The sequence below is a fragment of the Macaca nemestrina genome, chromosome 14, assembly GCF_043159975.1.
Source record: "Macaca nemestrina isolate mMacNem1 chromosome 14, mMacNem.hap1, whole genome shotgun sequence".
NCBI classification, from domain to species: domain Eukaryota; kingdom Metazoa; phylum Chordata; class Mammalia; order Primates; family Cercopithecidae; genus Macaca; species Macaca nemestrina.
In genome coordinates, this window is record NC_092138.1 from 16,773,346 (window position 1) to 16,845,434 (window position 72,089).

The window sequence follows — 72,089 nt, forward strand, 5'->3', positions numbered from 1 at the left end:
CAGTGTAAAACACACATCTTGGGAAGTTATGGGCCAGAATAAACCATAAATACCTGACTCGTAATCACTATCTGTCATCACTTGCTGTGGCTGTATAAAACTGTTTATGGAAATTCAGCCAAACAAAACATTGTGGGGGAGCTATCCATTTTATGTTGTGACTTTTAAAATGAGATTTGTCTTTGTTTGGTTGAACACCCAAGAAAATAGGTGGCTCTTTTCTCACCTTCCAAAACGTGGTGAGAATCCACTTGGCCTGCATTACTAAAGAAGATGGTCAAAAACTACTTGAAGTCATCTGCTTTCCGTAAGGATGGAATAACAGGGAAAAATTTTACCCTCCATCCAAAACAATAGAAAAATGAAAATAATACGCAAAACATAGTTTTCAAGGCATGGGACATCAATCAGAAAAGTAGAGATCATTAAGAGATAAGAACAAGGAGGTGGGTCCTGAGATTGCCCTGGCTTGCTTCTTTGTGAGTTTCCTGGTTGCAGTACAGGGAGGGCAATTGAGGTGGAGCCTAGGGATGCCTTGATAGGAGGCAGAGCTGCGGGACTTGGGATATAAAAGCAGCTAGAGGTGATGGGACAGAATACTAGAGAGTAAAGGCTACGTATCTGCAGAGGTGAATCATCTACCCTTCCAGGTAGAGTCAAGACTAATTCCTCTGAGAGGCAGCTGGAATGCAGAGGTTGAGAATCCTGCCCTTAGGATGCTGTTCTGAAGAGTGTAGGTAGCTGGCGTCTTCCATCTTGTTCATTCCTTCAGGAGAAGCAGGATTTTAATATATTCATGAATTTGGTTAATCCTTTGGTTGGTTGTTTATAAGGAACAGAAACGCTTCATCCAGTTTAGGTGAAAAAACAAACAAACAAAGCAACTCATGATCAGGGATGAGGAATGTTTTGTAGAATCCAAGGGTAGAAATCACAGCTGAGGCTGGTGAGAGACTGGACCTGAGAAATGTCAATCTTCAGGGACCATGACCTTCTCACTTCCCTTAATCTGAGGTCATATGACCTCTTATCCACCCTTCTCTGATAGTTCGCTTCACATTTTCCTTTCTTTACAGAATATACCTTCCATTTTACTTTCTCATGCCTAATCAGGGTTACCCCTACTCTGTGCTTGCAGTCCCTGGGGTTTATGTTACTTTTAGACCAGGGCACGTGGCTAGCCAACTATGGTTTCTAACCCAATTATCAGTTCCAAGTATGGGAAGTTGATTGACACAATTTGAATCAATTCTTTCCTCTTGCTCCAACCAGCAGCAGGTACAGAGAACCCTAGAGCCTGTTTCAGTTGGTAAGATCATTGTACATGGTCAGGGAATTCGAATGCTGTCTTTGCTCTGGTTTTGCCACCTAACCTATTAACCATCAACACTGTTTTGTTTACAACACATTTGATGAGTGTATATCTTATGTGTTAATCACAAGCAATTGATAAGTGTGAGTCAGGACTTTGTCAGAGAGTGAGCCTGTTACTAGCAGTCATTCTTTTGGTCAACCTCAGCTGATTACTCAATCAGTAATCTTTGGATTGGGCTGTAGAATCAGCTGTAAATTGTACTACGTGTACCCTTCGTATCTATCCACATATTTCTCCTTTGTCTATAAGGCTATAAGAAGTGTCAATGACATTCTCCTAGACTTAGTTTAATAGACCTGAAGGAAAAGTGATGTTAGATCAATAGGTCTTCACATCAGAAAGAGTATGTGGAGCACAAAATGAACCCTATTCTTAAAATTAGAAGTCTATCTCTCTTGGCTAGTTGACCTCTTTTACATCTTCTTCTGGTCTACTGTTCAAGTCTATGAACCAGGAATTGTAGTTTTCATTTCATACTCTCCTTGTAAAAATTAGGTAAGATTGTTTGTGTCTGTTAGTATGCAATATTCAAGTAGGAAACTGAATATGGTCCCGCTGAAAATTCTTCCATATTATCACTGCCCTTTTGTGGATCACAATATTGAAATATGAGAAGAGGTGGTGAGGAAATTCCACCCCCTCCCACCACCACATGTCTCTGAGGATATGGATGGGGTCTCTCAGGAATGCAAAAGGCCACATTCTATTTTGGTTTTGTGATCTTTCACATACTTAACCTATCAAATTGTGTGAGATTTGTGTTAGAGGAAAGAGCAAAATGGTAAAGGGAGGAATCAGGGTTTGAGAAAGAGTGCAGTTGGGATGGATGGTGGCTGGTTTTATGTGCTCAGGATCCCCCAAGCCTTGGCCTAACTGCTGAAAAAGTGCATTCAAAACAGTGGTTCCAATATTTCCCCACATTTTGGAGGCTTTTCCCTCTTGAAAGATTGATACAATAGCTTCAAGGTAAGATATCTTTTTTGTTTGCCCTGAATTTAACCACTGTCACACCTTCAATCTTACACATGCAATAGACAACGAAGATCATTAGTTTAAATACTATAAAACTACATGCTATTTAAAGCAAGCATTTGGACTTCTAATGAGTGCCATTGCACTTAAGATCTTTCCTAGAGACATTTTACTGACCAGACGGCCCAATTAGATTTGTAAAATAATGTCAAGATCTGCTTTATAGGTTCTCTCTTTTGACAGCACTTGCAACTCCATTCCATTTGGTCTTACGCAGGAGTTACTGCTTAAATGGGGAAAATAAGAAATTTGCATATTACACATATAGAACTATCCTTTTCATGCCTGGTGTCTTCCAGAATACTCACAGGCACAGCATCTGTCAATATAGCTCTTTGGTAAGACTATTTTCTTTGGTCAGCTCCTTCTTTGCTAGAACTCTAATAACTGAGCAGGGTGTTATTGGGCCATCTTGGAAATCTGCTGGAATCATTTGGAATGGAAACACGTTTCAGTACTGACTTCAGTAGAAACACAAAGTTTCCACATGAAAGGTTTTGCTTTTAGCTTGCGCAGCCATATGGAAACTCTGAGAGGGAGGCTGATGTACTCTGAGACATGGTAAAGCAGTCAAAGAATATCTCCCATAACAAAGACAGTGTGTTTGGGTGTGTAAGGTCACCGGAGGTGGCCTCGTTTGACATTCTGGAGATTGAATCCTTTACCTCTGCCCTTTTCTGCAGGCCCCAGAGCACGGGCATGCGAAGTGTTTGGCCCAAGGTCTTCCATCATTTCAACAGGCAGCAACTGAATGAGGAAAGATACCTGTTGGAGGTGTGATGTTTTCAGACTCTTCAATGGCAGGTTTCAAAAGAAAAGCCCACTCAAACTGCCTTGTATCAGTTTAGATAAAGCTTGGTGTTGTGTCACATAAAACTCGAAATCTCTGTAAAATCTCAACACAGAGAAATGGATTTCTTGAGCTTATAAAACCTGCTTGGTGAGGGTGGGATGGCTGCTCCAAGCATTCTTTCAGGTACTTAGACTACTGAGGCTCGGATGTCTTCGATGTGTGACTTTTGCCATTGCTCTGGGTGCTGACACCTCACTGGCACAGGAGGAAGATTGCTGTGGAGAGTTCTTATTGCCAAGACTGAATGTAGAGAATATCCCTTCTTCTCATCTCATGGGTCCGGGCCTGGCCACATGGCCGCAACTAATCGTATTAAGAGGCTGGGAGTGTAGTTTGGCTGTGTGCCCAAGGAAATGGCTTAGTGAACAGATGGTCAGTCTGCCAGATAGCTTAAGCCAAATGGAATTTATGACAAGGGTAGAAGGGTTCACACAGAGTCCTAGGTTTCCAGGAAGGGACTGGACCTGGAACAGGCAAGCGCTGACTTCCTCTCTCCCTCTCTTCCCCTTTTCCACTTTTTGTTTTGGGCCACAGCTTCATGTTCCTCTCTCTTGCTGTGTAACCCCCTCCTTATTTTATTATTTTTATTATTTTTTGAGATGGAGTCTCACTCTGTCACCCAGGCTGGAGTGCAGTGGTGTGATCTCAACTCACTGCAACCTCCGCCTCCCGGGTTCAAGCAATTCTCTGACTCAGCCTCCCAAGTAGCTGAGATTACAGGCGCCTGCCACCACACCCGGCTAATTTTTGTATTTTTACTAGAGATGGGGTTTCACCATCTTGGCCAGGCTGGTCTTGAACTCCTGACCTTGTGATCCACCCACCTCATTATTTTAAAAAAATCTTTTTAATTGTTCTGGGTACATAATAGATGTATATATTTACAGGGTACATGAGATACTTTGATACAGGCATAAAATGTATAATAATCGGCCCAGCGCGGTGGCTCACGCCTGTAATCCCAGCACTTTGGGAGGCCGAGGCGGGCAGATCACGAGGTCAGGATATCGAGACCATCCTGGCTAACATGGCGAAACCCCGTCTCTAATAAAAAATACAAAAAAAAAAATAAGCCGGGCGTGGTGACGGGGCACCTATAGTCCCAGCTACTCGGGAGGCTGAGGCAGGAGAATGGTGTAAACCCGGGAGGCGGAGCTTGCAGTAAGCCGAGATCGCACCACTCCACTCCAGCCTGGGCGACAGAGCAAGACTCCATCTCAAAAAAAAAAAAAAAAAAAAAAAAAAATTGTAATAATCACATCATAGAAAATAGGCTATCTAACCCTTCAAGGTTAGGTCCCCTATTTATCCTTTATGTTACAAACAATCCAATTATACTCTTTTGAAATGTACATTAAATTATCCTTGACTATGGTCACCTTGTTGTACAATCAAATACTAGATCTTGTTCCCTTCTATTTTTTTTGTACCCATTCACTATTCCTACTTCCCCCACACACTGTCCCCAACCCTTTCCAGCCTCTGATAAACATCCTTGTATTCTCTATCTCCATGAGTTCAGTTGCTTTTGATTTTTCACTCTCACAAATAAGTGAGAACATGCGAAGTTTATCTTTCTGTGCCTGACTTATTTCACTTAACATAATGACCTCCAGTTCCATCCCTTCTGCTCATCTTTTAAGTTGCTCTTTTATCTATAAAGCACTATGTGGCTACTCCACAGCTCTGTTTTCACATTATAGTATTAACTACATGCAGAGATAAACTACTCCGAATTTGAATTTGAATTCCAAGTTTATAGGCCAAAGAATCTGATTGGCCCAGCCTGCTTCAGTTTCAGTCAACTGAGAACAATGGTCAGGCTCTCAAAGCGCAAACCTGGCTTCTAGATCTCCCCACCCACCACTCTTATCCTGTGGAAGAAGGAGGCAGTTTCCAGAAACGGATGGCTTTGAACTGGATCGAAAACTATCCAAAAGTTAAAACACTAGCTTTTCAAAGTCTCTCAGGACTTTTAGCCACAGAATGTGTGTTGCAGCAAGGCAGGATGTGAAATTCCTTTGCCTGTAACTTCCATATCTCAACTTCTGCCCTCCATCACCCATTTATTTTTTTTCCATTAATTCTCTATATAATTCTGTGTATTTTATATATTTTGTGCTTTCCTCTTCTTTTATTATTATTATTTTTTAAAATTTACATTCTAGGGTACATGTGCAGAATGTACAGTTTTGTTACATAGGTATACATGTGCATGTTGGCTTGTTGCACTCATCAACTCGTCATTTACATTAGGTATTTCTCCTAATGCTATCCCTCCCCCAGCCCCACACACCCCGACAGGCCCTTGTGTGTGATGTTCCCTGCCCTGTGTCCATGTGTTCTCATTGTTCAACTCTCACCTATGAGTGAGAACATGTGGTGTTTAGTTTTCTGTCCTTGTGATAGTTTGCTGAGAATGATGGTTTCCAGCTTCATCCATGTTCCTGAAAAGGACATGAACTCATCCTTTTAATGACTTCATGGTATTCCATGGTGTATATGTGCCACATTTTCTTAATCCAGTCTATCATTGATGGACATTTGGGTTGGTTCCAAGTCTTTGCTATTGTGAATAGTGCCACAATAAACATATGTGTACATGTGTCTTTGTAGTAGCATGATTTATATTTCTTCGGGTATATATCCAGTAATGGGATTGCTGGGTCAAATGGTATTTCTAGTTCTAGATCCTTGAGGAATTGCCACACTGTCTTCCACAGTGGTTGAACTAATTTACACTCCCAACAGTGTAAAGGCGTTCCTATTTCTCCACATCCTCTCTAGCACTGTTGTTTCCTGACTTTTTAATGATCGCCATTCTAACTGGTGTGAGATGGTATCTCATTGTGGTTTTGATTTGCATTTCTCTAATGACCAGTGATGATGAGCATTTTTTCAGATGTCTGTTGGCTGCATAAATGTCTTCTTTTGAGAAGTGTCTGTTCATATCCTTCACCCAATTTTTGATGGGGTTGTTTTTTTCTTGGAAATTTGTTTATGCTCTTTGTAGGTTATGAATATTAGCCCTTTGTTAGATGGGTAGATTACAAAGATTTTCTCCCATTCTGTAGGTTGCCTGTTCACTCTGATGATAGTTTCTTTTGCTGTGCAGAAGCTCTTTAATTTAATTAGATCCTATTTGTCAATTTTGGCTTTTGTTGCCATTGCTTTTGGTGTTTTCGTCATGAAGTCTTTGCCCATGCCTATGTCCTGAATGGTATTGTCTAGGTTTTATTCTACGGTTTTTATGATGTTAAGTCTTACATTTAAGTCTTTAATCCATCTTGAGTTAATTTTTTTATACGGTGTAAGGAAGGGATCCAGTTTCAGCTTTCTACGTATGGCTAGCCAGTTTTCCCAGCATCATTTATTAAATAGGGAATTCTTCCCCCATTTCTTGTTTTTGTCAGGTTTGTCAAAGATCAGATGGCTGTAGATGTGTGGTGTTATTTCTGAGGCCTCTATTCTGTTACATTGGTCTATATATCTCTTTTGGTACCAGTACCATGCTGTTTTGGTTACTGTAGCCTTGCAGTATAGTTTAAAGTCAGGTAGCATAATGCCTCCAGCTTTGTTCTTTTTGCTTAGGATTATCTTGGCTATGCAGGCTCTTTTTTGGTTCCATATGAACTTTAATGTAGTTTTTTCCAATTCTGTGAAGAAAGTCAGTGGTAGCTTGATGGGGGATGGCATTGAATCTATGACTTACCTTAGGCATTGTGGCCATTTTCACGATATTGATTCTTCCTCTCCATGAGCATGAAATGTTCTTCCATTTGTTTGTGTCTCCTTTTATTTCATTGAGCAGTGGTTTGTAATTCTCCTTGAAGAGGTCCTTTACATCCCTTATAAGTTGAATTCCTAAGTATTTTATTCTGTTTGAAACAATTGTGAATGGGAATTCACTCATGATTTGGCTCTCTGTTTGTCCATTATTGGTGTATAGGAATGCTTATGATTTTTGCACATTGATTTTGTATCCTGAGACTTTGCTGAAGTTGCTTATCAGCTTAAGGAGATTTTGGGCTGAGACATCCATCACCCATTTCTTTGCATTTATTACTTTCTTGCACACCACTTACCTCTGATGTCTTGGAACAATGAGTCATTTCCATGTATGAAAATATGAAACAGGTGTAGTTTTTTTTTTTTTTTCATTCTTACAGTGCTAGTTCCCTCAAGATAATGAAACCAACGACCTAAATATTGAATTAATGAAGGATACACAAGAATGGAGAAGCTACGAAGGATCCACAGGGTTTCCTTTATCCTAGAGTCTGCACTATTCTCCTCTATCACTATTATGGAATGTTCTATTTTAAGATTTATTTTATTTTTAAGATGGCGTGGGAGGGGTGGAGAAATATATCCAGAAATAAATGTCTCAATTGGGTTTTCACTGTGGTCTTGTAAAATGTTTACTGTAAAGTGGTGAATCAACGTTTAGCTTGGCAATGTTCTGAATGTTGAGCCCTATCTGTAAAATGGGGATAATAATGCATAACTCAGGGATGTTCAAGAAGATTAAATATAATAAGTATGTTAAAAAGCTTTGTAGTGTTCCTCAAGCTAACAGAATTATCATATGAACCAGCAATTCCACTTCTAGGTATATATCCAAAATTATTGGAGATGGGTGTCTGGGTGAAAACTTGTATATGAAAGTGTACAGCAGCACTACTCATAGTAGCTACAAAAATGGAAAGACTCCAATGTTCACCAACTGATAAATAAATAAAAGATAGTATATTTATACAATGAAATATTATCTACTCATGAAAAGAATGAAGTACTGATACATGCTACAACATAGATGGACCTTGAAAACATGCTAAAGAAGTCAGAAACAAAAGGCCACATATCGTATGGTCCAATTTATATGAAACATCCAGACTAGGCAAATACACAAGATACAAAGCAGATTAGTGGTTTCCAGGGACTAGGGGAAGGGGAAATGGGCAGAGATTGCTTAATAGGTAGAACGTTTCCATTTGGGGGGATAAAAAAATTCTGGAACTAGACAGCGGTGATGATTGCACAGCATTGTGAATGTATTTAATGTTATAGAGTATACATGTTAAAATGGTCAAAATGGTAACTTTTATGTTATATTGTACTACAATACCTACAAGAGTAGGTATTCAAAAAAGAATACCTACTCTCCCCTTAGGAAAAAAAAAATGCTTCATGGATACTAACGTGCTATGTGAGACTAGCCCAGGCATAATTTTTGTGCCTTTTATTAAAATGGCTGTCCTCCTAGCCAGAAGGCTTCAGGCATTTCATTTTTCCACAACACTTGATGTTTTCTCACAGTCACTGAATGCACTAATCAGAGATCAGTTTCAACCTTTGCCTCTTCAACTCAAGGTCCTTCTTATTCTTATGAAGAAATGCTCATGACAGTGGTTTATTCAAGAAGAAAGAGATGTGGATACTGCTTCCAAGTTTTTCCTTTAAATAATCAATGAATCTTTCTTCAGCCAGTGGCTACCTACCTTTCTGAAAAATAATCTAAAGATTTGATTGCATAATCAAAGGTACAAAGCAAAACAGTTCTGCATCATGGTGTTTGTCAGTGCTTACCCGTTTCTAGTTCTTCTGTCCTCTGTGGGCACATGGGAAAACTGGACTCCTCAGTTCCCTGTATGCCTAGACCGGGTTATTTGATGAATGCTAACAAATGAAACAAGGACATTTAAGAGACAGTGTGCTGTCTCCTGTTCTCGCTTTCTTTGCTGCAATGACCATTCTCCATAAGAATATAGGGACACTGGTAGAATTCTGTAGACTGATCTCTAAGATTGAGCAGAAAAGGAGGGTCCCGCCTACCTAGGACCAAACAGGATCCCTAGAGGAAAGTCTTTCCAAGGGATCCCAGTATCCCTGCAACCCCTTTCTCTGTATCCCTGCAGCGTTTACCCTTATTCAGACCAGTCAGCTACAGCTGGCACATTACTGAGCACTAGTCCCTGGGGATCAAAGGAAGAACACACAGTTACTGCCAGCAGGAAGCACACAGTCCAATGAAGAGATAGGAAGGGCAGAGATCTTACAATACAGTGAGGTGAGTGTAGCAACAGAGGAAAATCCAGAAAGCTGTGGAGCATGAAGCTGTATCCTCTAATCTAGTCTGATGGGCAAGGAGATAGGAAAAGCTTCTAGAAAGAGTGGGTGACTGAACTGAGACTAGGATGGGTTGGGCTGTGAGGAATTTGGAAGACAGGTTTTATTCTCACTTTTGGGATGGCCTTAGGCAAAAAAAAAAAAAAAAAATGTGACTTGGACTTTTTTTGATTTGGAAACCTAATTCATTTCTCATTAAACGTTACTACATGTGGAGGACACCCTACTCCTTTTGGTAGAAGAGCTTTCTCCGTAGTAATTCTAAGAGAAAGTAGAACACAGTGGTTATGAATGTGTTTTGCTATGGGGTCAGGGACACCTTCATTTCAAAGCTGACTTAGCCTGTTTATTATTATTTTTTAACTGTGTGACTTTGGGAAAATTACTGTATGACTTTATGCCTCAGTTGTAATTTTTTTTGAGACAGAGTTTCACTCTGCCGCTCAGGCTGGAGTGCAGTGGCGCAATCTTGGCTCACTGCAAGCTCCGCCTCCCTGGTTCACGCCATTCTCCTGCATCAGCCTCCCAAGTAGCTGGGACTACAGGCGCCGGCCACTGCGCCCGGCTATTTTTTGCATTTTTTAGTAGAGACGGGGTTTCACCGTGTTAGCCAGGATGGTCTTGATCTCCTGACCTCGTGATCCACCCACCTCGGCCTCCCAAAGTGCTGGGATTACAAGAGTGAGCCACCGCGCCCGGCCTCAGTTGTATTTTTTGTAATCTGAAAATGTGGGTAATTATTTGTTATTGAGATTAAAGTTCATGTCTCAAAAAGATGATGACATTTACAATGATATGGTTAAATTGGTGATGACAAGTTGTGAAGACCTTAACTCCCATACTGACATGGTTTCACTAGAAAAGTACTTTTTAAGTTCCAATGAACTGGCCTAAAAGAAATGCCAGGGGCCCAAATACTTAGGAAGGGGACTGAACCTTTATTTTGGCAAAGTCAAATTATTGCTGTCATTTTCTAGCTTCTATTGAAGAGGAAATTTGTCAGCGGGATACAGGGTATGTCTTTTAAATAAGAATAAAGTGCTTCTCTTACAGGTTTCTGCCCTCATTTACCCTATTCAGAAATTCATAACCAGTTGAGTTACTTTTATTCTCTATCTTTGATCTTTGACTTTCACTAATAGGTACATCCTTGGAGAATTATTCCAGGTAAAGATTTTGAGTGCACAATCCCTTCATGTGCCTATCTTTGGAGTTCTCTTCTTTTACCTGAATCCTTAGAAACCCTATCAGAGGAGCAACACTGAGCAGACACCTGGGTGCCACTGAAGAGAAAACCTAAGGACAGAAACTGCTGCTTCTAGAACTTGTGTGCTGGGGGGCTAAGCACTGACTGTTTTAGATCTGAGGCCTCTTTGCCTTTTTGCCTCTGGGTATTAGACATGGTATTGTGCTGCAGTGGGAAGGGGAGGGACAGCCTACTCCTCAGACTCTCAGGGCTCAAGAAACTTCCAAAGCTGTATAATCAAGCACTTGAATAAGCTCTTAACGAGACTGTCAATCTACAGACCACATACCTTGGCAGAAATTGGAACATGCTAAGTGGAAGGAATTAATCAAGATTTGCGGATTGGATGGTGAGTCATTTTCCTCCGAATGTTGGAAAGGGATCGCGGAGCTGAAAGTGAGCATCTTCCAAATTACTTTGGTGTCAAGGTAAGTGGATATTAAAATATGTGACCCTCCCTGACAGCTTCAGGCTGCTTTTCAGAGAGCTAAACTTATGGGATGGCACAGTAATTAATGTCAAGAAGCTGTTATAAGTTGACACTGCTCTGAAAGCCACAGCGTCTGAAAGGAGTGAATATATTTCTGGGAAAGATATTTTTCAGGAGGTTTTAGTGGGCTGAGGAATCATTCCAGGTGGTGCTTTACGATGTCACATTAATCAAGAAGGGTTCACTGAGCATCCACACATGTGATGACACTAAATCTTGGGTCTGTTCTCTTCTCTTTGGTAGAGTTCTGAGGATAAGAAACATGAGGGTGTCTAGTTAATCCTAACTACCGACATGTTTCCTTCCGTTGTTTTTCAAGGTGATGCTTGCAAATAGATGATGGAAGATATATAAATACTTCATTCTTTAGTGTTCTCAGGTTTTAATTTCTAATAGAAAAAGAATCAATCTAGTCAATGACAGAATGAAGTTCTATGTTTATATTTTAAAATTAATTTTAAATGGGCAACAATTTTGTTTTAGAATTCCTCAAAACCTTTATAAATTCTTTTCACATCCTGCCCCTCCCCCCCGCCTTTTTTTTCACCTTATCCCTCTGGGACTTCTTAATGAGGGGAAGAAAGTCTAATCCAATCTCTGGCCTTTTCACATTCTTGAATGCCTGAATTCACAATTACCTCTTTTTTGTTCTTCTCTGTTTTTCATGAAAATTCTAGCAGGAGATGTTCTGGACCATGGCCTAGTGCCATTCACTTTATCAGCCAGCATATATAGCCCCTCGCTGCTTGAAGGGCTGAGACTAATTGCTAACACTCACCTACATTTTCTGGGGACTTGTCTGTTCCCTAGCCCAGAGAATCCTAGAATGTATGCCCTCCCCATTTGATGCCAATGCTGCCTGATAAAGGACACAAACTCTTACATCTTAAGGTAGGACAGTGCTGGATCTGGCCGTGGTTTACTTGAAACCACACCTTTTCTTGCTTAATCTGTGTCCCTCCCTCCTTTGTAGGGTTTTCTAGAGGAGCACACCCTCAATCAATCATACGGGTTTGAATCTGTCACCTGTTGCTAAGGCATTTGACCTAAACAACTATTTGGCCAGCTGGGTCTTTGGAGAATATTTATCTGAGTAAAGTGATTTACATAAATGTCTGAGAATTCACAGGTCCCCAGAGTCATTTTCATTCTATAAGAAGTCCCTTAGCAGCTATTTATTCCTAATTGGTAAAATTTCATTTAGTATGATAGTGGACTGAACATCTCTAGATAGTGTGGGAGACAATTCTCAGGGGCATCATTATGGGTCCTACTTACCTTTATAGAGCAACCTACTGGTATGCTTTGTTAAGCCCCAAGATAGTTGATGCCTTAAATAGAAGTATCATAAAAATGTTAAGAGATGAAAAGACTTATTAAAAGACAAGAAAATCAAGTGAGGAGGAGTTATCCTTTAAAACTCTAGGGTGGATTAATGACAACTCCGTAGCAAAGGTAATCTTGCTGCTAGGGGAGGGCTCAGTGGGATTCCATCTGTCTCTTGCAGCTTGCCCTTTATAAGTCACTGCAAAATTTCTGTTGTTTGTTCAGTGGAAAACCACAATGATCACAATGGGAATGAGAAATAGGGAATATGAAGAAAGATAGCGTGGTAATTAAGTATCAGTTCTTACATGGACAGGTATAGTTTCTATGTTGTCATCAGCGATAGAACATGTACATTTTATAACACAAGGTGCTTAAACGAACTGTAAGGAGATGTTTCTAATTGGGAAGGTAGTTCATCATTAAAATGAACAATTGAGGGAAAGGACTCTTCCCCTTTTTTCTGTTAGACAAAAGAAAATAATTGTTGGAAAAGACGCAAACAATTTAGAAGAATAAATAACATTAGGAAGCTCCCTAGCTTTTACTTCCTGTTCTCACTCTAAGTTTTCAAAGATCATTTGCTGTATGCTTCATACATGCTTCCAAATACTATTCTTTATATATATTAATATGTAGTTGTATATTTTTCATATTACTATAAAGGCACATTTGTAGATTTTTTTCTAAACCTGTAAGTGGAATAATTTTGTAATTTTGTTCTTCAACAACTTTCTTCACTCAACAGTATATCACTGATATATTCTATATTAGTATTAATACTTGCAGAGCTGCCAACTTATTTTGTAAATGGCTAAATACAATATTACAGAAAAACATAACTTTCAAAGATTTTTTTTTTGCAATTGGGATTCTCTATTATAAATTAGAAACCAATATTTACTTTTGCTGTGTTATGTTCTACAAAATTTGAGGAAGAAGCAAGAACTCTGGAATTAGAAAGGAGATCTCAGTTTTACTCCTGGTTCTATATATTGTCAACTGTATGACCTTGGCACATTATTTAAGCCATTTTAGGCTCAGTTCCCTTGTTTGTAAAATAGAGACAACAGTATTTAACTCATTAGGCCATTTTCACTCTTAAATGAAACACTATATAAAGTTATCTACCACGATGCCAAATTGTAAGTGTTCAATAGAGTTTTAATTAAATACATTTTATATATTTGATTGAAACATAAAGTTGATATTTAGTTGTTTCTAAAAAGGCAATTTTGGCCAGGTGTGGGTGGCTCACACCTGTAATCCCAGCACTTTGGGAGGCCAAGGTGGGCGGATCACGAGGCCAAGAGATCAAGACCATCCTGGCTAACACGGTGAAACCCTGTCTCTACTAAAAATACAAAAAATTAGCTGGGCATGGTGGTGGGTGCCTGTAGTCCCAGCTACTTAGGAAACGGAGGCAGGAGAATTGCTTGAACCTGGGAGGTGGAGGTTGCAGCAGTGAGCTGAGATCGCACTACTGCACTCCAGCCTGGGTGACAGAGCAAGACTCCATCTCAAAATAAAAAAATAAATAAAAGGCAATTTTGTATAGTTCAACCTAATGTATATTTTATATTTAAAATTTCATATCTACTCTCTTCAAAGGGTACATATTTATTGAGGAGACAATGAACTTGGACATATTCTACAATTGATACTTAAGGGCTAAATAATCAATATAAGGCATGCCTCGGATGAATTAAAGTATACAGGAATGAATGGTGGCCGGAAAAATGAGGAATGACTTAATGGAGGCATGCGATCTGATATCAACCTTGAAAGATAGGTGGGATTAGATGGCAGGAAAAGCAATAGAATATTCCAAAAGTTATGATCGATTAAACTATCTTTTTCAGAAATAGATGTGAATGATATAGTAAATATTTAGAATTTAAAATGTTAGTGCCAGATGGGGTCTATAAAATATTTAGTTCAACCATTTTATATTAAAGATAAAGAAAGTGACCTATAGAATTTAAATTACTAGCCAACATCGTACAACTGGTCACCTGGAAAGCTAGAGAGAAAAACATGATAGGTACCATCATTACTTATAATCAAGACATGGAAATAATTTTAGGGTTATAAATCTCATTAAAAATATTTTTAAAAATCTTTAAGGGGCCAGGCGCAGTGGCTCACCGCCTGTAATCCCAGCACTTTGGGAGGCTGAGACGGGCGGATCACGAGGTCAGGAGATCGAGACCATCCTGGCTAACACGGTGAAACCCCATCTCTACTAAAAAATACAAACAAACTAGCCGGGCGAGGTGGCGGGCGCCTGTAGTTCCAGCTACTCGGGAGGCTGAGGCAGGAGAATGGTGTGAACCCGGGAGGTGGAGCTTGCAGTGAGCTGAGATCCGGCCACTGCACTCCAGCCTGGGCGACAGAGCGAGACTCCGTCTCAAAAAGAAAAAATCTTTAAGGAAGAGTACTTAAGAAAATACTGCCTACAAAATCAGTCTTTTGGAGAATAGGGGCTGTGATGATTGGAAACAAATAAGACGTGTTGATGGAAGTGAAGGATGCAGAGGGAAATGGCAAGTATTTGAACGAAAATTAATACATGTGCCGAGGGGCTATGTGAATCATTGAATGATAAACACGATACAGGCTTCACAGAGACCATGGAAATGAAGGAGCAAAGCAGAGACTAATCAAGGGTGAGCAAAAGGCATATGCAAGATGTGAAACATTTGGGACAGAAGTGGCTGAAAAAGATTACAGAATAAATTTCGAGAGTGTACAAAAGCTTAGACAAATCAAAGGTGGAAAATGAAGGGAAGATTGCACAAGAGGATTGATAATACAATGTGTTTCAAGTACATGAAAGCAAAATGTACAGAAGGCAAGAGTCTCTCACAGGTGGCAAAGGTAATTTATTGAAAGAAGAGGTAGAATTTCTGAAACCAGATAATTAAATGACTCAGTTTTCCTAAATATTGATGATGACAGAAGTGGATGAATATATATACATCTAGGAAGAAAAATTGAGAGAAATCAGGCTGATATTAGCATAACTGGAAAGGAAATAGATCGAGGATATTGGTGACTTAAGGTTGAATGGAAACATCATTGCTGTAGGAAAATTTAGCAAGTTTTGTGATACTGAGTAAGTGTTGAACTCTCAGGATCTTAGTTTTCTTAGCTGTAAATTGAAGGGGTTGGACAAAATGAAATTTATGGCAGTTTTACTCAGAGTGGCTCATGGAGCAGTAGATCTATGTACTTATTACTTGTTACCTGTCTATGACAAGGTAAGTACAGACTTTGAGAGTGTTCAGAAACTTTCATAGCAATTCGACATTGCTGCAACATCCAAACATGTGATTTTGTATTTTTCAGAGTATTGGTCTACAATAGATTTGAAATTTTAAAAAGTGGTCCTTCACCATGCATAGCTTGAGAATCGTTGTAACTTTGCAACCTTAAAAGTTACACTTACATTTTTAAAAAGGATTCAAACTTCCGTAGAATATGGATGGATATGTCTGCTTCAGGCTTGCATTAGTTTTCTAGGGTGGCCATAACCAAATACTACTGACTGGGCGGCTTAAACAGAACATTTATTTTCTTATAGTTCTGGAGAATGGAAATTTGACGTCAAGTTTCCGGCAGAGTTGGCTTGTTCTGAGGACGCTTCCTGGCTTACAGATGGCCACCTTCTTGTGTCCTCACAAAGTCTTTCCTCTGTGCACTCGCCCATGTCTGTATGTCCCAATCTCCTCTTCCTATGAGGACATTAGTCGGGTTTGATTGCAGTCCACCCTACTTGGCTCATTTTAACTTAATTACTTCTTCAAAGAACCTGTCTCCAAAGAGAGTCACATTCTGAAGTACTGAGGGTTAGGGCTTCAACATATGAATTTTCAAAGGATACATTCAGCCTATGACTCTATGCTGAAGCAAATTTGTTTCCCCAGAGTGTCATTTTGCAACAACCTAACCAACTGATGGAGATACGTGTGTGTGTGTCTATCTGTCGTCTATCTATCTATTTATCTATCATCTATCATCTATCCAAATGACTATAAATATAAGAATTAGTAATGCTATATTTTCATTTAATTTTAATTTACGTAAATTTTCCTCCCAAACAAGGCTACCATTCTACAACCAAGATCAAAATAAATGCATTTCTGATGTCCAAACCTCAGAAGTGTTTGGATGACCAAGTAGCAGCCACTCTAACAAATGATTCAATAAATCCATTAACTTTCCTTTATTTCAGAATTATCATTGAAGAAAATAGTATATCAGACTGTGCTAACCTCTCTGAAATCCAGTAGGGACATAAAGTCATATTCTAATGTTTTCTGTGCACAACTGAAAGGATTTGATGCGTTTTATTTTTTGCATAGCTCTCATCGTATTGAAGTTGACTCTATCTGTATTTTGTTCTTGAAATCCCTGTATGCTGCATTTTATTGTCTTCAGTTTAAACCAGTTCTTTGCCCATATCTCAGATTAATCCCTTAGGTTAAATTTTTAGAAGTAGATCTTCTATATCAAAGATTAGAGCATTTCTAAGCCTTTTTGTGTCTACTGCCAAATAACTTTACTCACAGGCATGTAAATTGCTCTCTTCACTAGTAGTGTGTGAGAATACAAGCTCAGGATCCCTTATCCAAAAAGTTTGGAAACAGAAGGAGCGTTTTGCTTTTTGAATTTCGAGGGGGTTTTGAATATTTGCTATACATAATGGGCTATCTTAGGAATGGAGCCCAAGTCTAAGCACAAAATTCATTTGTGTTTCATATATACCTTTTTAATATAATTTTTAATAATATTTTAAATAATTTAAATATTTTAACATTTTAAATAATTTTGTGCATGAAATAAAATTTGTATACACTGAACTATAAGATCCATATGGGCAATTTGTGATTGTTTGGTATTGCCATCATTCCTGACTCTAAATTTATATTCTACTGATAAGCAATCATTTCCTTACACTATCCACACACAAACACTTAATGGTAAAAAAATGACATGCCATTAGTACAGTGAAAATACAGTGTGTTCAGATTCACTAAGAATCACAGTAGTATGGAACACCTATCAGCTGTTAACAACAGCAGCAAACAACACAGGTTTTCACGCTACACATGATGTTGCATATTGTTAAAAGGTTACTGTATACTATATTTTAAGTTTTTAGGTGAGAAGAGGCATTAGAAGTAGTTGAGGGTTCAGGAAGTGGGTCCTCTAGGTTTGAGGGGGCATTCTGCTGGATGGTTTTAAAAAATCTTTACTTCAGAGTCTTCTGCCTCATTAATAACAGTTTTTGTCCTAGAAGTCGCCCTGTGATTTTATAAACTGACATGATCTCTTGTTCTGTTACGAAGACATGCTGGTCAAGTCCTTCAATAAGCACATTTTCACCCTGTTGTCTATGAGTGCTTTTCCTGCAGTGCTAGCATCTTCATGGTCACTATTATCACTTCATTCAGAAACATTTCCATAATTTTATTATTGGTCAATAAGTAAATCACTAGAGCCTTCATTACTGATGTTAAAAACTTTGATATCCGTCTCTACTAAAAATACAAAAAATTAGCCGGGCGCGGTTGTGGGCGCCTGTAGTCCCAGCTACTCCGGAGGCTGAGGCAGGAGAATGGCGTGAACCCGGGAGGCGGAGCTTGCAGTGAGCCGAGATCGCGCCACTGCACTCCAGCCTGGGCGACAGAGCGAGACTCCGTCTCAAAAAAAAAAAAAAAAAAAAAAAACAAAAAACTTTGATATCTACTTCTAGCTTACTGACGGACTCTGAAGGTGTATGTTGTTTTGTTTATGTAAGGAGGCCAGACATAATTTTTTCGTGCCTGACATGGAATCCTTTAAAGTCACCACCTTGTTCATGATCATCATCATGGAATATAGTCATAGGCCAGAGATCGTGCCAGGCATGCACAACTGTGTCTTTGGTCACTGTGTTCCTAGCATTGGTAATGGCATATGTGGCAGTCTTTATGATAAACTCCTTTTGAAAACCTTCTACACCCATGCCTGTGTTCCCTGCTGCTAGCATGCTGTTCAGAAACGTGGTTTTATATTTACTCTTCATTGACCTAAAAATATCATGGTCACATGGCTGAATTAATGAAGAGACGTTTGGGGGAAAGTATAGAGCATAATTATTTTTGATGAGAATTTCAGTTGGAGGATGAGTAAAACAGTTGTCAAGTAGTATAAAGTAGTATAAACATAAATGCTTTCTTTTTTAAATAAATCAGTTACTAATAGGGGCATCTGCAGACCTTTTTGACATTTTCAACAATATACACCACAGAGCAGAGAATTACCAAAAACCCACAGTGTAATGCCTGCAGGTCTTGGCACAATGTGGGGCATCATGGAGAGCCTGCCGTTACTAATATTCAGCCTGTACTTGTGCCATTTATTACCATTTGTGGGTGTGTTTGTGTGAGGGTGTCTGGATTTGTGTGGAAAAGATACCACAATGGAGAAGGCTGGCCGGGATTTTTTTCTTTTGAGGCCGCTGAATAAACTGTGTGTTGTAAGCCCGTGTTTTGACTGTGAACCATTGCATGAGGTAAAGTGTGGAATTTTCCACATGCGGCAACACGTTGGCACCCACATATTTCATATTCTGGAGCATTTTGAATTTCAGATTTTTGGATTAGGGATGCTCGATTTGTACCTGTTTCCCTGTATTCTTGCCAGAATTTTTGATTATCATTAAAGAACTTTTTAAAATAAATTTGAAAAGAGAAGCATGATACAATATTTTATTTTGTATATCTCTTATTACAGCAAGCTCGCCCCTTTTTTTTATATTTTGTTGACTATTTGTATTTCTTAGTCTGTGAGTTGCCTTTCAGTTTAGTTTCATATATTTTCAAGACAACAAAGAACATATTTCCCTCTAATACTTTTACCTTGTAGTCAGAAGTGGGCATCCAGTCAAATTACTACAAAGCATTATAAACTTGTTTTTATTCTTTTTTTCTCCATAACTTTTCCTGTTTTCCATTAATCTACTCTATTAATAATGTCCTGTGTTTGCTTCTGGAGGTCCCAGAATGCAGTGGTTGAAAAATTCATCAAAGTTCAACGTCCCCTTTATTTTCAATCTAGATCAAAAGAGAATTAACCTCTAATTTCATCAGAAAGAGGAGGAATTGATCCTGAAACTTTTACTTTGCTCAAATTTTGCTTGTACTGTGCAGGAAATATGTCTCTGCATTAACATTTTTGCTTATCAAGAAATAGATATGGAGGCCAAGAAACACCAAAGAACATGGCTGAGATGTGGCTTGATTTTCTTTGGCTTTTTACACATTTTGCCTGTAGGGTAATAAGTATTTCAAGTTACCATGCACAGTCTATTTTGTGCATTATTTTGTGGTGCATTATTTTGTGGACTGAGAGAGCTTTTTTCTATATTGCCTGCCTTCAAGGGGGGTACTTTGGGGGCCTACATGTAAACTCTCACCCTCCAGAAAAGCTGGCATTGAATCTGTTTATTGTTACACAAAGGAGGGTTGAATTTATAACACTTTGCATTATGTGAATAAGCCACATTCTCTCATGTGAATAGGAGAACTTTGTGCAATGAGTGGAGAGGTGAGAGACGAAATGTTCTGTAGAACTAAGAGGGAGGAAGAGAGAACAGCAGGAGTCCAATGACAAGCAGGGAATTATTTAAATCAGAGATAAATTCCTAGCTCTGGCTGACTTTGAGTTACAAATATCTTTAAACAGCAAGGTTTGCATTTCTGTTCAAAATGTTTTTTATTGTGGTAAAGTACATACAACATAAAATTTACCATTTGAACCATTTTTAAGTATACAATTCAATGGTGTTAAGTACCTTTACATTGTCGTACAACCATCTCCAGAACTCCTTTATCCTGCAAAACTGAAACTTTATAACCCTTAAACAATGGCTTTTCATTACTTCCTCTGCCCCAGCATCTACAATTCTACTTTCAGTCTCTGATTTTTGACTACTCTAGTTACCTCCTATATGTGGAATCATACAATATTTTTCCTATCATGACTGTTTTGTTTCATTTAGCAACATAGCATAATGTACTCAAAGTTCATCCATGTTATAACAAGACAGAATTTTCTTCCTTTGTAAGGCTTGAATAATATTCTATTGTATGTGTATAGCATATTTTGCTTATTCATTCATTTGTGGACAAACCCTTTTAGGCTGCTTTTATGTTTTACCTACTGTAAATAATGCTGCTATGAACATGGGCATACAGATATCTCCTTGAGGCCCTCCTTTCAATAATTTTGGTTATCTACTTGTGGATATCCAAAGTGGAGTTGCTATGTCACATGCCAAATCTATTTTTAATATTTAAGAAACTGCCTTATCATTTTCTACAGTAGCTGTGCCATTTTACATGCCTACCAACGGTGCCCAAGGATTCTAATTTCTCTATATCCTTGCCAATATTTATCATTTTCTGTGTGTGTGTGTGTGTGTGTGTGTGTGTGTGTGTGTGTTTAGAGTAGCCATCCTAATGGGTGTGAGGTAAATATCTCATTGAGGCTGTAATTGGCATTTTTCTAATGATTAGTGATGTTAAACATCTTTTCATGTTACATGTTAGAGTTAAAGTGAGTCTCTTGTAGACAGCATATAGTTTGACCATGTACTCATTTATAAAAATCTATTTTGCCAATCTTTATCTTTTAATAGGAAAGTTTAATCCATTTATATTTAATAAATAGATTAGTTTGTCATTTTTCTATTTTCATATATCCTAGTTTTTTCAAAATCTCACTTCAAGCATTAATGTCTTCTTTTGTGTTTAGCTGATTTTTTTTCATCGTGAAAAGCTTTAATTACCTTCTCATTTCCTGTGCTGTAATATTCTATAACTTTTCTTTGTGGTTACCATAGGGATTACATTTAACATCTTAAAGTGAATTTAACATCTTAATTTGAATTTATAACAGTTTAACTTCAGTAATATATAAGAACTCCACTCCTACACACCTCCATCCCTATGCCTTTCTATTATTGATGTCATAAAATTATATCTTTATTCATTGTGTGTCCCAAAACATAAACTAATGATTTTTATAATGCATTTGTAGTATATTATAAAATACATTTTATAATGCATAATCCTAAATTATGTTGAAAACAAAATGTGGAGTTACAAACCAAAGTTGCAATAACACTAGCATTTATGGTAGTAATTGCTCTTTAAAAAATATATTAGTCTTTTAAAATATGTAGACAATAAAAGGTAGAGTTACAAGCCATTGTTACAATAACACTAGATTTTGTAAATGACCATGTATTTACCTTGGATTTTGAATGTCTTAGTCTTTAATGGCTGGGTCCCAAAAGGGGAAAAAAAGAAAGATGAAGGGGGTGGAATGGGACTAGCCCTTTAAATCCACTAGCAGTTTCTTCAGAAAAAGGGAGATTGTTGGCCCCCTCTTCGCCATTGATTACAGCAATGGTACAATCAATGGTGGAGAGGAGGGGCAACAATGGCTGCCCACCTGTTTGTCTGTACCTCCACGATCAGAAGTACCACTCAGTTATCAGAACACAGGTCCCCAATATTTAGAGGACAGGGTTCTTATTCTTTTATTTTTGAGACGGAGCCTCGCTTTGTTGTCCAGGCTGGAGTGCAGTGTTGCTGTCTCAGCTCACTGCAACCTCTGCCTCCTAAGTTCAAGCAATTCTCCTGCCTCAGCCTCTCTAGTAGCTGGGAATACAGGCGCATGCTGCCTTGCCAGGCTTATATATATATTTTGGTACTTTTAGTAGAGACAGGGTTTCACCGTGTTAGCCAGGATGGTCTGGATCTCCTGACCTTATGATCTGCCCGCTTTGGCCTCCCAAAGTGCTCGGATTACAGGCATGAACCACCGCACCTGGCCCTTATTGTTCACCCTTGTTCTCACAAGCTGCTTCGGGAATATGTACACGGCTTCCTGCAGCAATGTAGGAGCTAAGGGTTAGGAGCTATTTTCTGATGAGCTCAAAGCTGAATTTGACCACATTTAACCCACAATTGACCATCCAGGCCTCCCCTGGAACCTGCAAATTTTCAATAAATGTCAGAGTTAGAAAATACTTAGCAGACAGATTCTGTTAGCATAATTGTTGTCTAGATGGGGAAACAGATTCCCAGTGCTTCCTACTCCGCTGCCTTCCTAGAGTCTTTCCACATTAAACAAAATTGCCAATGTTTACAAATCTGGAGATATTACTAAGAAATTTATATTTTCAAACTCTTAAAAATTTAGGAGATGTGGTGGACTCTCATTTCCTTCTGGCAACAAGTGGATGAAGCTGAGTCATGACTGCCTCTTATCCATGATGTGCTCTTTTTTAATGCTGTCACCATTACTTCCTAGGGATCCCTAAGTCTATTTAGCACTGAGCTTGTATGGTCAGTGCTGCACTTATTTGTGCTACTCTTCAGGCTCCTTTAAGGCATTGATTTTGAGACACCAGATTTTTAATGCATATTGATTCTGCTCTCAAAGTGATAGACTAATGTGGCAGAAAGAACCCTGGATCTGAAGGAGAGGGTGTCTTTATCCTCACACTGGTTTGGCTAATTTGTGTGCCTCCGTATCCTCATTTGCAAAGTGAGCTGCTTGGATGAAACGAATTTGACCTCTCACAGTAGCATTCTGTCTCACTGATTTCATGCCGTTAGAGACCTTGGATAGGTACCTTAACAAATGCATACATGCATAGTAATGAATACTCTGGACGAAAAACATCGCCAACCTTTATTTGCAGGTATGATGTGATTATTCCATTAGTCATGTCACTGATAACTTGATGAGCCTTAGTCTGGCCAATTTTTTTTGAGTTGTTAATAATCATTATTTATTTATTTTTATGTTCCTAAGGAGAAAAAAGAAATCTGTCAAACAGAAACAGGGCCTTTGACACTTAGAATATCTCAATCTAGCCTCTGCAGCCAGCTCTGGACCTGAAAAGCAACAGTCATTCAGTAGAAATTAGTGTGAAACTGGTATTTTCAGGCAAACAAGCTGTTTATGCAATAGTTATAATTCCAGGGAATTGACTCCTTTCTGGAAGATGATTCAAGAATTCTTGTTGTGATGATTCTTGACAGCCTGGTTATAAGCAGTTCGTGATCTTTCAATAATAAACTACTGTGTGTACCCTCATGTGTTATGGCAAAGAGCTGTTAACAGATTGATAGGCTATTAATTATTAATAATTCTCTAATGTTTGGAGTTGCCTGTTATATTTTTCCTCTGCCATGTAGACTAAAATGCTCACTATATTTCTTAGTATTAAAATTTATCAATTCTTTAAAAATTCAATATCTTATTTTTCTTTAATTCTAAGATATCTGCCATCTTTTCCAGAATATAAGATGCAAAGATATGTTTGACATAGGTTTCTGAAAGAGAAAAAAATATTTTTCATGATTCAGAAAATCAATGATATTTATAACTTGAGGATACATTTTCTTATCATGGCTTGATAGTCAATGAATTTTTCAGAGTGTGTTTGTGCAGTGTGTGAATGCACACGTGTGTTGTGTGTGAATTAAATCAACATATATATAAAGTAGTGCAGGATCATCTGACTGGTGGAGTGCACATAAGTATACCCTCTAAGTTACTAAAACTTATTCATTGAAATGCCAAAACTTAGCTCCCATATAAATTGCTTATTTTCTAATGATATTGATGATATTAATTTATTAAACCACAAATTTTACCCTTTTCATGTTTTGTTGTTTTCTTTAAGTACAAAGTGTTTTACTACTCAATAAATTGTTCTGTATTTTTGTTTTTTAAATTCTTAAATTTAAATTTTTAAATTCTTAAAGTTTTATTTCTTCTCTTTTTTTTTTTTTTTTTTTTTTTTTTGAGACAGAGTTTCGCTCTTTTTGCCCAGGCTGGAGTGCAATGGCGCGATCTCAGCTCACCGCAACCTCCGCCTCCCGGGTTCAAGCGATTCTCCTGCCTCAGCCTCCCGAGTAGCTGGGATTACAGACATGTGCCACCACCCCGGCTAATTTTGTATTTTTAGTAGAGACGGGGTTTCTCCATGTTGGTCAGGCTGGTCTTGAACTCCCGACCTCAGGTGATCCACCTGCCTCGGCCTCCCAAAGTGCTGGGATTACAAGCGTGAGCCACCGTGCCCGGCCTAGTTTTATTTCTTACAGTTATTTTTCCGATTTATTCTTTACTCAGGTTCTAAACTGCTATATTTCTCCAGTAAGCATCAGCTACTAATGGTGCCATTCCTCTTTTTAATTTATTGTGTTTACTCTGCCATGGGCCAGGTTACAAGTTTGTATAAAATGAGTAAGCCTCCTTCTTAGAAAAAAAGTATGAAGCATTCTCTCAAAATTTTAAAAATTTTGGTCTTTAGAATATGTGCTTTATGATAAGATATGACTTCTTCTTACTATAGATTTGTTGTGTTCCAGATGATTGAGGTTAGAACCGCATTTTGTTTGCTTGAATTTCAATTGTCATTAATTTAAGACTCTGACATCAGCATGAAAACAATATGTTGGTGAGTTACAGCTTGTACAATTTATCAGACATGGAGTTTGCCATGCACTCAACTAAACACTCAATATGAAGAGATATGTCCGGTTTTCAGTTATCAGGTGTCAGGGTGCCTTGTTCGCCTGAAGGTTTTATTGCTCAATCTAGTATTAAAAGTTTTACTTTAAGAATGTTGGTAAACTATTTATAGCTTTTCATTATAATTGCCCATATTTCAATTTATTCCATATCAGATCCTTGGAACCTCTACTAGAATGTCCCTGACTTACTGAAACATGGAGAAAACTGGACAATTAAATAGATGCCACAGGGAGCATGGCTCAATGGAAATCACTGTGGGAATTTAAGAGGTGAATTAAAGTGGAACATGTTAATGCCTATCAGAAGAGCTTCTTTCCTGGATTGGAAGGTGACTAGAATCTACAAGTAGACACCCTGGTGCACTTGCTCGAGGTGGCTACCTGGGTCCGTAGAAAGAATGAACGTCGGAGAGCTGCAGAAATGCAGAGAGGGCTGACCCCTGACATATTCTTCTTGCCCTGACTGAAGCACAAAATGCCAACATGGTGAGATGTCCTATCTGCCAAGAAGAGAGACAGAGACTATAGATGGCCATGGCGCAGATTTTTTCAGAGGAAGTCCCTGTACATAGCAGGCAACTAGATTACCTCTGACTAGTGCTAATAAATACAGGAGGACATAAGTGGCTCCTAAAATGAACAGATCCTTACTCTGGACTGGGTGGCAGATGCAAATACTCAAAACACCATATAATAACTGGGACAGAAGATACTATAGCAAAGTGAATTGCTGAGGTGTATTACTTCAAGAGATACACTTTATAGCCTGTCGTGGCCACTTATGGAAAAAGAGATACCAAATGAAATACCGTATTCGATGTTATCCTCAGAGTAGTGATTTGATAGAGAATTGGGAAAGCTGTTGAAACTTTTTTTGGCCTAACATGGGAGGAGATAAAAGCATGAAGGGCTGGCGTACAAAATTTAACAAGTGTGTATGCACACTCAACATGAGGGAGCCAAGAAAGGGTCCACACTATATAGTTTGTTTTTTTTTTTAATTTTGTAGGGAATGTGAGGAATAGCGGGTAGGAGATGGTGCTGGTATGACAATACAATTCTCCCCACACCCCTTCAACTTTCTTTTTCCCTACCTGGTACAGTGGTTACAAGACCAGGGCCTCAACTGTGAATGTCACACACAGGCATAACCCCTAAGCAAGAAACTATATATCTTTAAACATTTTTGGTAAAATTCCTAAGTATCTGAAGGAATGAATTGTCTCTTCACCCCATCTGGCAAAATTGGGATGACAGTGAATGCAGCTTTATTGCCTAGTGGTCAGGACAGCCCACTATTCTGAACCTGTGTAATTCTACTCTAAATGAATGGGAATGGTTGGAGAGGAGACACTTGCTAGACTGACATTGCTTCCAGCAAAGTGGCTAAACTTCATGTTCCCTCCGACTGTGGAAATGTTTAGGTTCAAGTTCATGACAAATTGAGAGAAGGAGAAATAGTGGCTGAGGGCAGAGGAATGAATAAGTGGATTATGCTTGAGGGAAATTCAATATTATATTGATACCTTGTGAGAGGCTCAGGGCAAAAGAATGTCTCTTAGCACAATTATACCAGACACTTAAAATGCTGAATTCCTGTATTGTAAGACCAGCCCTGCTTTCAGACCTTGACGAGATGGACTGGAAGCCTGCAAACCTGAGCGGCATTGCTCTGGGAGACTTTTGGTCAAATGATACAATAAAGATCAAATGGGCCAGTTGTTGGTGGCTGAGTGGAATTCTAATAATTTGCCAGTGTCTTGACTTTTATTTTTCCAGTTACAAAGGACATTATTTAGGAAGAAATTATCAGAAACTACTCCCTGCCAGATCATCAAATGATGTGATATACAGCTTCCAGCAGACTGAACACTATGCAACTATAAACGTTGATGACCAAATGCTTAGGAAGGGCCATGGTTATAATGGACAAAATACAGTATCTACATGCCTGATATGCTATAATGTGCTGTGTACAAAGACATATAATCCTTATTTTTGTGGGAGGAAAACTGTTAAACAGAATGTAAAAAGACAAAGGATTTATGATGAGAATAAAGTAGTAGGCTTTATGTTTTGAGTCCTAATTCCCCTGGGAAGCAGCCCTATATTGAGACAAGGAAGTTTATGGGAGACTTATTGCATATCCCGATGAAATTACATCTAAGTGTGACTGCCACTCATCTAACTCTATCATAAAGAATTAAACACTTTGGGGGTTTAAAACATGTATCCTAACTTCAGTTAAGCCAATAGAACACAGTACCAACAACATGCATGGTGGATTAAACAACACTGACCCACCAAAAGCAAAAGACTTTAGGCAGATAGATGATAGTCTAGGCATTGTAAGACAAGCTAAATTCACTTGTAATGAGGAATTGCCTTTTTAAAGGAAAAATGCTCATAAACTAGAATCAACAGATCAGAGAAAATGATCTTCCAGGGAGAAAACAAGGGATAGGAGTTAGCCTGAAAAGATGAAGTTTTAGCGAAGTGGTCAGGCAGATTCAACAAATAATGATGAAAAACAGGACTAAGTACTTGGAAAGCGCTTGTACCCCTGACCCAGCAAGGCCTCTTGACTATTTTAATACACATAGAGGCTGAAGTGGCCATAGGTCAATGTCGCTCCATCACAGCTGCTGAGACTCAAAAGGCACAGTTATGGAATCTTATGGACCTTGAAATTTATAAAATTTCTCCAGGGTGTGGGTAATTTACACTGATAACTATGACTTCCTGGATGGTAAGAATGGATCAGAATGGGACATATCCTGCAGTACAATTAGCAGAGATGGGAAATATTCTGATTGCCACCCTTGTCTTTCCTATAGAAGAAAAGAGGTCCTTGCTATACTGTAGCACGTGATAAACAGTTTAATACAAACTTGTGATCTAAGACAGAATAAACTGCTTTGGCCACAACTGACTTGGAACCCAGAGATTACTGAATCATGGCCAATTGTAATGAAGCTTGTAATATAATATATTGTATATCGGCAAGGGCCAATTCTGTTGGGAAGGCATAGCAAATACTTCTATAATTCTTGCTGGTTTGTTCTGAGATGCAACTGAATTATATCATAAACATACCTCAATGTGGTGTAACATTGGTTTTGCTGGTAAGATTAAACTATCTTATATAAATAAGTAATATTATAATAGTGATCAAATGATGATGATTATATGCTGATTATAATACTGATTATAATGACGGTCAAACGTATTGAGAAATCCAATTAAAGCCGCCGGAGGATGCAATACTAATGGAAACTGAGTGGTGTGAGGAAGAATTGAATTCAGCTGTCAACTTTTTTCTATGAGTTTTTATTTACAGGTTTATCACAAGACCCAAGTAACAGTAGATTAAGGGGAAGCAGATAACCAAATAAGTACAAAAATTAGAACATGTATGAAATGGCCTTACAGGATAAATTATTTGTGGTTTTATGCCAATTTCTACCTACACTGGCTCCTCCAACAATACACATATTCATGCTAATATTATTGCTGTCTCTTATTAAAAATAAACGTATTGCTAAATATAAATGCTCCGAAAAATTGGATCATTTGACTGTAAGAGAGCATAGACCAAAGGGCTGGGGATTGGACTCTGTAGCAAAAGGTTAACTCATCAGGCCGGAGTTGCTCAAATCCTTTGCATTCCCAAGAAAGGCCTATTTTCAGGATTGACCTTTGGGTGTCTTCTGAGAGATGAGCTCTGAGCCCTTGGAATATTCTGCCTTATAAGAATGTTTTCTCTGCCTGAGGCCTTGGGCCATGAGATACAGTTTAGTCTAATAATTTGTGCTAACAATGTGATTGATGATGAAGGCCTATTTTTGGTCTGGGGCCTAGACTCTGAATAACCGAAGTCAGTCATGTGGGTGCTACATTCACACATGACTGACCTCTCAAAAATGCTAGACACCAAGGCTCAGTGAACTTCCCTGGTTGGCAACACTTTGCATATGTTGTCATATATCATTGCTGGAAGAAGAGTAGGTGTTTGTGTGATGCCATTGGGAGAGGACACATGGAAGCTTGTGCTTGGTTTCTCTTATACTTTGCTCATGTGCCTTTTCCCTTTGCTGCTGATTTTTATTTTTATTTTTTTGAGAAGGAGTCTTGCTCTATTGCCTAGGCTGGAGTGCAATGGCTCGATCTCCACTCACTGCAACCTCTGCCTTCTGGGTTCAAGCGATTCTCTTGCCTCAGCTAGGGTGTGGACCTGGGTAATTTTTTGTATTTTTAGTAGAGACGGGGTTTCACCATGTTGGTCAGGCTGGTCTTGAACTCTTAACCTCGTAATCCACCTGCCTCGGCCTCTCAAAGTGCTGGGATTACAGGCGTGAGCCACCTGGCCTGGCCCCCTTTGTTGATTTCAATATGTTTCTTTCTCTGTCATAAACCATAACAGCGTTTTTGAGTCCTGTGAGTTTTTCTAGGAAAACATCGAGCCTAAAGGTGATTGTGTGGAGCCCTGACACAATGTGCTAGGTGTGCTTTTCTTTGTATTTAACCCTATTAGAGTTTGAAGAACTTTTTTGATGTTCTCTTCACCAAATGTTGGAAATTTTAACAATTATTTCTTCAAAACGTTTTCCCCATTATTGTTTCTCTTCTCCCTCTGAAGCTCCAATTAAACACACATTGTGCGATTTTAAGTGTCCCACAAGTTACTAATGCTCTATAGTTTTTCTTTCATCATATTGTCTGATTGAACAATTTCTATGGTGCTCTCTTTAGTTAAGCTGAATCTCTTATCTCCAATAGCTGTTTAGTACATCAATAATTATATTTCGAATATTGTTCTTTTCATGTCTATAATTTTGATTTTGAACAATTTACATTTTTATGCTGAGATTTTCCATTTGTTTCCTTGTTATGTTCATCTTTTCTTTTATGCCCTTGAATATAAATATAACAATTGTTTTAAAATTTTTGTCTTTCCAACTTTTGGTTCACTTCAAGATTTGTGTCTATCAAATGCTTTTTTTCTTGATTATGGAGGTTACATTTGTACATTTTTTTCATGTCTCATAAGTTTTGATTGTTTACTGGATGTCGTAGATGATGCTCGTAAAGAGTATGACTTATGGGCTCTCACATCTTTCAAAGATTGCTAAATAATGTTCTGGCAATCAGTTAATATACTGGTAGCTCTATCTTATTATATTGAGGTTTAGGTTTTATTAAGGTGGATCCAGAGTAGCTTTTATTGAGATCATGGCCCTTCTCCCTAGAACAAGTGGTGATTATTGTATCTTTATACTCTTGTTGTGTGAGAATTCTATCATCCAGCACAGTGCAACCTCTAGTATTCCTACTATTTTCTCAGTCCCATAGGAACTTTTTTTTTAGGCTTCACTGAGTCAGTCTTTGCAAATATACAGCATCCACGTTAGCCCAAGCACTCACAGACTTGTAAAGCCTGCCTCTGTATTTCTCTTATCTCTAGTATTTATCCCTAGAAGGTCCAGATACTTTACCAGCCTTGAACTCTGATTTCTGGTTTTTCAGCTGAAGGAGACCACCATGCTCTCCCAGAACCACACTTTATCTTTGTTCAAGTACATACCCCGTACATAATCCTGATATTTCTCTCATAGAATTGTTTCCGTATCTCAAGGTAAAGCAAAGGGCTGGCTAGTTTCATTATTCCTTGCCTAATTATGTCAGTCAGAAGAGCTTAGTTCTTCCTTTGTGTTTATCTTGTGACATTCCTATCATGTGGGTAACATATCATCTGGCATGGCAATTCCTTGTGTACATATTGTAGCTTCTCTACTAGTTTGTAATTTTCTTGTAGAAAGGGAATATTTTTTCTTTTCTTTTTCTTTTTTAACAGTATCCATTCCAGGATTTGCCCATAATAGATACTAAATAATGTTTTCTTATAAATAAATAATATGTTGCTTAGATGGCAGAATTCAATCGCAGCCTTGGGACTACATTGTCTTTTTTTTTTTTTTTTTTGAGACGGAGTCTCGCTCTGTCGCCCAGGCTGGAGTGCAGTGGCCGGATCTCAGCTCACTGCAAGCTCCGCCTCCCCGGTTTACGCCATTCTCCTGCCTCAGCCTCCCGAGTAGCTGGGACTACAGGCGCCCGCCACCTCGCCCGGCTAGTTTTTGTTTTGTTTTTTTTTTTTTTTGTATTTTGTAGTAGAGACGGGGTTTCACCGTGTTAGCCAGGATGGTCTCGATCTCCTGACCTCGTGATCCGCCCGTCTCGGCCTCCCAAAGTGCTGGGATTACAGGCTTGAGCCACCACGCCCGGCCTACGTTGACTTTTTACATCATCTTCATGTAGTATGTTTAAGAAGAACGTATCCATTAGTACCCTCATGGTCCCAATGATTAAGTCAGTTGCTTTTGGTGATGTTTACGTCATGCATCCAAATGGCATTCTCTGAAATGTCTTCCAGACTACATGCTTGACTGTCTCCACATTGCACACCAACTGGCAGAAATGAGAACTCTCTTTTCTCTGCCTTGGCCAGATTTTGTTATCTCAAAAGTTCTATTTTAGAAATTCCTGCATTATTTTTTGTTGGGAATGCTGTGAAGAAAGATTATGATATGATAGAGAGAGAGAGCAGAATATGAAGTCAAAATTTCTATATTTGTGTTCCATCCTTACTATTTGCCGGCTTAGAACAATAAAGTAAGTCACCTCAACCTCTTTTGACATATAAATGAGGATATATACGTTCTTTCTAAGAAATAAGCACTTTTTATATCTAACTTGTGAAGTACCATTCAAATGCAAATAATTATTACCATCACTAAGAGTGGTCTTCATGGGAAAAACGAAAGTCATCTGAAATAAAATTCTTTTTGTCTTACTTCAATCTCAAAATTGTTTGTATCTTGTTGAACAATATGAGCAAACGTGAGGCAATATGCTTTCAAAACTGGAAGATAAGGAAAAAAATTCCAAACACGGAGTAAAAACTACACACTTACTTAAAGTAAAAAGTGCCACCCAATTCCCAATATAATAAACCATTTATGGTTTATTTTTTAACTGGCTTAGCAAGAGTTTCTTTTGTTTATAATTTTTCTGCTTTTTAAACATTATCTCTTTTTAAGTGGATTAAGTTAGCTTTATTATTTCTGTATCTTTTGTTGAAGTTGCCTGAAGCTAAAAAATGTCAAGATCTTTAGCTTTCCACTCTAGCACATCCTGAGCGAGCAACATATTACATTTTCTGTATAACATGTTACTTTTTCTGTTTAAATATCAGGCTGTGGTTTGAAATTTTCAAAGGTTATAAAGTCATTAGTTTTACCACAGCAACTAATACCTAAGTAAATGCATCATTACAGACAGCCAGGATGATTCATTCTGTTTTGTGTATTCGAGGGTCATCACGATATATATCTTTGCAACAACACTCCCCAAATATTTCTGTTCCTTGAACTTCAGTCATGTAATTCCACACGTTTAGTACATCAGTATTTTTTATTTGCCCATGCTGTTTCCTAAGCCTGAAATATTTTCCTTCCCAACTGCACAAATCAAACTCATCCTTCAAGTCCCAGCTCAATTATAATATTTGTGGGATGTTTCTATTCTAATTAGTGGTTAAGAATATGGACTTTAGAATCAGATTATCTGAGTTCAAACTTTGAATGTACCATTGGTTGACTCTGTGACTCTGGGAAATTCACTCTCTCCAGTCTCAGTGTCCTTATGGTAAAAAGGAGATATTAAAGGCATCTACCTCATAGAGTATATTTGAGGATTAAATATAATAATACACATGAGGTACTTCAAATTTCTAACCATAGAAAACATGCGATAAATATTAGCTGTTTTTTTTTCAAGTTAGAGTAATCATTTCTTTCTCTGTATGCTCATAGCGATTTCCATCTATTTCTGTCATAGGACTTATTTTATTCTGCTTTATATTAGAATGATATTATACTCTGAGCTTCTTCTGGGCGAGATTATGTTTAGTTTATTCCCCTGTGCTCTCCTAGTAGTTAACATACTGCTTTGCACATAGGTGATACTTAATAAATGTATTAAAAGGAAATAGTAAATAAAATTAGACGTGACACTTTGAACAACATGTTGATTTTAACAAAATTGTTACAACTTGTACTTTAGTTTGGCATCATAATATTACCAAAAGAAAGCAAAAGAACTATTAAAGGAAATTTCAATCTTTCCTCATTTTGGTAGCCAACTTTGGCCTGAGATATATCAATCCTGTGTATTTGCATCAAATTATTTTTCTTTTTTTTTTTTTTCAGGGACCTACTACTTCAGAAATTCGTATCAAATTATACACAAAACAGTATGAACTGAATATTGAGTTAATACTCTTGAGTGTCTATTAAATATACCTGAGTGCAGATGTATAGTTTTCTGGCTAGCTATTATCAGATGTTGCTGTATTAAAAACAGACATACTGAGACTTTTACTTCTGGCATGAAAAAGTAAGGTGTCATATTTACCATCCCACCTTAAACAAAAAGAAAACAGGACAAATAACACAACAACTTAGTTTAGAAAAAAGCGGCACAGATCGGTGATAATGGAGAGAAAGAACTCGGATTAGGTGAGCCCTATGATTGCCCCACTTGACTGCCTGAAGAGAGTTTTCAGTTCTGTTAGAAAGCAGAACTGCAACAGAAGCCATCAGCTTGGCTGAGTTGAAAGGTCAGAGTTGGGATTTTGCAGAGGACAATGTGGCTAGAATTTGGGGGCCAAAAAATAGATGCATAGCAAAATAGCCTTGGAAATATGCGGACGGGTTCTGTTGAGTCTTTGGCTGAGTACTGATCTGTGCATGCATGGGAGAAAACTATTCTAGTTTAGGGGAAGAGAAAAAAAAGAAAACTAGAAAGAAGTTGGTAGGACAAAGATAAAGCTCACACCGAGTTAGGGAAGTTTCTATTTCAAGAGTAGAAAAACCTTACAGTACAGAGTTCATTACATGGAGTCCTCAGTATAGGGTATTTTGTCAATAGTCGTGTCAAATTAGCCCTGAACTAAGAGCTTTTTTAGACTCACTTTAATGAAGCTTAGAAGAAAGCCTAAAAATGATCAAACTGATTTCAGGTAGCTTCACTAATTCCCAGAACAGAGACCAACAATATGTAAATATTACAACAAAATCCCATACCAACCAATATAAAATTCACAATGCCAACCATTCAATTAAAGATTTCAAGACATTCAAGGAAGTTGAAAAATAATACTATTATATATTATACATTATAGTATATAATATACCATGTAGTATATAGTATTATGGTATTAGCATGTATTATACATACTGTAACCAGAAGAGAATGTCTTAGAACAGAGATGATAGAATTAGCAGATAAGAACTTAGAAAGAGTATAAATGTAATTTCTATTTCAGACACAGATGAAAAGTTTGTAATGATAAGGAGAGAAAAGAAAGATATATAAAAGGCCCAAACGAAACTTCTAGAGATAAAAATTCAAGATGCAGAATTAAAAATAAATACACTAAATGGGATTAACGCAGGATTACACACTACAGAAGAAAAGAGTATTAACTCGCAAACAGCAAGAGAAACATCCAAAGTGAAACACAGAAAAAAAATATTGAACGAGAAAACAACGTAAGTACTACTAAGTTGTGGGAAAATATGCAGCGTCCCAACATATGTTTAACTGGATTATGAGAAAAAGCAGAAAGAAAATAGGGAACAGAAAAAATATCTGAAAAGATAACCGTCAAAATGTTTTCCAGATTTATTTAAAACTATGTATTCACAGTTCACTGAAACAATAAGTAAACTGTGATAAGGTACATCCCATTTCTGTTAACCAATGATAAAGAGAAAATTTAAAAGGCAGCCAGAGAGAAAAAGCATGTTACATACAGATGCTAAATTTTGATAGCAATGAAATCAGACTTTCTTTGAGTAACCAAGCGAGCTAGAAGATAAGGAGCAATGTAACGTACTAAAAGAAAAAACGTAGACTGAGATTTCTATGCCCAGCAAAGATAGTTTTCAAAAATGAAGTAAAATAAGGACTTTTTCAGACTGATAGTTGAAAGGATCTACTACCAGCAGTTAGGTATGGTAAAAACATATTGAAGGAAATTTTTTCAGACAGAAGAAAAAAGATACTATTTGGAAATTTGGAGTCACATAAAAGAATGAAGGGCAATTGAAATAGTAGATATGAGGGTAAACGTAAAAGCCTTCTGTGTGAATTGTTTTAAGGTGCATTAAAAGAGAGCTGAGTGTTGACTGGGCGCAGTGGCTCATGCCTGTAATCCCAGCACTTTGGGAGGCCGAGGCGGGCGGATCACAAGGTCAGGAGATCGAGACCATCCTGGCTAACACGGTGAAACCCCGTCTACTAAAAATACAAAAAATTAGCCGGGCATGGTGACGGGCGCCTGCGGTCCCAGCTACTCGGGAGGCTGAGGCAGGAGAATGGCGTGAACCCGGGAGGCGGAGCTTGCAGTGAGTTGAGATCTGGCCACTGCACTCCAGCCTGGGTGACAGAGAGAGACTCCGTCTCAAAACAAACAAATGGACAAAAAAGATAGCTGAGTGTTTAAAGCACAAATAAGAAATAATAATGACAATGTGGAGGCTATAACATATGTAGTGATAAAATGTATGACCACAATACCACAAAGGAAGAAAGTGGGGTAATATAAGTATATTGTGGTAAAGTTATATGATACAATGTTTAAAAATAGATATTATGGAAATCTGAGAGGACTATTTAAAAAATACCAAAATATGAAGTATAACTAATAAGAAAATGATAACAATAGAATAGAGAAACAGAAACTACACAGTTCATTCCAAAAAAGGCAGAAGAACCAAGAAGAGATGGGACAAAAAATAATGGCAAGGTGGTTGACTTAAATTCAGTCATATAAATAATTACATTATATATAAATGTTTTAAATGTATCAAATAATAGGCAGAGATTGCCACATAAAGATAAGATTCTTCTCTATGCTGTCCGAAAGACATGCCATTTTAAATATGAAGACCCAGATGCGATCAAAGTAAATAAAAAAGATAGTAAAAGATATACTGTACAAATACAAATCAAATGAAAGTTAGACTGGCTATATTTATATCAGATTTCATAGCAAAGCATATTACTAGGAATAAGGAGACATACTGCACATCATATCCAATATCAGAGTTTCAAAAACACGAAACAAAAACTGAGACTTGAAAAATAGACAAATTCACAATGATCCCTCTCAGTAATTGAGTTAATAAGTACAAAGAAAATCTGTAAAGACATAAAAAACTTGAACAATGTTATTAATTAACTTGACCTAATTGGCATTTACATAACATTCTGTTTAAAAACAACAAAATAAATATTCTTTTCAAGTGGAATATTTATCAAGATGTAAAATATTCTAAAAACAAGTCTCAATAAAGGCATGAATTGAAATCATTCAAAATATGTTCTTTTTTAAAAACAGAAATAAATTAGAAATGAATCCCGAATACTTTGAAATTAAGTAACACACTTCTAAATAACCCGTGGATCTAAGATAGACTTGCTAGAGAGATTAGAAAATATGTAACTTATTAAAAATATAAACAAACCAGTTCAAATTTGTGGGATGTCACTAAAGCAGTGTTTAGAGGAAAATTTATGTCATTGATTTATTACTTAAATAAAGATAGTTCTCTAAGGAATCTAGGTGTTTACCTAAAGAAACTAAAACTGAAGAGAAATCAAAATCCAAAGTAAATAGAGGAAGAAAAACAAAGATAAGAACAGTAATCAATGAAAGTTAAAAAGTAATAAGTAAGATTAATGAAGTTAATAGTTGGTTCTTTACAAATAATAATAGTAATCCTCTAGTTACACAGATCAGTAAAAAATAAATTACTAATATCAGAAATACTATAGAGATAAAGAAGGTAGCAAGAAAATATTATGAACATCTTTATGACAATAAATATGACAACTTGAATAATGTGGACGAATTTCTTGAAAGGCATGAATTTCCAAAGTTCACTAAAGAAGTAGGTTGTCCTGTATCTACTTAAAAATTTTAATCTGTTGTCAAATACCTCCTCAGAAAGAAAATACTTCACCCAGATGGTATTCTTGCTGAATTCTATCAAAATTTCATAGGTGAAATAATACCAATTCTACATAAATTCTTTCAGAAAACTAAAAGTAAAATTTTCCAATTTATGTTGTTGAGGCTAGCTTTACTCTGATATCAAACAGGCAAGATATGATCAGAAATGGTAACAACAGACCAATATCATTCATGGCTATAGATTAAAAAGTCTTTAATAAAATATTTGCAAATTGAAGTTAACAATGTATAGAAAAGTATAATATATCATTACCAAATGATGTTTATTTTAAGAATGCAAAGTTGCTTTAACATTTAAAAAAGCACTCAATGTAATTCACCATTTGAACAGACTAAAAAATGAAAATCCATGTTATCATCTGAATAGATTACGGGAAAGCATCTGGCAATATTCAAAACCCATTTGTCATTAAAATTCAGCAAACTGGGAATAGTAAGATAGCTTTTTCAATCTGATATAAATATTCAGTATTATATAAATAATTTTTAACAACATCTTAATGGTGAAAGACTGAATCTTTTCCTCCCAAACTGGGAACAAATCAAGGAGATATATCTTCACTTCTAGTCAACATTGTAGTTGAGGTCCTTCATAGTGCAATAATATATGGATTTTGAAAAATCACACAAATTGATAAGAAAATGTAAATCTTTTTAAGGCAACACGATCTATGTGGAATACCTTAAAAATTATTTTAAAAACCCACCCCACAACTAATACTAATAAATGAGCTCAGCAATATCACAAAATGCAAGGTCAACATGAAAAAACCCATTGCATTTCTATATAATAGGAACAGATAATTAGAAAATTCAAATAGCAAAATCGTAGCACCAAAATAATGAATTTTCTAGGGAAAAATTTCTTGAAATATGTACAAAATCTATAAAGTGAAATCTTTAAAATTTTACTGAAAAAAGTTAAAAAGATTTTAATAATGGAGAGACATTTCATGCTTATGAATTAGAAGACTCAATATTATTGAGATGTAAATTTTCAAATTGATCTACAAGTTAAATGTAATCCCGATCAAAATTTAAGCAGATCATTTTGGCAGAAATTGACAGCATGCTTATTTCAAAACTCATATAGAAAAGCAAAGGAATTGGAAATGTCAAAACAATTTTGAAAAAGAAAAAAAGTGGGGAATGTGAACTATCTGATTTCAAATCTCACTATAAGGCTACAATAATGAAGAGAGTGTGCTGTTTGCATAAGGATAGGCACATAGATCAATGAAACAGAATAGAGAGTCCAGAAATAGAGATCTACACATATATAGTCAAAAGATTTTTGACAGATGCAAAGGCAATTCAATGAAAAAGTATACGTTTTTAAATAAATAGTGCTGTAACAATTAGATAGTCAGATGTAAAAAAAAAAAAAATAGAGAATATGGGCCCTACTTCACACTATATAGTTTTGTATACACAAAACTATAACTATACAAAACTATAACTCAAAATTAAGGACCTAAATGTGGGAGCTAAAAGTATAAAACTTCTAGAAAAAAAAAGAAAATATTTATGACTTTGTGTTGGTCAAAGATTTCTTAAACACAGTATAAAAGAAAAAAATGAGGAATTAAACTTCATTAAAATGATAAACTTCTGTTCTTCAAAAGACTCTTACAGAAACAAAATGTCAAGACACTTATCGAGAGAAAATATTTGCAAAATGTACCTGATAAGTACTTACATACAGAGTACATAAAGAACTCATAACTCTATAATAAGAAGGTCGCCTGAAAAAACAATGGGCCAAATATTTGTACAGACATTTCACAGATGGCCAATACATACATAAAAGAGTATTCAACATCATTAGTAAGAAAATGCGATGCTTGCATATATTTGTTGCAGCAGTATTCACAATGGCAAAGATATAAAGCCAACTTAGATGCCCATCAACAGTGCACTGGATAAAGAAAATGTGGTACATATACATCATGTAATACTATATAACTATAAAAAATGAGATTGTGGCCTTTGCAGCAAAGTGGATGGAACTGGAGGCCTAATCCTAAGCGAATCAACGGGGGAACAGAAAACCAAATGAAAACCAAGTACTGCATGTTCTCACTTATAAACTGGAGCTAAATGTTGAATACACATGGACACAAAGAAGGGAACAATAGACACTGGGACCTATTTGAAGGTGCAGGGTGGGAGGCGAGTGAGGATTGAAACACTGCCTAGTGGGTACTATTACCCAATAGGTGACAAATTATCACCTGATTACCTGGGTGACAAAATTACCTGTACACCAAATCTCCACGACATGCAATTTTCCCCTGTAACAAACCTACACATGTACCCCTTGAACCTAAAGTAAAAGTTGGAAAGAAAAAAAAGCCACAATGAGATACTTCTGCTACCTGCTGGAATGGTTATAATCCAAAAGACGGACAACACCAAGAGTTGGTGAGGAGGTGGGATGGTCTCATACACTGCGGGTGAGAATGAAAAGTGATACAACTGCTTGGAAAATAGTTTAGCCTTTTTTTTTTTTTTTGAGATGGAGTCTCATTCTGTCACCCAGGCTGGAGTACAGTAGCGCGATCTCGGCTCACTGCAACCTCCACCTCCCAGGTTCAATAGATTCTTCTGCCTCAGCCTCCTGAGTAGCTGGGACTACAGGCGCTTGCCACCATGCCCAACTAATTTTTGTATTTTTAGTGGAGATGGGTTTTCACCATGTTGGTCAGGCTGGTCTTGAACTCCTGACCTCAGGTGATCCAAAGTGGATGGCCTCCTCGGCCTCCCAAAGTGTTGGGATTACAGGCATGAGCCACCGCGCCCGGCCATCAGTTTCTTATAAAGTTAAACATACACTTCCCATATGACCTAGCAATTCCACTCCTAGATTTCTACCTATGAGAAACACATACATTCCTTCAGAAAATGAGCACAAAAGTGCTCATAGCAACTTTATTCATAATAGTTTCAAACTGAGAACAAATACAACTTCTATCAGTCAGCCAATGGATAAAGAAATTGTGGTTTAAACATACAATAGATACAATTCATTAATAAAAATGAATTAACTAACATGTAACAGCATGGATGAAGCTCAAAAGTATTGTGTCAGGTGAAAGTGGCCAATTATAATACATCATGCTGTATGATTCCATCGATAGGAATTTCTTAAGAGAACAAAACTATACTAATAGCAATCACAGGAGTTGTTGCTGAGGCCAAGTTATGAAGGGAGGAAATTTACTACAAAGGGGTGTAGAGTAAAAGGAATGTTCTGTATCATGCTGGTGATAGTGGTGGTATACACATGTCAAAACTCATCAAGTTACATGTTTTAAATTGGTGAGCTTTATTATATGTAACTTATACTTAATGAAACTGACAAAATGTCAGCCCCTGATACTGGGGTAATCTCTGCAGGAAGCAAAAAATAATTCTTTAGTTATTTTGCCTTTCTTTTCACTGACATCGGTGTTGGTTATACACATCACAGCTATTCATCATGTTTCATTGAAATCTAACATTCACCAAAAGTGAAGATGATTGTATAAATAAACAGAAATACTCTTTGGGAGGATGGTGTATGCTTCTATTGGTAGAATGAAGTGACAGGAAAAGTAAATAATAATCAGTCATAATCTAATTAATTGCTAAGTGGTAGAGCCTAATGTGAAAAGCTCCATGGAGATGATAGCTCCTTTGGCTTTAAGTGCTTTAATGCCTCTTGAATCCCAGGTGTGGAGAGAAAGAACAAGAAGAAAAAAAAATCTAATAGCAAAGCTGTCAGACACTTTGGGTCTTTGGCTCTCAGGAAGAAAGGTCACTCTGCTGCCTTTTCCAAAATGCTAACAGTAATCTTTCTTAGGCAGCAGCAGTAGTTCTATTATCAGCTGAGCAAGCCCCATTGTCGGTGATTGACAAGGTTTCCACCTCCAGATTTCTTCCATAACTGTGCTTAACAACTTGGGGCTTGCAAGCTCCTGCTCATGAGGAGAATTGAGCAGGGCTTAGGCGGCAGAAACCCAGCATGGGTTTCATGCGGTGTGCGCTCCTTATTACTGCACTTTGCTGTGGAACGTTCTGCTTGGAAAGCAAGGCAAGAAAGGCAGAGAGAACTTTGGAAATAGGAATACACTCAGCACAACCCAAATACTTCTAGCTGTGGCTACCTGCAAAAAGTCCAGTGTGAGTGGATAACATTTTCACTTGAAACTGAATATGAGGTGATAGGTTAAAGGTCTATTTTAACAGAACCCTGGGAAATGACCCTGGTTCTGTCGGATGGTTCAGAGGATTTCACCTCCAAGTTATATAACTCATATTGTGCAGTACACGAACTAATCCATCAGGTCCAGCTCCATGGGTGTGCAGCTCAGAAGAGCCCATTCTTGGTTTAATGCTCTCCTGTCACCATCCTGAAATTAACACACTTTGATCTTTTTTTTTTTTTTTTTTTTTTTTGAGACAGAGTTTCATTCTTGTCCACCCAGGCTGGAGTACAGTGGCATGATCTCAGCTCTCACTGCAACCTTCACCTCCTGGGTTTTTGTTTTTGTTTTTCCTTTCTTTCTTTTTTTTTCTTTTTCTTTCTTTCTTTTTTTTTTTTTTTTTGAGACAGAGTCTCGCTCTGTCGCCCAGGCTGGAGTACAGTGGCACGGTCTCGGCTCACTGCAAGCTCCGCCTCCTGGGTTCCCGCCATTCTCCTGCCTCAGCCTCCCGAGTAGCTGGGACTACAGGTGCCCGCCACCTCACCTGGCTAATTTTTTGTATTTTTTTGGTAGAGACAGGGTTTCACCATGTTAGCCAGGATGGTCTCGATCTCCTGACCTCGTGATCCGCCCGTCTTGGCCTCCCAAAGTCCTGGGATTACAGTCATGAGCCATTGCACCCTGCTGACCTCCCAGATTTAAGTGATCTCCTGCCTCAGCCTCCCAAGTAGCTGGGATTATAGGCACTCACCACAACACCTGGCTAATTTTTGTATTTTTAATAGAGATGGGGTTTCACCATATTGGCCAGGCTGGTGTTGAACTCCTGATCTCAGGTGATCCACCTGCCTCAGCCTCCCAAAGTGCTGGGATTACATATGTAAGCCACGGCGCCTGGCCTCAATTTTATTTTTGAGTTTATGTTTTATAAGTGAAGCACAGCAGGACAATGGAGCATGTACCTGAGCAGAGGAGTTGCATGCAATATACGTCTGTGCCATTCCATGGCACTCCATTCACAGATAATGCACACACCATGCTTTGTACAAAATCCCAGTGGACCCTTGATGCATGGAAGTGAAGTGAGACTTAAAGTGAGGGCAAGGTGAGCACATTACACATAAGACTCCACAAGTGGGTCCATGGAGACTGCCGAGAGGCCACACTTTCCGTTTGAACCAGAACATGCTTCAAATGTAGAGAGTAATAGCATTCTAAAAAAAAAGGAACAACCAAGGAATTCTTACCATATTCTTTCCTAATTGTGTTATTTTCTGGCAGTAGCCAACCACTTAGGCTGAAAGTAACGCTGTAGGAGAAAAAAGGAAACATAGGGGAACTTGTAGTTACATGCTTTCCTTTAAATTCTTCATTATTTCCCCAAAAGCTGAAGATAAAGCATGTTAGAATCTGTTCATATCAAAGTGCAACAAATACAGATGAGCTACTTTTGTTCATTGTTTCTACTGTTCTGGTACAAATGAAATACGTATACATGTGGAAATTACAAAATATGAATCATGTATTATAATTTTGGTGATTCTGCACATGAGATAGTCTTACATGTTCACTTAAAACTGGCATGCTCACTATAAAGATAAATGGTGAAATTCTTGCTAATAATTAAATATTTTAATTTCTATTAACTTTGAATGACATTAAATACCAAAATACCATGACAAATAGAGACTGCTGAAGAAAGAAAATATTTATATTTTAGTTTTTTTTTTTCTTTTAAGAGTCAGGATCTGACTTGGTCACCCAGGCTAGAGTGTGGTGGGGTGATCATAGCTCACTGCAGCCTTGATTTCCTGGGCTCAAGTGATCCTCCTGTCTTGGCCTCCCAAAGAGCTGGGATTACAGGCATGAACCACTGTGCCTGGCCATTTAGGACCTTTAATGGGACTTTTTTTTTTGGTTTCTGTTTTTTGAAGAGGGATCCCTACATTTTAATTTCAAACTGGGCACTGAAAATTATGTAGCTGGGGCCCTGCCATCAATACTGAGTTCTCTCTCAAGTAAAAGTATTAGTGTTATTTTGCATATCAAATATTGGCTGTGGAGGGCAGCCACAAACTGTATTGATTTTGTTTAACTACTCAGCTTCCTAACATGAGTCGAATAGTCACATAAACTTTTCCTGTTTTACGTAAGGCTGTGTTTTTGATGTAAGGCATTAAGCAATCCATCAAACAATTATGGAACATTTACTATATGCTACTTGCTCATTATAAAAACTTTATAATTTAGTTGAAGGAACAAATATTTACATAGCAATGTCATATGTGCTATCTAAAATAGACATGAAAACACACAGGAGAGAGAATGATGTAATTGAGCCTGGCAGGACAATGGGAGTTGTCAAAACTTGACCGAACTGGCATTGTTTCAGCAACGTTGAAGAATGAAGAGTTTTTGCAGGTTGTTGGTGAATCGATGGAAGGTCATTCTAGGCTAAGGAATATTTTATTCTCATAATCAGATTCGCTACAGTGTACTCTGCTTTTGAGCTGGATAATTTGTTGTTAGCATTCTTTCTGTTGAGTTTAAAATCATGAATACACTGACAGATGTTTTTAGGTTTTGTTTTTTTTTTTATAAAGTAGGACTCATTTTTGTGTTTGTGATGACATACATGGATATTTAAAATTTTTGTTTTTTTTAACCATTATAGGGATAAGAAGTGATATTTAAAATAATAATATGTATTTATACCATTATTTTACCATTGTGGTTATAGGTATTCAAAAAGGTGTTTTGCATTTTGAGCAATAGCCTGCCAGCTTTTCTGGTGTTACTGGTGGGAGAAGATGTATAAAAGTAACTGTGAGAAGATGTATAAAAGTTACCGTGGTGGTAGTGGGCAAAAAGAATCATACAGGAGTTTTGGAAAAATTCACTGAGAACTTGGTCCTACAAATAACACCAATAACAAAATGATGAATTTGGGGTTACAATGCAAGACCCATTTAGTATCTGGGATGCTTTTGAAATTTGATGTTATGATGACACTCCAATGTATTAACTGGGAGCAATATCCTGCAGGGATCAAAGAACACATCTGAAGTTTCTTTAAATCTATTCTAAGAGATGTTTGTGGTAGCTGCAAGGCTTTCATCAGACCCTGGGAGGTCTGATGTCATGAAGGTCACTGTTACTATTTTGACAACATGGAAAAGATAAGCACTGATCAGACAGATAAACATAGTTTATATTTTGTGCTGATTTCTCCATTGCCTGTGATAGCAGCAGTATGGATGTCAAGGAAGGAATTATGGTAAGGGAGGTGGAGGAATTGATCAGGCATCTGGATGGCCAAAGGGAACACGTGCTAAGAGGAAGTTTTAGGCTCTCTTTTTCCACTGATTACTACCTCTTTCCTCATGTTCTCCTTCTCCATTAATTCAAATGGCCGTGAGCCCAGCCCTCCCTTCTCACTTGGCCGTAGAGCTGGAATCTGTGCTCACAATGGAGAAATGGGAAGTGCAAGTCTGGCTGGAGCAGGGTTGGCTGAAGGCTATAGTTAAACCGTGTTTACTTATAAACCTGTCCATGTTGGACGCCAAGGTATGTGCTCTGAGAGAGTGTTTTCCTCCAGAGATAAATGTCTTACTCCCATCCCGCCACTCTCAAAAGAGGCTTTTATAAATGATGTTCTCTCTCTTCTCTTTGTTTGGCTTTTAGCAGCAGGAAGCCAAGAAAAGACCCAACTCTGGTTTGAAAACCCTGGGGAAGAGTTGCAAAAATAACACCTGCAGGTGTGGAAGGCTGTTCAGTGACCCCCGGTGTGCAGAAGGCCATGAAGAAATTATGAGATTAGAGGATCGAGACAGTGACAGCAGCTGCCTTTCAGCAGCTTTCTCCTGTTGCCTCGAGAATAATTCAACTCTAGCAGACTTACTTAAGGCCTGGGAAAATAGTGCAAAGTGAAGAAAGGGCTAGAAATGGTTGTTGTTCTCCCTAGGGTGAGAGGAAGTATTTGAGCTTTCCCTAGGATATTGAGAAGTACACGGCTGAGCAAATCATAGCTGGAAAGTAGGAGAACATACCTCTGTACTTTGCATTTTTCTAGGAGAAAAAATGAATCTACCTAAACATTGAGAGCATCTTAGGTAATTTATGGGGAGCATTAGCAAAGCCAGGAAAGCTTACAAACCAGACTAAACACCTCAAAGTTTTAAGAGTGTGCAGAGAATACAATGAAGAAATAATAAATGAAGATTAATGGCTTACTTAAAAAGGATTAAAGCAACTTTCAGTTTAAAACTGCATGTAGCTAATAGTCCCTTACACAGACTTTTAATTTTCTGCTGAACCACCCCGATAAAGACCGAAACTCATAATTCCACCCAAACTGGAAATTTCAACCTCTTTCCACAATCCTGGCAATTAGAATGATTGTAAACATATTTAAAAGTGTATTTGGTAAACTTTTCAAGGGCCCAACCACTGACTCACCTGGGCTCAGAAATGCCAAGTTCTTACCAACAGCAACAACAGCAACAAAAAGGCAGAGGCCAATAGCAGCAGAGTTGCTGCCGTTTGAAATATCTAGAGTTTTTTCAATCTTTGTTATCTTTTCTCTTTTATCTATCTTGAGCCTTTTACTTATACTAGTTGAGGGACCACAACTCTGAATGCAAAACACAAAATGAAATAAAAACCAAAACAAATTAGCAGGAGGAAGAAAGGAGGGAACAACTCAGAATAGAGAATTTGACCCTGGGAGAGTAGCGCAGTGAACACCATGGTGAGGAGCGTGGTGAGGGAGACTCCTCGCTAGTATCTCATCTGTTGATAACATCAGAGAGAGAGCCTGGGAGGGTTGGAAAAGATCTCAGTCTACAAGTGTCTCAATTGGTAAAAGAAGGAATATCACTGAACTCTTTTCATTTGGTATGTACCACTTCACATTTGACATCTTCCTTTTACTGGGAAATAATATTTAAAACATAAATTTCGGGCCTAGGTTTGCTTACTGGCTCCCCTTAGTAGAGAGAGCTAGGAAAACAAATATGTGTATTTGCATATGCATGCATATATCAGGAATTGTGAGTTTACATTGATACCTCAAGTGCAAGCCTGTGGGGCTCCTCTCGGCCTTCTCTGACTTCACCTTGGTAACTCTGTTGTGAGAACTGGGACTTTCAACAACATGAAGATATTCATTCACTTGTTCGATACCTTTATAAGCCCCAAATAGTTTCAAAGTTTTCATATCCACACCACTAAAAAAGGAAACCTACTAAGAATGTTCACTATATATTTGCAGCTTTTAGTTTCATTAAGGCTAAGAGTATATGGTCAAATTACAGTGTTCAAAAAGGACTTGGGTAGGTTCTGTTCCCTCATACATTTAAAATGCACATGTGTCTGTTTCTTTGTGCATTCAGTTTTAGGATTCCCCCCATTCTTGTTGGTTTAAATTTATTGTCTATGTGAAATACTGAAGTTATTCCGAGTGTTAAAAGTATATACTTCATCCCTTTTCCCCTCTACTCATCGACTTCTCCTTAGGTGATTAATTTCATTAGTTTCTGATTCAGATTTTCTGTGTTTCTATTTGCAAAAAGAAGCAGATATATTTATGATTTTTATATAAAAGTTATACTATATTTAATATTTTGTACTTTTAACAATATATCCTGGAAGCTATTTCACATCCATGAACAGGTATGCCTACAAAGGCACAGATAATGTCAATATTGGGTTTGTAACAGAAAAAAGAGTCATGAATAACAATATCATAAAGTCACAATCTTCCTGCTTGAAATTAAGGGAAATCTGATTATATAACTAGGGTCATCAAGAACGATCAACATGAAGACCCAAGGTGGCAAACCTTCTAAAATTAAAGGAAAAAGAAAGAATCCTGTGGTTACATGGACAGATGATAAAAGGTCACCTTTATGAGAGGAGAATAAGGCTGGTTCTGAAGCATCCTTCGGTGACAGAAGACAATAATGCAAGGTCTATGGACTTTGGAAGGGGAATACCCAGTTAATATATCATCTGTTTATAAATGTAACAGAGATTTTCAAATATACAAGAACCCATGGACTACAATACACAAAAAATGCCTTTGAAACTACTACTTATAAGTAAAATCAAATCAACCAAAAGGAGAATAATCAAAACAAAGAACATAGCAATGGAGGAGCTGTTCAATCAAAAGACTAGTATTGAACCTATTTAAATGTAGAACTAAGATTATGTTTGGAATTATTGTTATGCAGCAAAATTTAAATGTTGTAAATATTGAAAGAAATGCATACATAAAATATAATGTTTGTATAATTATAATGGACCAAGCTAAAGTCTCATTTTGATATTTTTTTTACTTTTAAAAAAGTAAAAGTTAGTTCCTGTTTACTTTTAAAGAAATGGTGAAAAGAAATAGAAGCATGAAGATAAAATCTAATAACAGACCATACGCTTTCTAAATTTGGGGTGGAAAGAGTAAGAGAAAAGAAGATATATACCAGAGAGCAGATAATCAAATTATGGGAAACTGTAAGAAAAAATAAAAGGCCCAATTAAGCCAACCTTGCTGTCATAACAGTGATGAATGGGATAATATTGTTTTTGTCAACCAAACATTTTATCACAAGAAAAATCAAACTGAAAAGATCATTCCATATCTGTCGCCAAATAGCAACATACATAGAAGTTACAAACAAAAAATTCTAAATATTTTGTAATTTCTAAAATCTGCCCTATTTAATTACATTTGGATCAAAGAGTACATTAAAAAAAACTAAGAAAATCGTAATAAAAATACAACTTTAAAGACCTATGGCATGTGGATAAATCTTTGATTAGAGAAAAGTACAAAACTTTTAATATTCATCTTGCTAAACAAAAAAGACTTATAAGTAAATTACATTCTATATATTCTACATGAGAAATTAGAAAAGGAACAACAAATTAAGTCAAGTGAAATGGAAGGAAATAAGCTGGAAGCAGAAAATAATTTTTAAAAGTGAGGAAAAATTTAATATAAAAAATTGATCCATGAAAAGATTCTTTAAGGGGAAAAGACAATAAACTAGATAATTCATTTGCTAGCTTAATAAAAAAAACCACAGAAAACAGAAAATAGTAAATGAAAAGGAAAATTTTAAAAAATTATGTAACTCTATTGAAATACATTTGGGATCCTGGAATGGATAATTTCCTGGGGAAACAGGAATTACCAAATTGTGAAAAGGGGAAACGTAAACAAGACAATAATCATGGAAAAAATTGATAGAATTAGAAAAAATATTTGTTTCCAAACACCACGAGCCTGGAGCATTTAACAAATGAAGCATCCAACATGGTCCTGGAGCATTTAACAAACGGATCCTTCCAAGCCTGTTAATATTATTGTTCTTCGTAGGTATATTTGTCGGTTCAGGCAGCCATACAAAATATCATAGACCAGTGGCTTAAATAACAGACATTTATTTTCTTAATAGTTCTGGAGGCTGGAAGTCCAAGATCAAGGCCATCAGGGGAGGTCTCTTTTCATGGCTTACAGGAACCCACCTTTTTGCTGTGTCCTCACAGGCAGAGAGACCTCTGGCAGTGTCTCTTTCTCTCCTTATAAGGTTACTAGTGCCATCATGAGGGTCCTGCCTCAGGACCTCATTTAAACCTAATTATCTCGCAAAATCCCTATCTCCAAATATCATTGCATTGGGAGTTAGGGTTTCAATGTACAGATTTTAAGAGGGCACAATTCAGCCTGTAGCAGGAGGTTAGGAGGAAGAAAAGGTTTTAGGTTAGATGTTCAAGGATTGTAAGGGAGGATGCTGAGCAAACGCAAAGAGCTTAAATATCATGAAGTGTTGTTAAGGGACAGCGACTGGATCAAGTCTCGTTGTCAACTACATGAATAATAATATAAATATTAATTATATGAATCTATGCAGTTTGGGTTATGTGGGAAACCACATCTGTTAGATATTGGACGTGGGAAAGGTCTTGGGATGGGTAGCTGTGTTCAGCTGCAGGCAATCCCTGAAGAGGGACTCCGCTGAAGGCTGTCTGCTGCCGCCACTTTCGGCAGCTGAGAAGGGAATGCTTGAATGCCACAATGAAGAGGACTCCACAATACCCACTCCAGTCTGTAGCTTGTACTGCTTGGATCAATTTTTTTTTTTTTTTTTTTTGCTAAAAGTTCTGTAATGCTCCTGGAAGATTCCGGTGGACTTCTTTCTTGAAGTAACAAAAGGGGAGTTAATGTGATAAATTACAGTCCTTTTCATTGTCACTGATATTTATCATTTTCTTTTCCTACTATCTAGTCTAGAATCATCAGGACCTCTGCAGTCTAGGTGGCTTACCTGGGGAATGGGAGGTTGACTCAAGTCCTCTTTTTTCACGGGTCTGAGACCCACTTACCATTAAAATTGGGGAGTGGAATACCTGGAAACAAACACACAAGTAGTCACTTTATTTCAAAACAAATGCTTCCCTGTCCCTATTACGTAACAGAAGCCCTACCCGCTCCTGGCCATCAGAGTCAATTACCCCTGTCAAAATGATGGTGAGTCCTTTATTTGCCTTCTTCTCTTTCGGCACCTGGTGTGACTAGATGACAGCCATAGTTGAAAATTTAATGGGATTTTTACTCTGCTTCCTTGTGGATATATGTTCCTTCTCTGGCAGCCAAAACTATTTACTATCTGTGTATTTAAATACACAGATCTTAGAGCTGTAGGCACAGTATGCACAGATTCCCGAGTAGGTCACTGGGAGTAGTCATATTTTGCTGTTAGGGTCATGCTACAATTGTTGATTTAGAGCAGTGGTTCTTAGCTGATGGTGATTTTGTCTTCTTAAGGGATATATGGCAATATCTGGATACATTTTGTGTGCCACAAGTTGGGGAGGGGGATTACTATGGGCATTTAGTGGATAGAGCCAGGGATGCTGATAAACATTTCACAACACAAAGGACGGCACAACAAAGACTTACCCAGCTCAAAATGCCAATCCTGCCAGGGTTGATTTAAATGATGGAGCCCCTCACCTTTGCAGGGTATCATCTCCAAACCAGCACTTAAGCCATGCCGTCAACAGGTTGTTATAGGAGAAGCTTCTAGGTAGTGAAGTGTGTGATAAACTTGATGAATTATGTGATCTTGTGTGCGCGATCACACCCTCTTGTCTGTAAAATAGGTCCCCTGATCCCATATGATATTATTCAGTATCCTGAGCTAATGGATCAAACATGCGCCAAGTCCATTATGGTGGTGTTGACTGAGGTACTACAGGGAGTAAAAGTAAACTCATGTCAAGTTTGTGTTAGTTCTAGTTAAAAATGAATCACTTCATTTTCTAGGGTTAAAGGCATCCAGTGAATTTAATTGACTGCCGCTGTTTAAGGAGCTCACTTTTTATCTTTGTTACTGGCAGGTTGGGCTTTCAGGAACAGCTGTAACTCCATCAGATTTGTTGAACTGATAGCACTAGGGTGGAAAATGGCAAAAGCTGTCTGAAGTCAACTAGCCAAGCATTCAGTCTAACGAGTTCTTTAATGCCTATTCAGTACCATGTGACACAAAGTTCACATATCTTCATTTACAGATTCATGCACGTACCTCTTCCCAGATCTCCATGTGCTCTATCTTTAGCTCTTTCTCCTTCTAGGCTCCTGATCAACCAGCCATGCCATTCATTATTGCCCTTGTGTTTATTTTTATAATATCCCTAGGTTATTTCTCTTTTCCCACAAATTCAACGATTGGTTGCACTGCCCAAAGCTCTGCACATTGGAAGGATTCCCCTCACGACTGACTTTCAGCAACATCCCTGAATGAGGCTAAAATGCAGTTTTTGTTTGTTTTCAGTTTGGATCCACATGCTGACCCAACTAATCCATGTCCCAAGCTTAGACTTTCTACTTTTCCTTCAACTGTTTTTAAGGAAGCCCCAGGACAAGAGGTGCAGAGTCTCAGTTATGATGGATGACAAGAGAACTGGCCATCTGTTTGTGCAGCTTACTTTTGCCATTTGCCCTACTCATGCCCAACTCTGGATACACCAATTCCGTCTTATAATGGATTGCTGTTGGGTTCACTTGATCTTGTGTCTTGGTGAGTCTGATAGAATCCTGAGTGTGATGGGCAGTCTGAATACAGTCACTTGAAGCTGTCCTGTGGCCAGCCTCCTAATCATCCTAGATTTCTTTCTTTTCTTTCTTTCTTTTTTTTGATTTTGAGAAGGGTCTCACTCTGTCACCTAGGTTGGAATGCGGTGGCATGATCACAGCTCACTGCAGCCTCGACCTCCCAAGCTCAAGCGATCCTCCTGCCTCACTAGATTGATTTTTATTGTGCAGGTTGACTAACACTTCAGTTTGTTGCCCATTAATCTTGCCCTTAGGGATGTCATGCTTTATTACTCATTCTATACCTCTCTTTAGATTAGACCCCACTTGCGGGCATCCAAGCTTGCTGCTCACTACAGTAAACATGCTACCTTGCTTCTGACAATTGAGTGCTGCTACCTGGCCTCTATTACTCTGGCAATCCTGTAACACCCTATTGCTAATCAGGAAGTCAAGTTCTGTAACAGCTGCAGCCTTGGACTATAAAGCAGAGCTACCAATGAGCTTTTCAGTGCCACTGGTGCCCCCTCACCTGCACTTTTCTGTTCTTTTTTTTTTTTTTTTTTTGAGACAGTCTCACTCTTGTTGCCTAGGCTGGAGTGCAATGGCGCGATCTCAGCTCACCACAACCTCCGCCTCCTGGGTTCAAGCGATTCTCCTGCTTCAGCCTCCCGAGTAGCTAGGAATACAGGCATGTGCCACCTCACCTGGCTAATTGTGTATTTTTAGTAGAGATAGGGTTTCTCCATGTTGGTTAGGCTGGTCTAGAACTCCCAACCTCAGGTCATCTGCCCACCACGGCCTCCCAAAGTGCTGGGATTCCAGGCGTGAGCCACCGTGCCCGGCCTACATTTCTTACTGCTTTTGTAAGTGAAACCTCCTCTGAGTCTGCCCATGAAACATGGTGATCAAGTGGGTATTCTGACCTGAAGTATCATTTCCAGTCTAGCAAGCCCACTTCTCTTCTTTCATCATCTGCCATGGCAGCTTTGGCATTTCTATTTCACTCAGTGCAGGCTACTGCTTTTGCTAGACTATTAAAAGCAGCATGTTATCATCTCCTTGTGTCATTTTGGCCAGAGTTTTAAACTCTGTGTCACATGACAGGGTTCTTATATTCATAAACTCCTGCTGACTGTGATGGTTAACTTGGTGTGTCAATTTGACTGAGCTGCAGGGTGCCCAGACATTTGGTCAAACATTATTCTGGGTTTGTCTGTAAGGGTGATCCTGGATGAGAAGTAATAATACCCTATTTGTCTTATAAAAACATGAGAATAAAAACCAAATTTTATTAAAATACTCCAAGGAACTAAGATATGGTACCTAAGTAAATCAGACAATTAGTATTTTCATGCTATTTCAACCATGCTAATGATTATTGATACTGGATTCCCTAATAAAGGTGGATGGCTGTAAACATAGTCCCAGGGATAGTGTTTAAATGCAGTGAATATGTCTGAACAGACAAATGCTATTCCCATGTGTATGCATATGACTTATCTTCAGTGCTGATGGTGTTCTCTATTCTATCCTCACATTTACATCTTGCCTTTCTCTTCTAGTCTACCTTCATCATCTAGCCTATTGATTTCTTTCTTTTTTTAGGAATTGACATTTTTCTTTCCCCATTTATCCTTTCTATTTCAAAGGATATATATTTTATTTCCACTTAAGTTTAGGACTAGAGGTTTGTTATTTGTCTTTGAGTGTTACAGTTGCTTTTATTTGCTATTTGCTTTTTCACAGCAGGGCTTCTGTCTCCTTTCTTTTTTTTTTTTTTTTTGACATGGAGTCTTGCTCTGTCACCCAGGCTGGAGTGCAGTGGCACGATCTTGGCTCACTGCAAGCTCCACCTCCTGGGTTCACACCATTCTCCAGTCTCAGCCTCCTGAGTAGCTGGGACTACAAGCGCCCGCCACCACGCCCGGCTAATTTTTTTGTGTTTTTAGTAGAGACAGGGTTTCACTGTGTTAGCTGGGATGGTCTCGATCTCCTGACCTTGTGATCCACCCGCCTGGGCCTCCCAGAGTGCTGTGATGACAGGCGTGAGCCACCGCGTCTGGCGGGGGCTTCTTTCTTAACCTCCACAACATTATGGTTAGAAATGATTTTCTCTCTTTCTTTTTTATTAACTTATTTTAAATATCTGTTTTGCAATATTCTTTTGATGTATTCTGAGGAAGAAAACATGAATGATTTGTTTGTTTCTAGTTATAAGAAAAGTCAATTGGATTGTAGCAATTTGTTCTGGTGACTCACTTAAAACACCCTTTTCTCAGAGAATGTCACCCAAAATATACTTTAGTGCTGCAAGACATGTATGTGCATAGTGTTGTGTCTAGGTGACTCATTCATCTATAGAACTTTAAATAAGTGACACTATATGCAAGATAGCGGAGAATTCCAGGAAGTATTTGACTCAGAGGTTGTCAAGTCCACCTCCGGATTTGGTGGTTTGCTGGAAGCACTCACAGGACTCCAACGTCATTATATTAACAGTCATAGTTTATTACAGTGCAAGGACACAGAGCAAAGTTAGTAAAGTGAAAAGGCACATAGGAGAAGTCCAGAGGAAAACAGGCCTCAAGTGTGAAGTGTATTCATATAAAGTACACTACAGCATGCAACTGCTATGTTTTATATGTTATGGACAGGAACCTTTTAAGGCATGTGGTCACCAAGGTTTGCATTTACACAGTCATCTGTCTGCCGGCAGTTGCATACTGCATGATTTGATGGCTCAGCAGAGAATAATTCCTAGACATTTCTTCCCAAATGATACCTCGTGTAATAGATGTAACCTGAAAAATCAAAATCAAAAGACACTGGCATATGACTAGAGTTCCTTTCAGTTGTTAACCACTGTTCCTGCTCATCCATCACATCTGACCAGAATGGAATCTACTGTGATGCCACTCAGGTTTGCAGGTTTCCATTCTGCATTGTCAGGTTGCAAAGGAGTTGGTGGTCTTGGCAAACATGTGGCTTTTCTTTCCAATATTTGGTCTCATTGTGCTAAGAGACAATATTATTCTCTTCCGCTGAGCCTCTCTCAAGGCAACCATGTAATATCATATTTTCCTTATTGCATAAGCCATTTTTTCTTTCTTTCTTTCTTTCTTTTTTTTTTTTACCTTTAGCTATTGTTTCTCTGTCTCTCAACTGTTCACAGATTTTAACCCAACCCATTCCACCTTTGGAAGGGATGCCCAGATTGCCAGCAACAGTATGAGCCTAACCACTGCTTTACCTTCAGTCCCTTCCTGTTCATGTAGGCCCGGGTACCCAGATACAGAACTAGTGAGATAACTCAGCCACTAAGCAATGTAGCTGTAGTCACTGATGACCCCAATTTTTTCAGATGGGATGAAGGCAAAATCCATCCCATCATACCCTTAGGATTTCTGGCAAAATGGTTTAAAGATACAGTCTCAGTTTCTTGCTTAAGTAGCATTCCTATTTCTGGCACCTGGATTTGTAGTGGTCTTCCCAGAACTACTGCATCAGGTAGGAGAAAAGAAAGTTGAACAGAAGTGCGAAGAATTGTATAGTAAAACAGTATCCTCTTCCACCCTCTCTTCGTGAGATCCCAGACAAAAGTGGAGGAGTGTATCCAGTGGAGACCCAGCCTGGCCCCACTCATGTTGAGTGTAAGCGGGCACTCTTTGAAGACATGTAAGACCACCCTTCAGCCTTTATCACCCTCGTTTTGATACAAATGTTCCATTTGCTTGTTCAAATTTTCTATCAGACCACTACTCTGAGGATCATAAACAACAGGATCTATTTAATATGATGTTGCTTCTCCCATTATTAGAACTTATGTGTTATATAATAAAAACGTGTTCTTTTATATGAAACAATATAACTCCAAGGTCTAAAGTGATACAATATTTTTGCTCTTGTTCTTTTGCAGTGTTTTGAGCTTTTGCACCTGCCACTGAGTATGCAAATTCCAGGCCAGAGTTGGCATCGATTCTTGTCAGGACAGGCAGCAGTCTGATATAGCATGAGCTGTGAGTGGGGTCTTCCCCCAGGGGATTCTGCCCCATAGCTATTCTCAGTATGTTACTTTCAGAGCTTTTTTTATGGAGCTAGATAAATGTTTGATAAAGTTTATTTGGAAGAACAAACAAACAAGAGTAAATAGAAAAGCCTTAAAAATAAAGAGTAATGGAGGAGTCACTCATTAAATATAAAAACACATTTTAAAATCTCAGGAACTAAAACAGGGTGGTATTGGCATGTGATGAAGCAGTCAGGTCCATGGAACCTAATAGAAAATCTAGAAATAGACAAAATTCCATCTATGAAAATTTACAACAACCAAAAGCAGCATCTTAAATAGTGGGAAAAGGGAAAAAGGGTGACTTTTTTTTTTGAGATGGAGTCTCACTCTGTTGCCCAGGCTGGAGTGTAGTGGCATGATCCCAGCTCATTGCAACCTCGGCCTCCCAGGCTCAAGTAATTCTCCTGCCTCAGCCTCCCGAGCAGCTGGGATTACAGGCGCCTGCCACCAAGCCTGGATAATTTTTGTATTTTTAGTAGAAACAGGGTTTTATCATGTTGATCAGGCTGGTCTTGAACTCCTGACTTCAGGTGATCTGTACTTGGCCTCCCAAAATGCTGGAATTACAAGTGTAAGCCACCGTGCCTGACCTGACTTTTTAATTAGTAGTTGTTGCGGGATAACATGATGGTAGAAAAACACAAATTAGTGTCATTTCCCACACTAAGAAAATTCTTAAATGTTAAATATTTAAAAAATAAAAATGAAGTGTTATAAGAACTAGATGAAAACATGAATGGATTCTTTTTCTTATTTTGAGACGGAGTCTTGCTCTGTCGTCCAGGCTGGAGCGCAGTGGCGCGATCTCGGCTCACTGCAACCTCTGCCTCCCGGGTTCAAGCGATTCTCCTGCCTCAGACTCCTGAATAGCTGGGATTATAGGCACTCGCCACCATGCCCAACTAATTTTTGTATTTTTAGTAGAGATGGGGTTTCACCATGTTGGCCAGGCTGATCTTGAATTCCTGACCTCAGGTGATCCGCCTGCCTTGGCCTTCCAAAATCCTGGGATTACAGGCGTGAGCCACCACGCCCAGCCTCAATTTCTTTAATGAATTTACTCTGCCCCTGTTTTTCAGTTCTTGAGTCATCTTTGATAACATATATTTTGCTAAAAAATGTTATAATTTAGCTCGATTAAAAATTACTGTTATATTGCTTCTGACATTTTGGTTTTGATTTTAATAATAATGAAAAATATTATTTGAATGCTTATTATGTCATGTTCACTGTTCAAAGTATTGCATATGTATTGCCTAATGCAATAGATCTATGCAGTAGGTCAGGTATTATCTCCTTTTTGCATATGAGAAAGCTGAAGCTCAGAGTGGTTGTGTAACTTGTCCAGTGTTACCCAACTGGCTGGTGGCAGAGCTCAGTTTTAATCCAGACAACAGCCCAAAGCATGTGCTATTACTCACAGTCTTGTATTGTCTCTTTTGTGTGTGTCAACGTGTACCGTTTCTAACATGATTTACTTATTTCTCTTGTTAATTTTGTGAGGGATTAGGTTTTTTAACAGACTTTATTTTTTATAGTAGTTTTAGGTTGACAGCAAAATTGAGAAAAGGTACTGGAATTTCCCACATGCCTCCCACCTCGACACATGCACAACCTCTTCCACTGTCAACATCTGACACCAGAGTGGTACATTTGTTACAACTGGTGAGGCTATATTGACACATCATTATTACCCGAAGCTCATTATTATATGAGGGTTTACTCTTGGTGTTGTATATTTGGTGGGTTTGGACAAATGTATAGTGACATGTATCCACCATTATAGTATCAAAATAGTGCCATTAGCATAAATTTCTCTGTGCTCTGCCTATTCATCCCTTTCTCACCACTAACCTCAGCCAACCACTGGCCTTTTTACTATACGTATAATTTTGCCTTTTCCAGAGTGTCACATAGCTGGTATTATATGGTAGGTAACCTTTTAAGATTGGCTACTTGCACTAAGCAATATGCATTTAAGGTGTCTCTATGCCTTTTTATGGCTTTATTGCTCATTTTTTTGGGTACTGAATAACATTCCATTTTTGAATGTAGCACAGTTTATCCATTCACTTATTAAAGCAAATCTTGGTTGCTTCCAAGTTTTGGCAATTATGAATAAAACTGCTATAAACATCTGCATGCAGGTGTTGGTGTGGACAGAGGCTAGCTTTTTAATTATAACTTTTTTAGATATAATTCACACGTCATACAGTTCACCATTGAAAGTGTACAATTCAATGGTTTTTAGTATATTCACAGAGTTGAGCAACTTTCACCACAATCAATTTTAGAAAAATTTCATCACCCCCCAAGGAAACCCCACACCTGTGAGCAGTCACTCTCCATTAACTCCCAATCTCCCCAGCCCTTGGTAACCACCAATCTGTTTTTTTATCTCTCTGAATGAACCGATTTTGGAAATTTCTTAGTATTATACAACATGTGGTTGTGACTGGCTTCTTAGCATAGTGTTTTCAAGACTCATCTATGTTGTAGCATGTATCAGTATTCCGTTTTGGTTTATTCATTTTTATTTATTTATTTATTTTTTAGATGGAGTCTCGCTGTGTTGCCCAGGCTGGAGTGCAGTGGTGCAATCTCGGCTCACTGCAAGCTCCGCCTCCCGGGTTCACACCATTCTCCTGCCTCAGCCTCCCGAGTAGCTGGGACTACTGGTGCCCACCACCACGCCCGGCTAATTTTTTGTATTTTTAGTAGAGACGAGGTTTCACCATGTTAGCCAGGATGGTCTCGATCTCCTGACCTCGTGATCCGCCCTCCTCTGCCTCCCAAAGTGCTGACCATTTTACCACTGAATAATATTTCATGTATGGACTCCATATTTTATATATCCATTTATCAGTGAGTGAACATTTGGGTTGTTTCCACATTTTGGCTATTATGAATAATACTGCTGTGAACATTCGTGTACAAGTTTTTGTTCAGGTGTATATTTTCATTTCTCTTGAGTATATACCCAGGAGTAGAATTACTGGGTCATGTGGTCACTATGTAACATTTTGAGGAAATTGTCCAACTGGTTTCAAAGTAGAATTACTGGGTTACTATGTAACATTGTGAGGGAATTGTCTGACTGGTTTCTAAAGTGACTACCATTTTCGAATCTTACCAGCAACGTACAAGAGCTCCATCTTTTTCACATTCTCAGTAATACTTGCTATTGTCTTTATTATTTTAGCCATCTCAATGGGTATAAAGTGGTATACCATTGTGGTTTTGATTTGCATTTGCTTGCTAACTCATGATGTTGAATATTTTTTTCATGTACTTATTGACCATTTGTCTATCTTCTTTGAAGAAAAGTGTTTTCAGATTCTTTGCCTATTTTTACTTGATATTTTTTATTGTTGACTTGTAGAATTTCTTATATATTCTAGATTTAAGCCTTTTATTATGATTTGCAAAAGTTTTCCCGATTTTATGAGTTGCCTTTTAAATTTCTTGATGGTGTCCTTTAAAGAACAAAAGGTTTTTGTTTGACAATGTCCAATTATTCTATGTTTTCTGATGTCAGTTTATTCTGACATATCCTTGGAAGTTTTTATTTCAATGATAATGTTTTCATGAAGATTCTTTCTGAGGTCTATTTATTCCTTTCTTATATTTTTCCTGATTTTTTTTTTCCATTTATCTCTTTGTCTACCTATATGTCTTTACAATTTGTTTCCTATTGTTAGTTTATTTTAGGTAGGTAAGGGTATTTGCTTTTCTGTTTTATGCATCAGTTGATGTTCCCTTCATGGTGCTTCCATGACAGTTTGTAATTTTTTATTGATAACTATTCTGCAGATAGGGTAACTAGTCTCGCGGAACCCTATGGGCTCTGAAATGTGAATGGGTTTCTCCGGAGAATGCTAGGTCATACTTTTGTTAGGACTACAGGCATTCCAAAGGCTCTGGACAAAGTGTTATGTGAATGTTAGAGCTTGTGTTTTATAGAACAAATGAGTATTGTAAATTCAAACTCCATTTCCAAGCTAAAAGAAATAGACTTTAGGTTTGATTAATCCCTGATGATTTTTTTTCCTCATTCAATTCCTAAAATAAAGAGCAAGCTTCTTTGCTGCTGCTTTAGGCTAATGGTTAGGGAAGTTTTTTTGCAACTCTCCCCTTACATCATATTTATAGATTGGATGTAATTTGTAGATATAACTTTCTTTGTTAGAAATGGAAACTAAAGGGATAAAGATATTGCCAGATTCTTGTTAACCATCTTTACCTGCCTCTCCCTCAGGAATTCAGGAATTTCAGTCACACTTTTGAAACTCTGGCTCAGTACATTTTTTTTCCCCACACCAATTCCACTTTCTGTGTTTACTATTCTATTTAAGATATTTACAGTCTGCCTAGTTCTGGAATTATCTACATGGAGTCATTAGTGCTTGCCCTGTGTCCTTCTACAGCAGAGCTGCCACCATGTGACATCAATTCTACTTTTAATGTCTCCCTTACTTCTCCAATCAGCTCTAACCTCATTGTCACTGTGCCCGTTTACACCCTCATTATTTCTTACCAGGACTATTGCAGTGTCTTTCTAAGTGGTTTCTCTATATCCACATTTCCCCTTAGACTATCTTCCGATGTTATTTAAGACAGAGATTTGATCATGTGATCAACTTACTTCAAAAGCGTTGGCAGCTGCCCATTGCCTAAAGATAGAAGTGGATATACATTTTATTTTTCCAACTTCTTCCCTTCCTATTGTTCACTACATTACTTACCTTGCAGCCAAACCAATCTATTGAATTTCCCCAGGATACCCCATTTATAATCACACCTCTTTGTTTTTCCTCCGCCAGAATTACTGTCTCCAGTCCATAGGTAGTTTCTACTATTTATTTAAGGTCCAAATCAAGGGCCATTGCCTCTGTATATCTTCCCTATCACATAATGGAAGCTCATCGCTTTCTTATTTATGTTACCATTTACTTTTTGCAAACCTCTATTTCAGCAGTATCTATATGAACTTTTACATGACTGTTTTGCCTTTTAGAATATGACCTCCTGCAGAGCAGTAGCCATTTTTTGTTCATCTTTGTCATCTCTCTCTGGCTGGCATGTTGCTTAGAGCATAACAGAGGCTCAATAATGTTCTTTAAATATATTAACGAAATAATAAAGCTATATTATTACATCAAATTAGCAACAGGAAAATGTTTTCAATTTTAGACAATATTTGTCTTCTCATCTAGTACCTACTACAGTGCAGACTAATAATTCAGTGGGGGGCCTAATTCTAAATGATACCTGCTGATACGGAAGCAAAATTAGAATCTTTGAATCTTGTTATCCTCTTCCTTAAAATATGACTAGGAATTCGTGGTTTTCAGTTGCTATGGAACCAGATAAGCAAATATAACCAGTAAATTATTTGTGTTAACTAATATTGGTAGGGATTTTTAAAAATGCTGTTGTAAATCTTCTTACTTCAATTACAATATATGTTCACAATAATACATTTAGAACACATGGACAAAATTTTATGTATAATATTACCCTTTGTGAGACAAACAATAATTTTGAACACATTTATGTAATATAGGTAACAAAACTGAAGCCAGAGGGTATATTCCGTTTTGTATTTTTGCTATTTAAAATAATATATTAAAATAATCTATTATTTTGGATGCATTCAACTGTAAGTAGCAGAAAGTTTCAAGTCAAATGGGCCTAGCGGTAAATAAATCTATTTTCTCTCATCACTGATAAAGGTTAAGAGATGACTCTGGTTGGCTTATATTGAGTGTGATCTCTCTGGGGACTGCACAGAGGGTCACCTTTCTTGAGTTACATGAGGAGGAGGAGGGGTAGCTAGATTAACAAAATCAGCAACCTATTCCAAAGGAAGAGGGTGGGGGCGGAAGTATATTGACATTAGGCAACCTGCAGTGTTAATCACAGATTTTCCTCATTTTTTTTTTTTAAAGAAGTGAACCCTATTTCATTTAAAATCACTTAGTTCTCTGATGTTAGATATTTGGATATTTTTCTTCAATATTTTAATATAAACAGCACAGCTGTGGAAAATCCTATAACTAAATGATTGTGAAGATCATGTTTATATATACAATTTCAGGTCTAAATTAAGCAACATATTAAAACTTTGAAATATATTGAGGTGTTGCCCATGGGAAGGTCACTCATTTTTGCCAGCAGTATGTGAGAATAATTGTTCCTTTGACAATATTGAGCATTAAAAAAAAATCTTGGCCAGGACTTTTTAAATTGTGTTGAGGAAAATCTATGCTTGTACAGAACCTGAATTAGGCTAGTATGGGTAATGTCACAAGCTGATTTAGGCTACCAATGCTTCTTTAAGATTATTGATGTTGAATTTGTATCAAGCTATTGTTTTCTCAATCCAGGCTCCTTCGTCTTTTAACAATAGTTGCAAATGTTTCCTTAGGAGTAGCAAAGAAAACAGAACAAAAACAAACAAACAAACAAACAAAACTTAAGTGATTCATGCATAAGAAAATTTTGGAAAAGCCAAAGAGAATCTTAGAAAGGATAGATTTTATTAGAATGAATCAACATTTCTTTTATAACTTTCCAAACATCCAATTATCTATAAGGGATAATTGGGCCTGAATCAGTATGTATCTTGCTTTGTGACCAACATGTGTTTGTGTGTGTGTGTATATATGTGTGTGTGTGTGTGTATGTGTGTGTGTATATATGTGTGTGTGTGTATATACATACACACACATGCTGGTCACAAAGCAAGATATATATATATGTATATATGTGTGTGTATATATATACACACATATGCTGGTCGTATGTATATATACGTGTGTGTGTGTGTGTGTGTGTGTGTGTGTGTGTGTGTATCTCCTCAGGAATCCATTTAGCTCCTACATTACTAAGACCAATTGGCTGATAGACTGGGAGGCCTGTGAAAGCTGTGGGTAAATTGATACCAGAGCTAGTGCCTATGAACCATGCCTGGCTGCTCTTGAAATCCTTCAGAAGCGTGAATTATTATTATGTAATAGGTTATATATTAATATACAACATATTATATATTTATTATATATTATACATATGTAAAATAATTATACATATATATACTTATTAAGACTTTTTTCCTTGATCAGGGTTCTGTAGTTTCAAGGTTCCATTATTTCAAATAGGTTGATAATTCCTAGGCCAGGTATTAAGTTCATGTGAGACAAGTGCTTTTTACTCTTTGCAAAAGTTGTGAAGACATTTAGATGTCATCGTGATGATGATTTAGTTTTTTTTCCCCTTAAGTTTTTTATTATTTTAGATATAATTCACCATTTAAAAGTATACAGCTAAGTGATTTTTTTTTTAGAAACATGTTAACAACTTGTATTTCTAGGTGGATGGTGTACAAAAGAGTGATTTGCCATATATTTTTTACTTTTTCTGTGGGTTTGAATTTTTTTTTTTTTTTTTTTTTTTACACTTTAAGTTCTGGGATACATGTGCAGAACGTGCAGGTTTGTTACATAGGTATACACATGCCATAGTGGTTTGCTGCACCCATCAACCCATCATCTACATTAGGTATTTCTCCTAATGCTATCCCTCCCCTAGCCCCCCATTCACTGACAGGTCCCAGTGTGTGATGTTGCTCTCCCTGTGTCCATGTGTTCTCATTGTTCAGTTCCCACTTATGAGTGAGAACATGTGGTGTTTGGTTTTCTGTTCCTGTGTTAGTTTGCTGAGAATGATGGTTTCCAGCTTCATCCATGTCCCTGCAAAGGACATGAACTCATCCTTTCTTATGACTGTATAGTATTCCACGGTATATATGTGCCACATTTTCTTTAGCCAGTCTATCATTGATGGGCATTTGGGTTGGTTCCAAGTCTTTGCTATTGTGAATAGTGCTGCAATAAACATACATGTGCATGTGTCTTTATAGTAAAATGATTTATAATCCTTTGGGTATATCCCCAGTAATGGGATTGCTGGGTCAAATGGTATTTCTAGTTCTAGGTCCTTGAGGAATCACCACACTGTCTTCCACAATGGTTGAACTAATTTACACTCCCACTAACAGTGTAAAAATGTTCCTATTTCTCCATACCCTCTCCAGCATCTGTTGTTTCCTGACTTTTTAATGATCACCATTCTAACTGGTGTGAGATGGTATCTCATTGTGGTTTTGATTTGCATTTCCCTAATGACCAGTGATGATGAGCTTTTTTTCATATGTTTGTTGGCTGCATAAATGTCTTCTTTTGAGGTGTGTGTTTATATCCTTCACCCAATTTTTGATGGGGTTGTTGTTTATTTTCTTGTAAATTTGTTTAAGTTCCTTGTAGATTCTGGATTTTAGCTCTTTGTCAGATAGATTGCAAAACTTTTCTCCCATTCTGTAGGTTGCCTGTTCAGTCTGGTGATAGTTTCTTTTGCTGTGCAGAAGCTCTTTAGTTTAATGAGATCCCATTTGTCAATTCTGGCTTTTGTTGCCATTGCTTTTGGTGTTTTAGTTATGATGTCTTTGCCCATGCCTATGTCCTGAATGTTATTGCCTAGGTTTTCTTCTAGGGTTTTTATGGTTTTAGGTCTTATGTTTAAGTCTTTAATCTATCTTGAGTTAATCTTTGTATAAGGTGTAAGGAAGGGGTCCAGTTTCAGTTTTCTGCAAACGGCTAGCCAGTTTTCCCAGCACCATTTCTTTTTATTCCTCCAAGAGGTCATTCTGTTTTGATAATGGGTGACTATGAGAGTAGAAACCACATTCCTTCTCAGGTCAATTTCCCAGCTTTATGTACACTTAGAGCATTTTTGGCTTTTCTGCCAAGTATTTGATATCATTAAATATAATAGATCCACACATTTGTGAGTGTTCCATTTTGATTCCGTGTGTACAAGTTGTTGTAATCCATAGCATAAAACACTCAGAAATCACATCTCTAATGGAAACGTGTTTAAAAGCATTGACAGCGCTCCTTCTCTTCGGTGGCTGCCACAGGCTTTCCTTCCTCTTCAGAAAAAAATGCGAACAGAATCTGCAACGTTAAAAATGCATTTGTGAACATTTTATCGTCTCTCTTTTTTTTTTTCTTCTTTTCCTTTTAGTCCTCCACTTTAATTGTCTTTTCTCAACTCTCAATGAGACCTCAGGAATCCATTTAGCTTCTGCCCTACTAAGACCGATCGGCTGATAGACTGGGAGGCCCATGAAAGCCACAGGTAAATTAATAGCAGAGCTAGTGCCTGCGAACCATGCCTGGCTGCTCTTGAAATCCTTCTGAAGCCTGAATTATTTGTATTAAGATAGGCCAGCACTCAGGCCCCTATGAGTCAATTCTTTGTAACAGTTGCCAATATTTTTATACCTGAGAGAGCAGCTTCATTCTTTATTATTGCTCAGGAATCAATACTCCCATTGCCCTCACAAAATGCTATACAAGCATTATTGGCATTTCACTTGGCAGTGAAGGGTATCAACATCAATCTCGCCAACTGCACACCTCGCTAACCCTGCTCCACTCTCCTGCGTCTATTTGTATTCCATCTGGGTTGTCCACGGCTGCTCGATTTGAATGGGAATCCTTAGCGTGGCCCTGACACATTCTGTGATAAGGAAATGGAAAGGCATCATTTAGCCCTTCACAGTAACAGTCCCTCTCCCTGCTCGTCTACCCATTTTGTGCTTGGAGGATTTGCAGTATTTAATAAAATATCATTTCCTACCATCCTGTGGTTTTCTAAAATTGCCATTTCAGAGCTCTTCATTAATAGCCAAATGGTAGCTTCTAATCCCATCCATTGGAAGTTGCTGTGAATTTTAAAGTAATTTCTGGAGTTTGAAAATGGCTCTTAAAGTAACACATCTTCAAAAATATAAACTTATACACATGGAGGTGCCATGTGCACAAAAAGGCATGGTGGGAACTGCAGCTACATTTGTTCTAAATACTAAACATGGCACACTGCCTTGGCTGTTTAGCAAACTCAGTAAAAATGCTGTTCACCCACATGTAAGTTCCCCTTGCATCATGCAATTTTGGGGCAATATCTAAAGGAAAACCATTATAGGGGATTCTGTCGTATGTCAGTCTCTTGCTGGGCATTATCAATATGTAGTAGATGTTTTATCAAAAGGGATATCCAGAACACATTTTAAAAAGTCTTGCAACTCAACAATAAAAGGAAAAATAGCCCAATTAAAAATGAGCAATGGCTATAGTGAGACACCACTTCACACCTGTTATGATTATGATGGTCATTTACAAAGAAAAGAAAAAAAATTACAAGTGTTGAAGAGGATGTGAAGCTGTTGGAACCATTGTGCATTGCTAGTGGGAGGTGTAAAATGGTGCAGCCGCTGTGGAAAACAATTTGGCAGTTCCTCAAAAACTTAAACATGAAATTACCACATAACCCAGCACTTCCACTCCTAGGTATATACCCAAAAGAATTGGAAGCAGGAATTCAAACAAATAATTGTATGCCTGTGTTCAGTGCAGCATTATTTATACTCGCTCCAGGTGGGAACAACCCGTGTCCAACAACAGAGGAGCCTTCTCTCCCCTTCCCCCTTCTCCTCCTTTTTCCTTTTCCCTTTCTCTTCCCCTTCTTCGCCTTCATCTTTTGAGAGTCCTCCAAGAAAGGGATGAGGTTGATTCCTTTTTGTGGAATTACTAATCATTTGAGTTACTTGATGACATAAACATTTAGGAGTAATTCTACTCACCTGGGGACCTTGTTTAAAATTTACTTTTCCTGAACCCAATCCTGGAGATAATTATTCAGTAGTTCTGAGATGGAGCTTAAGATCTGCACATTACAAAACTGACTAGGAATAACTCCTGTAGTGGAAGCTTAAGGCCTGCACACTCTGTGAAACTATAATAGGGGAAACCTCAGACCAATTGAATACTATGGAATGTAATATTTCCTTTCATTGGTATAATGACTTCTGACTGTGTTAGAGCCACATTTTGCTATTGAATGAGACATTATACTTGCTATTATTCAAGAACTAAAACAGCTTTCCTCTTTTTAGGAAGAGTGGTCTGTAAATACTTGCTAGCTTGGGTCACTCTCTTGTTGCACATTTAGTAGAACTGGCCACAAGGATATTTAAAGTGACCATTTTGACAACATCTCTAAGTAATTCTTGGCCTAATAATAGGTGGATCTCTTCTATAGCCATGTAGCATTGGATTTATAAGAAGGATCATTTTATTTCTAAACCTACAAATCATATTAACTCTTGCAAAATTTCAGGTCCTAAGAGATGACCAACAATCAGTTGCTTTGGGGCTGAAATCAGGGCCTGCCAAACACAGGATTCCAAAATAGGCAACCTTTCTTCTTTTTTCTCTGAGTTCTTCCTTCCCTCTTCATATTACGTATGTCAGATCAAATAAATTGCATCTAGAACTGCCTTTGCTATATAATGACATACGATCTAGCAAAGTTACTCTATCTTTCCTCTCTCAAGATATAACCAAACTGACTGCATGATGCCCTGAGATTTGGAGTCATAGTAGAGAGATTCTTATTCTGGCTCTATCATTTGTTGGTAGAGTGACTTTATGCAAGTCATATGATTGTTCTGAGCTTCAGTCTCTTTCTCTGTCGAACAGTGATGATGGTGATGTTGATGATGATAATGGTGATGATGATGATGGTGGAGGCGATGATGATAGTGATGATGATGATGATGGTGATGATGATGGTGGTGGTAATGGTGATGGTGATGATAATGGTAATGATGATGATTATGGTGATGATGATGGTGGTGGTGATGATGATGATGGTGATGCTGGTGGTGATGATGATGATGGTGATGATGGTGGTGATGATGGTGGTGGTGATGATGATTATGGTGATGCTGGTGGTGATGATGATGATGACAGTGATGGTGATGATGATGGTGGTGATGATGGTGGTGGTGATTATGATTATGGTGATGTTGGTGGTAATGATGATGGTGACAATGATGGTGATGATAATGGTAATGATGATGATTATGGTGGTGATGATGGTGGTGGTGATGATTATGGTGATGGTGGTGGTGATGATGATGGTGACAATGATGGTGATGATGATGGTGGTGGTAATAGTGATGGTGGTAGTGATGATAATGGTAATGATGATGGTAGTGATGATGGTGGTGGTGATGATTATGGTAATGATGATGATGGTGGTGGTGATGATGATGGTGGTGATGATTATGATGATGCTGATGGTGATAATGATGATGATGACAATGATGGTGGTGATGGTGGTGGTGGTGATTATGGTTATGGTGATGGTGGTGGTGGTGATTATGATTATGGTGATGCTGGTGATGATGATGATGGTGACAATGATGGTGATGATGATGGTGGTGGTAATGGTGATGGTGGTAGTGATGATAATGGTGATGATGATGATTATGGTGGTGATGATGGTGGTGGTGATGATGGTGATGGTGATGCTGGTGGTGATAATGATGATGGTGACAATCATGGTGATGATGGTGGTGGTAATGGTGATGGTGGTAGTGATGATAATGGTAATGATGACAATGATGGTGGTGATGATGGTGGTGGTGGTGATTATGATTATGGTGATGCTGGTGGTGATGATGATGATGGTGACAATGATGGTGATGATGATGCTGGTGGTAATGGTGATGGTGGTAGTGATGATAATGGTGATGATGATGATTATGGTGGTGATGATGGTGGTGGTGATGATGATTATGGTGATGCTGGTGGTGATAATGATGATGGTGATGATGATGGTGATGATGATGGTGGTGGTAATGGTGATGGTAGTAGTGATGATAATGGTAATGATGATGATGATGGTGATTATGATGGTGGTGGTGATGATGATTATGGTGATGCTGGTGGTGATGATGGTGGTGGTAATGGTGATGGTGGTAGTGATGATAATGGTAATGATGATGATGATGGTGGTGGTGATAGTGATTATGGTGATACTGGTGGTGATGATGATGACAATGTTGGTGATGATGATGGTGGTGGTAATGGTGATGGTGGTAGTGATGATAATGGTGATGATGATGATTATGGTGGTGATGATGGTGGTGGTGATAATGGTGATGGTGATGCTGGTGGTGATAATGATGATGGTGACAATCATGGTGATGATGGTGGTGGTAATGGTGATGGTGGTAGTGATGATAATGGTAATGATGACAATGATGGTGGTGATGATGGTGGTGGTGGTGATTATGATTATGGTGATGCTGGTGGTGATGATGATGATGGTGACAGTGATGGTGATGATGATGCTGGTGGTAATGGTGATGGTGGTAGTGATGATAATGGTGATGATGATGATTATGGTGGTGATGATGGTGGTGGTGATGATGATTATGGTGATGCTGGTGGTGATAATGATGATGGTGATGATGATGGTGATGATGATGGTGGTGGTAATGGTGATGGTAGTAGTGATGATAATGGTAATGATGATGATGATGGTGATTATGATGGTGGTGGTGATGATGATTATGGTGATGCTGGTGGTGATGATGGTGGTGGTAATGGTGATGGTGGTAGTGATGATAATGGTAATGATGATGATGATGGTGGTGGTGATAGTGATTATGGTGATACTGGTGGTGATGATGATGACAATGTTGGTGATGATGATGGTGGTGGTAATGGTGATGGCAGTAGTGATTATAATGATAATGATGATAATTATGGTGGTGATGATGGTGGTGGTGGTGATGATTATGGTGATGCTGGTGGTGATAATGATGATGATGACAATGATAGTGATGATGATGATAATGGTGGGGCTGCTGCTGGTAAGAATGATCATGATAATGATGGTGATACTGCTGCTGCTGATGAAGACACTTCACAGGACTGTTGTCAAGATTAAGATGCAGTGTGAATAAAATGAATTAGTGAGGTTTGTGAAAAGATCTAAAAATATAAAACACCAGAGTTGTTTTGTTTTTTAAATTATATTTTAAATTCAGGAATTGGAATATTTGTATGCTTTGTTTCAAGGAGATATATTAGCCTAATTTTTGCCTCAAAGGACAGGAAAATATTTGAAAATTACAAATTGTATTTGTAGTCATACATATGTGTGAACCTATATTATGAAATCCTGTCAGTAATATTACATTTAAGAATTGCATTGGTTTCAGTGGAGGTAAAATGGCAAAGTTATTCATTCTTATCCAGGAGAGAAATAAGTGATTTTTGTTTGTATCACTTGAAACAATTTTCTGAAGTAATTTTGTTTTCTTAGAACCTCCATTCTTCAGGTATAAATAAAAATGGCTTTGAAAAGATAATTGTTCACTTGGTTTGTAATTTGGATATCAAAAGAAAAGACTTTTCTGAATTTTTATATATTGTAGATGTTCTCTTCACTAGACCTTAATTTTTATAAATATTTTCAGAAAAAAATGAATTCATTATATTTTTTAAAGTAGAAAAAGTCCTGGAATAGGAGTTGGAAACTTTTAACTCTCCAGTTTTGTCATGTGTTAAACGTGTTACCATAGGATAGTTAATTAACTACTGATCATTAATCTTCTTTACTGTTAAATGACTATAAAACAGACTTACCCTATTTCATGTGGCCGCTAAAGGCAATTACAATATTTGTGAAAATACTTTGTAAATGATCAAGTTCTGTATAAACGGAAAGTGCCATATTTTTCTCAATCTAGGATATTAGCAATCATAAGATGTACCATTAGTTACATTCCATTAAGAACAAAAATGCTGCCAATTTAAGTATCAAAAGTGACATACTGTTGTTTGATGCATAAATGGGTCATACCAGCCTCTTTAGTTTTGAATGTCCTTTAATTTATTTTAAGCTATATGGCAGTACTTATTGCTTTCAATTGTTTTGTTTAGTAGAAGGTAGGCAATCTTTTTCTGCATGTAAACCAGTAACAAAGTATAACAAAATGCCCTGTATTTTTTTAGATCTAGTAAGTCATTTGATTGTTGCATTGCAAGAAAACACAGAATTGTAGTCATTCCTCCTATGGCAAGTATTTGCTCTGCTAATCTTAGATATATGTATTTTTTTGCTGTTTCCATGTTTATTTATAATAGTTTCATTTCACTGCTAAATCAAAGTGCACTATTTTGAAGACATTTTAAAATGACAGTTAAACCCAACATGGAACATACTGGCAATGCACATAACTGAGGTGACAAAAATGTGAACAGGCATGTCCAAATTTGTCCAAGCACAGTCAATGAAAACTCTATGACACCAACTTGCAGTCAGTGATTGTAAGATGAAACTAGGCCTCATAAAACTTAGAAACTAGGCCTCATATAGAGAAAAAAATTAACACCAGGTGGCTCTGGATAGGGTCCCACCCTGCCTCGATAGGGTCCCACCCTGCCTCGATAGGGTCCCACCCTGATAGGGTCCCACCCTGCCAATTCCGGGAAACAACCTCATGGGGTCCCACCCTGCCAATTCCGGGGGTCCCACCCTGCCTCGAAGTTCCCGGAATCAGCAACTCCAAGAAAAAACCTCATAAGGTCCTGCTCTAACCAATTAGAACAAGACACCTTGCTCAGGCCATAGCTAGACCCAATTACCACGCGCCTAAAGCTTTGTTTGAATTTCGCGCCTTAAGCTGTGTTTGAACTTGTGTTTGCCTATATAAACAACCTGTAACAAGCACTCGGGGTCCCAGGGCCAACTTAGAGCTTGGGACCCTAGCGCGCTAGTAATAAATAACTCTCTGCTGTGAATCTCGTGTCGGTGATCCTTCGCGGCGACACCTGCCCAGGAAGGAATCGACAGTTCGGTTCCAACAAAGACAGCTCCTTATTTTTGGAGATGTTAAAATGTGGAACAAAATATATTTCAAAATTAATTAAATATTGCATTTATGTTATTAGCCACAATGTAATACTTTAATTATAAATACAAACTGAAGACAGAACATTTACTTAATATACCTTGTTAATAATAGTAGTGTGAGACTCTTTGAAACCCATCCAGCTTCCTGATGTCCCAGAAAAATAGCCAGATGCCTCATTAGTACAGTAAGGCACCAAAAAACATTTTGGTCAACGATGGATCACTTATATGATGGTGGTCCCATAGGATTATAAGACCATATTTTTACTGTACTTTTCCTATATTTAGATACACAAATATTTACCTTTGTGTTACAGTTGCCTATAGCATTCAGTGTAGTGACAGGCTGTACAGGTTTTTAGCCTAGGAGCAATAGGCTGTATCATATAGCCTAGGTAGTGGGCTATGCCATTTGAATTTGTGTAAGTCTACTCTAGGTGTTTGCATAACAACAAAATCACCTAATGACACATTTCTCAGAGTGTAGCCTCATGAAGTGACACATTATTGTATTTGCGGACAGTGTAGCATCTGCTTCTAGTACCTTCTTCTACACACTAAACTCTGTCACTTTTGTCAGACTTTTAATATGGCATGGTTTTGAAACCCTTTCTTTCCAACACTTTTCTCTAAACTAGGCTTCATTATTCAGAGCTCTTTAATGCATTGTATTTGGAATTAAACTTCTACTAGAAGTTTAATTGTATTAAACTTCTAGTTTTAATTGTATTAAAC